This window comes from Festucalex cinctus, chromosome 2, assembly GCF_051991245.1.
Source record: "Festucalex cinctus isolate MCC-2025b chromosome 2, RoL_Fcin_1.0, whole genome shotgun sequence".
Classification (NCBI taxonomy): domain Eukaryota; kingdom Metazoa; phylum Chordata; class Actinopteri; order Syngnathiformes; family Syngnathidae; genus Festucalex; species Festucalex cinctus.
The window spans coordinates 11,556,778-11,613,081 of record NC_135412.1 but is presented as its reverse complement, the minus strand read 5'-3'; the positions used below and the strand labels follow the sequence as shown (position 1 = coordinate 11,613,081).

General features: G+C 40.5%; 5 protein-coding genes across 7 annotated transcripts; all 5 read right to left on the bottom strand.

The window, feature by feature from the left end:
• Nucleotides 1-544: 544 nt before the first annotated feature.
• Nucleotides 545-5,920, bottom strand: LOC144014942 (thyrotropin-releasing hormone receptor). The gene is made up of 3 exons (XM_077515239.1): nt 5,787-5,920; nt 3,120-3,957; nt 545-1,251 (listed from the first exon to the last, which is right to left on the bottom strand). Exons 2-3 carry the CDS (start codon nt 3,885-3,887, stop codon nt 871-873), a joined length of 1,149 nt encoding a protein of 382 aa, XP_077371365.1. The 5' UTR covers nt 3,888-3,957; nt 5,787-5,920; the 3' UTR covers nt 545-870.
• A 1,588-nt stretch (nt 5,921-7,508) lies between these two features.
• ocstamp (osteoclast stimulatory transmembrane protein) lies at nt 7,509-12,393 on the bottom strand. Its single transcript, XM_077515238.1, has 3 exons — nt 12,335-12,393; nt 9,726-10,722; nt 7,509-8,250 (listed from the first exon to the last, which is right to left on the bottom strand). The coding sequence occupies exons 1-3, from the start codon at nt 12,391-12,393 to the stop codon at nt 7,903-7,905; spliced, it is 1,404 nt and encodes a 467-aa protein (XP_077371364.1). The 3' UTR covers nt 7,509-7,902.
• Nucleotides 12,394-12,767: 374 nt separating this feature from the next.
• On the bottom strand, nt 12,768-25,799 carry slc13a3 (solute carrier family 13 member 3). The gene is made up of 13 exons (XM_077512877.1): nt 25,588-25,799; nt 25,217-25,482; nt 24,331-24,509; nt 23,331-23,397; nt 21,695-21,874; nt 21,496-21,621; nt 19,703-19,795; nt 19,506-19,610; nt 19,333-19,430; nt 17,673-17,785; nt 17,350-17,511; nt 15,190-15,327; nt 12,768-15,115 (listed from the first exon to the last, which is right to left on the bottom strand). Exons 1-13 carry the CDS (start codon nt 25,699-25,701, stop codon nt 14,960-14,962), a joined length of 1,797 nt encoding a protein of 598 aa, XP_077369003.1. The 5' UTR covers nt 25,702-25,799; the 3' UTR covers nt 12,768-14,959.
• A 5,016-nt stretch (nt 25,800-30,815) lies between these two features.
• LOC144013711 (uncharacterized) lies at nt 30,816-40,525 on the bottom strand. Of its 3 annotated transcripts, none has more exons than XM_077512872.1 (5): nt 40,378-40,525; nt 33,318-33,412; nt 32,811-33,216; nt 31,538-31,704; nt 30,816-31,047 (listed from the first exon to the last, which is right to left on the bottom strand). In XM_077512872.1, the coding sequence occupies exons 1-5, from the start codon at nt 40,409-40,411 to the stop codon at nt 31,024-31,026; spliced, it is 726 nt and encodes a 241-aa protein (XP_077368998.1). In that variant the 5' UTR covers nt 40,412-40,525; the 3' UTR covers nt 30,816-31,023. The 3 variants fall into 3 exon arrangements, with proteins under 3 accessions (XP_077368998.1, XP_077368999.1, XP_077368997.1); XM_077512873.1 differs by having other exon boundaries at nt 30,816-31,704; nt 32,811-33,018; nt 33,094-33,216; XM_077512871.1 differs by having other exon boundaries at nt 30,816-31,704.
• Nucleotides 40,526-46,583: 6,058 nt separating this feature from the next.
• Nucleotides 46,584-48,731, bottom strand: tcf15 (transcription factor 15). The gene is made up of 2 exons (XM_077512875.1): nt 48,088-48,731; nt 46,584-46,864 (listed from the first exon to the last, which is right to left on the bottom strand). The coding sequence occupies exons 1-2, from the start codon at nt 48,574-48,576 to the stop codon at nt 46,808-46,810; spliced, it is 546 nt and encodes a 181-aa protein (XP_077369001.1). The 5' UTR covers nt 48,577-48,731; the 3' UTR covers nt 46,584-46,807.
• Nucleotides 48,732-56,304: the final 7,573 nt, after the last annotated feature.

Genomic DNA, 56,304 nt, shown 5'->3' with positions numbered 1-56,304 from the left:
ATCAGGTGATCCATGATTGGCCGTGACCTACTTCCTCAGCACAGGGATGTCATCATCAGTCGACAGCAAGTAGAGAAAATACTTTTTAAAGGTATTAATTGTACATGAAAAATAATGAAGTTACCACATTAACAGGTGATGTCATCATCAGTCGACAGAAAGTAGAAAAATTACTTTTTAAAAGGTATTAATTTTACATGTAAAATAATGAAGTTCTTAAATTAAAGGGATACATTTTGCTTTTACTGCCATTTTTGGCATTCAAACATTAATATTTTGCCTATAATAAATTTGATATTTTCATTATTTTTCATGTACAATTAGTACCTTTTAAAAACACATTTTGCAACTTGCTGTCGACTGAAAATGGCATCACAAGGGCTCAGGTAACCAATCACAGCTCAGCTTGTGAATGTCACATGACCAAACCTAGAAAACAGGTGAGCTGTGATTGGTTACCTGAGCCCTTGTGATGTAATTTTCAGTCGACAGCAAGTTGCAAAATATGTTTTTAAAGGTACTATTTATACGTGAATAATAATAAAAGTATCAAATTAATTACAGACAAAATATTAACTATTTATGACTATAATGGGCTAAATAAGTGAAGTGTCCCTTTAATTATGGACAAAATATTAACTTTTCACTGCTGATAATTGTTCAGTGGATCAAGTATCCCTTTAACCCGAATATTGATGGCATAAAGACGTTATATATATGTCGTCAATTTGTCACAGTAAATGATATAAATACAATACAACTCATATTGACATTGGAATGTCTTTATACTAACAAGGCAGAAGACGACAGTTGTCTCTGCATAAAGCAAGTGTTTTTCATTTGTAAGTACAAATGCATCCGAAGCCTTAATTAAGCATCATCCTCTGCTGAATTGAACCTCTTGATGTTCCTTTCTTTGAACTCCTCTTGCTCCGTTATCGGCTCATTGCTCTCATGGGAGGAATCCTTTATCACGCTGTAGTACATGGGCACGTTGTACTCCATCGCCTGCTCTTTGTGACGACAGGTGCACTTGCAGAGCTTCTTGAACGCTGCTCTAAACTTCTGGGACATCAGGTTGTAAATGATGGGGTTGATGGCGCTGTTGGTGTAGATGCACATCCTGCAGAAGAGCAGGAACCACGTGTTGTGGTACGGAGGGTCAAAAAAGGAATTGACCACCACCAGCGTGCGGTAAGGCATCCAAAGTAGGGCGAAGAGGATGACCACGGCAGCCAGCATCTTTGTGATCTGTAGCAGTACACATAAAGAGGAAAGGCAGTAATACAGCTACTGTATATGTATGTTGCATGAATGTTAACATGCATGGTTGACCGGTCCACCAATATTAAAGAGATGTTGTACTCTAAATGCCATAACACAATTTAAACCATACATTTGAAAAGACTGAAAATAACCTGAAAATAAATCAATTAACTCATTCACTGCCTTTGACAAGTATACTTGTCAATTGTATTTTTTAGAGCGGTGCTAAATGGGGGCGAATCTGAGCATGCTCCACTGTAAATATCAAACTTGGAAACAACTTTACTGATGCCCAACCACCGGTAGATGACATCATTGCCCCATTTTATAGGAAATAAACACAGTTTCAGAGTCCATGGGAGAAATGGCTGTATTTTGGCAAACCTACATTTTTCTGCTGTCAATTATAAAAGAACGGGACGGGACAAAAAGTAGGGAGTCTATTCTGTTATTTGGTAGATTCGGTTTATATATAATTATTGAATGTAATATCACGTGAGTATTGGAAATGTAAAAATTTTCTATAATGACTGGCAGTGAATGAGTTAAAAATAAATAAATAAATTGGTGATTGTGCGCGTGGATGGTTATTCGTCTCTGTGTGCCCTGCGATTGGCTGGCAACCAGTCCAGGGTGTCCCCCGCCTACTGCCCAGAGCCAGCTGAGATAGGCGCCAGCACCTCCCGCGACCCTTGTGAGGAATAAGCGGTCAAGAAAATGGATGGATAAATAAATTGAAAGTTGGTTAGGATCAGATCAGGCCAGGATCACTGCTGTGATTTATGTTCCATGCACGCTGTTGTCATATTTATAAATGAAATACGATAACAACCACCGTGCATATCGCTCAGAATCGGGTTGCCTGCGCCTCAGTCAAATTCAATAAAATTGTGATAGACCACCTGCGCTTTCAGCCGGTCTAAATTTTAGTCCACTTTCAGCCACCAAATCATCAGGTGTGCTGAAGGCATGTAAAACAAAACACCCTTGTTGAACCACACCCTGCATGGCGCAGTGCCATCTGCCAAATTCCCAATCACACTAAACTAGGCTTAAGCGACACAAAAATCAAAATGTTCTAGTATAGGTGGGTTGCAATTACGTGATTCCGGCGGCGCGCAGAATTAAACTCGGGGTCGGGAAGTAGGGAACACCCATTGAAAATGATGGAAATTAAGCGACTATATGCAAAAGCGTTGGGTGAGCTTGGACATAGCTGACAGGCTCTAAAAATAATCAAATATGTCGGATATGATCCTTAGGAATCCTGTGGAAAAGAGATTTTTCCGAATTCGTGTCAGATTTGCCTGGTGTGAAGGCAATCGACATCGCGAACTACCTCGTCCTCCAGACATCGTACTACACCGCTAGCCAAATGAAGGTGTACAAAAGCCTGGAGGCTTACAACTATTTCGTGTGTGGTTGGGTCAGTGAACTCGGATCAAATGAAGCACTAAATGACCGCCGTCTTGTTTTTGTTCGGGTGAGTAAATGTGATTCAGAATCATTCTCTTTTCAACTCAAATGTACACAACGTTACCAGGGGCATCAGGCTACAAGCTAGCTGGCTAACTGTTACGTTACCTGCTATTTTGTACGTGTTGTTAGGTTAACCATTCTCAGATGTCTAACATATGTTGTGACCTTCCTGGAATAAGGACCTCAATTTAAGAACCACCTATATATGCCTATATCTATGAAAACAATCTCCTTGTTTTGGTAGTATAAAAGCCTGCGCCACCATTAGCTTACTTCTTGTGCTTCTCAGTTCAAGCTAGCAAGCAAGTTAGCAAAAGAGGAAGCCTATTTTGTATATTGTACTCAGTGTACTCATTCCCAGTATTGTACTCTACCTGCTTCCTGGCTGAGACCGCCCCTTTGTTGGTCTTCGTAGTGTTGCCGGAGCGACCTCGGTGAACGGAGCCTCTGGCGTTGAGATGCGAGGGCAGGGGGCTCATGAAGAGAATCCTAGCGATGAGGCCGTACAGCACGGTGGCCACCATGAGCGGGATCACATAGAACAACGTGAAATCCAGGAAGTAGATTGGCATGTAGAGGCTCCGGGAGACACGGTAGCCGCAGGTAACCACCACGGCATTGGTGTAGACGGTTTCATTGATGTCCACCAAAAAGAACCACATAACGCAGTAGAGCGATGTGAAGACCCACACGCCAGCGATGATTCTCTTGGCTCGCGACACAGTGCATAAAAACTGAGCTTTGATGGAGTGACAAATGGCGATGTATCGCTCGATGGTAAAGGCGGTGATGGAGCAGGAGGACACGTTGATGCCCAGGTACTGCAGGTAGGTGATACACAAGCATCCCGTGTAGCCGTATATCCAAAAGGCCACCACGTCGGAGATGTTAGGCAGGCCTGCGGTCAGAAGCACGATGAGGTCAGCTACCGCCAGACTAACGAGGTAGCAGTTGGTCGGGGTCACCATGTGCTTGGTCCGCAGCACCACCAAAACCACCATGACGTTTCCGGCAATCCCCACGCCGCAGATGAGAAGTGTCAGGAATATCGTTACCGCCTGCTCTTCTTGAGAGTTCTGAGGCATTCTGGTGATATTTGCAGCCTGGGTGACATTCTGAACATTGTCTGTGTTGTTCTGCATGTTGGAATACTGCAGCTTCACTTCTGTTGATCTTCAGTGGCACCATCAAGAATCCGAAAGACACACATTTCTGTTTGAAACAACAAAAACTTGTGTTCATGCTTTGTCTTTGGTTTCATATTTTCTGCTATATTTAATGTAAAGCAAAATCGATTTTGATGAGGACTACTGTATGTAGTAATCAATTATGAAGGTATAGTAGTAAGCTGTTTCTTATCATTTTTAGTTTTCCCCCTTAGTGTTCCTAAAACAGCACCCAATGACACATTTGGGCACCCGGTATGAGTCCCCGACTATGTAAAATCTTGTGTCCTCGTTTGCTTCAATTGCAGTTATCAACAGTACTGTAGTTCTTATAACTTGGCCGTTACAGGAAAACAAACAATAAACAAAAACTGAAATTGAAAAACATTATCATAAACAAAATAAAACAGGAGCACTTAAAAAAACATAACAACATAACATAACAAACTGAAAACTAACTAACTAACTAACTAACTAACTAACTAACTCTGTTTTCATCTTAGTCAATTTATTTCATACTTGAGAAGTGCATTCATTTTGAAAGTTGAACAGCTGTTAGCGAATTGTAGCTTACTTTATAACACAATACATTTTCCCCTATATTGCAATCTATGCGCCATAAATAAATAAATAAAACTAATACTAAAACTAATAAAACACAAAGGATTTTTAAATTAGAAAAAACTAAAACTAATACAAAACCACGAAAACCTAAACTAAAGCAAGCATAAAGCAAGCATTTTTGAAAATAATAAAAGCTGCTAAAAATACTCTTCAAAAAATATAATAGAAATAGAAATAATAGAAATAAAACTAATGCAATAAAAGATATATAACAAAATAACAAGCAACTACAAGTAAAATATACTCAACTCAACTTTATTTAAACTACCATATTATACCATACTTATAACTTAAGCGTTTAACTAGCTACTAGGTAGGCCTACACCTTTAAATTGTACCTTTCCTTGATGCCACAATTTACAAAATGGCTTAGTTTAAATTCCCAAGCTTCCTCCGGCCAAGAGGAGCCCCCGTTATAAGCCTGTTATTACTCTCAAGCTAGCTGCGCTCTCGCCTCTCATCGTGGTGTGCAAAGCCCGTTGACCACCCGTGGGATATATTCCAGCCAGCCGTGGCTTTAAGAGGATATATTTTCACGGCTCAAGCATGTGTTGAGTTGACGTAAGAAAGAAGCTGCACCCATGGCATTGGTTGTATGTATTTATATATTTTTATGATGATTTTAAAGCCTCTTTTTTGTTTTTTTTGTTTTTTTTCTATTAAGTGACTGTTTTTTGACATTCGAATTTGCACTTCTCTGTTTTGCATTAAAAGTACAAGACATTGATTTTGACTTTGAATATTTTTTTATACAAATTTAGTTTGGTTGCTGTGACAAAGTTATGGTCTTGAATCTAAGGGTTTTCTGTGGGGAGTGTGCAGTGCAAAACCTGCCTTGTGCTTTTGTGGATTATATATGATGAGACTATACATTCTTCCTCCAGTCTAAAAACGTACCCAATATTGTTTGCTGAAGACTTTTTCTCTATGTGTGAATATGAATGCCTGTTTACAGTTGTACTCATAAGTTTACCGTCAGATTTGTACGATGTGTACCATTGTTTAAAGAAAAGGGGAAAATAAGAGAATAGGCAAAACCCTTATTCTAATTTTGATGGGATTCGAATTAGACTGTAAGACATTTCAGAATAGCACAATCACTCAGCAAAAGTCATTAAATTACATGTAAAATTATGATGCTGTCAATTAAAAGTCACATTGGTCTTAAAATCTACTTTGATTGACCAAAATCAATTAAAACAGATTCAATAAAGGAAAATATGTCAAATATGGAGCAAAAATTTATCTTACCATCACTTGCAGTGGCAACGCTCAGTGAGATGTGGTGACAGTACTCAGGTAAAATCCAGCAAGACGAACAGATGTTGGCTTGGTCCTCTCTCTGCCACTCGCTCGCTGTTTTCCAGCGCACGCCTCCTTTGCACACTCTTACATCCACTTGTAATGTATTGCACGGCACAGCTACCAACTTAACAATCAATTCTGCCCTCATTCAAGCTCAGAGACATGGGAAACGTGTGGTCGTAGCTGTAACCATAGTTCCACGTACTGCAATTACTATAACAGAGCTGTAGTCGCCTGCATTTGAGCATTGCGCTAACCAAGACACGAACAGTTTATGTGTCTTGGTTAACATGCATGTTAAAATGCTGCTTAGGTATGAGTTTTAGGTTTGTTTTTCTTTTTGCTAGCAGATTTTTTGAAGGAAAAACGTGGAGAGAAAATTGTTTATTTTTGGAAGCAATTAAATAGGGCTGGGTATCGATTCTAAGTTCCTCAATCGATTCGATTTCCAGCCACAAGACTTCAGTTTGATTCGATTTTGATTTTTCCCGATTCGATTCACTTCAGTTCAATCCGATTTCGATTAATTATGGAACATCAATTCTTCTTAAGGACACGATTAAAAACTCCACAACTTAAGTTCCAAAGTATATTTTGCGGAGGCAGTAACTTGTCGTGTGATTTATTTTATTAAATTAATGGAAGCAACACATATAATTAGTTATAATCAGTTAAATGTTACACAAACATTGACATCAGCATGGATGAAATGAAAATATTTTCATAATTCTAATAACTTAAAATATTTTGAATTGTCTTAAAGTGCAATAAGTCAGTTCTTTTATAAATTTAAGAAAATCCTATTGAATTAATGTGAACAGTAAATTAAAAACAAAACAAAACAGTAAGATACAAAAAATTGACCTCTAAAATTCTACTTTTTTCAGAATTTATGGAAGAAAATAGATATTTAAATAATCGATCCATGGTTTTATGAATCAATATTGGGTTCGAAAAGGAAAAGCGATTATCGATTATTTGATTTTTCTTAATCCCTACAATTAGAGCTGCCCAATGCAGAAAATTGAATTTCGAATCACTGCTGCCACCTGTGGCCGAAAAATGAAACTGTACACTCCCTTCTCATGTACACAATGCGCACACGAGGGCGGGAAATTCGAACCTGAATCCAGTCTGGAAATGGAGGCTTGCAAAAGTACCCATTGTGAACAGCTAAGGTGTTAAGCTGCTAATTAGAAGACCTTTGAGTCATAAATGGTTAAATAAAAACGTCACTGTAAAAAAATATTTTTGGGCAAATTCCTCCATAGGGCATCTTTAATGTTTCTTTTTATCTTTTCACTTTCATTGTGAAATATAAATGTTTCTGTGAACACTATGAAATGTTTAGATCTCTTACACTTTTTTCAAAGCAGAGTTCCTGTTACATCATTATTGACAGCTGTTTTAGAGCATTTTGATTGGTCCTTTAATGCCTACAGAGTAGCAAAACACGACCCTCACTCCCCTGGACAAGCTCTACAAAAGCACGAGGCAGAACTGTGAAACATACATTTACATATGAATGGATGGGAGAAATAAAACAGGAAATAGATCAATCGTAATTTTTTGCTGTCATCTTTATTACAGATGAAGAATTCTTCGGCTGAAGATGTGGTCAAACATCACGCTTAAAATAGATTTTTTTTTTATTTTTTATTTTTTTTTAAATTCAGGTTGGACATCTTAAAATAATCTCCAAAAGCCACAAGGGATTTTGAAGAGAGAGCACATTGTTCTTTTTGACAGTGATAGAAATAGAACAGAGCATTATTTATGCCTTTAATGAATATTTATACAACTACAAAATATATTCCTTAGGTCAGGAGGTGCACAAGCTGTAGTGATGTATGGAATCATCCCAAAGCACCATAATGACATCTAGTGGAGCACTGAGCTAACAAACAAACTGGGATAATTTGAAGGACTCAAATAACAAAATGTGACCACATTTTAACCCAGTTGAAAAATCCACACAATATGGACCATTGTTTAGTGATCTACTGTTTCGTATGTTTATAAACCTATGAAAAAAAGTTAAAGTTGCATGAGACAAAGAATGTCATCTGCAGACAACCAAAACAGTCTCTTCTGGCGCCCCTCTCTCCTGCTTTGCTTGGCCTTTTGCGATCCAATAAGCCACTCTCCTCTCTTCCTGCTTTTTAAAGAAAGAGGCACAGATGTTCCGACGTAACCTTGCGGCGTACACCTCAAGGAACAACAGCAGGTAGCTCATCAGCCACAAACATCCTAGCAGCGTGCTCACGCCCGCGCTGGGAGCTGAACTCGTGGCGTCGCACATCGACGCTTCAGGGCTGAAGTTCCACTTGTACTCCTTGCGGAAGTCAGTCAGCTGCCGCGTGATGCACGATTGCGGGATGATGCAAAATGCTGGTGGAAACCATTGGACCTGGAAGATATATATCCATCCATTAATACTCATAAGGCCATAGAGTATGCATGCCTACAAGCGGCAAGATTAAAACTGCTGCTGTTTTGTTTCCATACATTTTAAATCACAATGAATTCAGACGTTCAGTTGAAATGAGATGACTCAAATGTAATAATCTGCACGCTACAACCAATGTATTGAAGACCTGTCGAATGGTGTCAATCAAAATTGTGTATTACTATCCTTGAAAATTAAAATAAAGTAATATTTTTGCTCCATTGGATCTCGATAGGCTATTACAAAGTCTACCTAATAATGTAGCTGCATTTGCTTTTTGTTTGTTATTTAAGACAGCTCAAAATCATTGCCAATGCCCTATTCATGAGGTTAATTTACAAAGTTTAAACCGCAATCATTTAATTAATCAGCAATGGACAAGACAAGCCTTAAACAAATTGTTTCCGAACCATTACTGAACCAAGGCATTACAAAAATCACTATCACCGGTCGCTATATATCACTATTAATATCACATTTCACATTATTAGCACTTTTGTTATCTCTCATTATCACTAATCATCAGAGATGGAGAATCCATGTCCACAAATTAAAATCCCTGCCACAACTGGCAGGTAAACAAGCTTATCTCCACCTTTTGAGTAGAAGCATCTGTGGCTAAGCCAAACTGTTTCAGGGATTTTACTTTCTGGACCTGGATTCTCCATTTCTGTTTTTCCCTTTTTTCCCCTTTGGCCACACCCCCTGGCTGATGTACGTGTAGTGTAGCGTTATTAATTTATGGGAGGCTACCGGTTTTGTTTAGCAAGTATTATTAGTATTATTATTAGTATTATTATTTTGTCCAGTGTCCAACTCCAAGCACTTATTAAGTTGCCTGCTATTTTGCCTTTGTTCTCTGCTTTAAAGCTGTTCGAGCCAGACACTTAATTCCTGTGTTAAACACGCGAGCCGTGTCAATCTTAGGTTAGCTTAGCATTAGCATAGCTTCTCCCTTCATTAGGAGGCGATGACTACTACTTTGGCAATGGGGTAGGCCTATATGCCACGGAAGAGACGGGACGTGATTTTGCAGTTTCAGTTTGTTTCCGGTCCGGGTTGCAAACGCGCAGCTGAGGGGCACAAAGTCAGAAGCACCAGTATTTTTAACGCAGCCCTCATGTCGCAAACCAAACCGGAAACAAACTGATGTGCAAAAACAGTCCCATCTCTTCCTTGGCATATACCCCATATGTTCAGCCACAGCAGTAGACGAAGCTTGTTGCTAGCTAGCTAGTTTAGCATAGGTAGCGTAGCTCAAACCCAAGCACCAATATAATATACCAGTATTTCTATTTAATGTAAATGTGAATGAGGAACAAAATGCACATTTTGCCGAACCACTTAATTCGAGCCTTGATGTCTTTGTTCATCTTGAGTGTGACATAAACTGCAATATGTATTTTTATAGGGTTTGACCATGTGTGGATTCTTACCTTGTAGCTGACATTGATGCTGGCAGACATGGGTGGAAAGTCCTGGAGCAATGGCAGAATGACTTGAACTGTATGATATACAATATAGTCCAAGACAGCTATTAAGGCTATTGCGGTGAAATATAAAGTCACCACCAGAAGTGATATGACACTGGGGGTACATTCCCCACAAGAGATTTGAAATCTTCTAAACATAGGTGCAAACCTTTTGGTGGTAGCGTGAGCTTCATTTTGTTGTAGCTGTTTAGAGATAGAGTTATCGAATTTAACGTATGTCAGATATGATTTCAGGTAGCGTGCAGATTCAAGAACCAGCAAAGCAACAAATACGGCTGCCAGAATGCGGTTGGATAGTAGTTTGTATTGTTTTATCGTGTTCCTCATATAGGAAAAGTTCATTTCAACTTGCCCAATCATCTTCGTAAACCTGCTTTTGACCTCGGACACATCCACATGTGTGAAGTGATCCAACATCCTCAAGTTGGTGACAATGCTCAGGTCCTCCTTCCTCACTTTAATGGCTTCATCGACTATTTCCTGCCTCGCTGTGTTTAAAAGCTCCGAAGAGTTCAACAAAGTCTTGGAGAAGCCCTCGGCGGTGCACTTTAGAGTGCGTACAACTGCACCGACATTCACGCTGATGTTCGGGATGACGTTCAACATCAGAATCATGACCGAGGCGGAGATGAGGAGCTTGCGGCCCTGCTTGGTGCAAACGGTGGGCAGAGTCATCGTCAGTACGCAGCGCAGAGGGTGACACAGGAACATGGTCGGCAGCATGGCCATGCTGTAGACTAGTGCTGTGTGAATGGATGCGTCGTGGTCGTATTGGAGCGTTTTGGAGAGCCAGTGGTGGAGCAGAGTGCCGGTGACAACAGTCAGAGTGAGACAAAGAGACATAAGGGTCCAGAGGTGTCGGCCCAGAGGCTTAGCTGAAGAGTAAACATCCCACAGGTAGAACACAAAGGACTTGACTGACTCCCTGCAGCATGCTGACCTGTTAATAAACACACGATACAGATATTTAGCACTGTCCAGCTCTACAGGCAAATGTCAGTTGGTCAATAGAGGGCGCAAGCGCGCTACCCAAACATTCATGGTGATCGCCACAGTAACTGTTCTTTCTTTGAAGACATAAGTGTACGGTACATAAAAATATTAATAATTAAATGAAAATGTTTCAGAATATCTGTTTTTAGATGTGCTGGATAAATAGTATGATAAGTAATGATAGGTAAGTAAAGTTGTGTTCATGTCTTGACTGATTTTGTGACGTAGGCCTACTTCCATTCTGGGTGTGCACAAATGGGTGTGACCCTTGTTCGGGTATTACTTAGTAACGTATTTCTCAATTGACACCCCCAACCCCCTCGTAACACGTAATCTAACACATTATTAAATACAAACTGATAATCAGATCAGTCATTTGTAAGGACTTGAGGGTGAGTCAAAATCAGAGGCAAGACCTTCTTCCAACTCACTCAAGCGGTAATTTATCTAGTAAAACAATGGAAATGTCCAAGCAGTCACTACATCAAACAGAGTAAATGAAAATAAAATGAATGTTCCACACAAACAACATAACAGGTAAGTTATGTATAACAAGGAAGCGATGATAATTTTCTGTGTACAGCATTCTCATTTGCTTGTTTTTTTTCAGCCGGCGACTGGTGCGGTTTCTCTTTCCGCGCTTCCTCAAAAACTTAAATGTCATTCTGGTAAGAGCGAGAATTCCCAAAGTGTCCATGAATAGTACGGTCGTACGTTCCTGTTATGTGCTAAGTTAGCATGCTATGATGCTAAGTTTGGAGATGCGGTACGTTAGCTTAGCAGCTGCTATACTGTAATTTATGTCCATAAGTAGGGCTCATATTTTGTTATTGTAGCCACTTTAAGTTGTGTCTCACAATCTTTCATGGTTAATGGACCTTATGGATATGCTGTAATATTATTCAAATGTCATGTCTGTTTTACCACGTAGTGTGTACATTGCGGACACGTATATTCAAAGGGCCATACATACGCCATGTGTGCCAAAGAGTCTTGTTTAAAATGGTCACGTTTTGGTTCTAAAAGTAGGTGGACTTTTGCGGAAGGGCATAACTTAACTTTGTGTACGGTCACATGAACTTCACAATAACAGTTTTCATGATATAGTATGTTGCGGCTTGCTAATCATCACCTGGTTTCAGGTTAATACGCAACAGAAATACTGTACGATAGTTGACTCTGGAATAACATCCATCTTATCCTCACGAGGGTTGTAAGCATGCTGGAGCCTATCCCAGCTGTCAATAGGCGGAGTAGCTACACACTGAACTGGTTACCAGCCATTCGCAGGGCACTCTGGAATAACAGTGCTTCACAAATGAAAACACTTCATATTCAGCCCTTTGCTCTTAACTGACATGAGCAAAAATATGATGAACTTTTGAGTGTGTATTAGAGGTGGCATTGGTTGCTAAGATACCAAAAAGCGACAATCATGCAAATTCTGATGATTAGGTGGAAGCCAGTGGAAGCACTCACAGATAGTTCACAAATCTTGCTTAGAAGATATTAAATCAGATTTTCTTTACACGATAAACACAGATTATTACAGTTCTTACCTGAAAGCCCGAATGATGCATTCGGTGGCAAACTTCATCGCTGGTATGACTTGTTGCATCTGAATGAAAAATTGCTTGGCAAAGTGTGAAAAAAAAAGAGGAAGTGGTATGAACACAGTCACAGTCATGATGTTGTTCCCACGCGGAATCAACAACTTTAAATGGAGGAAACTTGACATGGAATCATGTGACGTGCTCTCAAACACAATATGACAGCTGTATTCTCAAGTGTTAAGGTCAAGAAAATAACACCAATAGGGTGATCAAGTATAGATAATTAAATGTACAAAAGAAGGCCTACAATATATGTTCATAAACAGTCTTAAATTTGTTCATAGAAAGGTTCTTAAGGAAAAGATTGACAGTGTAGAATAAAAAAAAAAAATGACATGTACAAGTAAGAAACCATTTATTTTTATGAACAGGATTGTGAGGCCCTAATGAATAGAATACAAATAATTCAGTATTTCCGTTAAACACGCCTGATCTGTCACATAATGTCGATGATTGCAATTATAAACATACACATTCACTGAGTGAACCATGATTTGAATTTTGATTAAATCTCTCAATTTCAGTTCTATCTGACTTGTGTGCCTCAAGGTTTTGCACTGAGAACCTTTTGCAGCGACCCCCGCTAACACTAAGTAACCACAGTAGCCTTGTGCAAGTTAACCATTGCTACCAGCCATGTGACTCCAGACACTTTATAGCACACCAGACACGGGGGTCCTCATGCACGCGGTCTCAACAGAGGCCGGCAGGTCCAATTTGGTTGTTCGGTAACCGCAGTTTTTAAACTTTGATGCTGATGATGAGGACCAAAATCGATGACTTAACGTAAATATGTATGTACAAACAACGAAAAGTACATTTTATCATGTGTCCCCTTTAACTTAACGATTACCTTTTAGCATTTGCGTTGGCCCAGTGTGTTACCGTTAAGGAGCTTCAACTGCATCTGTATCAAATTTAAAATTATGATATCTGGTAAAGAATTTGCCATGAAACTATTAATTGACAGCAAGGCAAATGGGATGCTACACAAGATCAGAACATTTACACCACCCTCATTGTTGTCCATTATAGTTCTGGAAAGCCACAAAAACAGAAGGCTAGCTTCCCCCAATCAGCCACACTTTGCACTTTAGAAAGTAAAATAATAATAATGATAATAATAAGACCTTATGGCACATAGACTGTATGACACATTCTACATAGTGATCACAATAAACTGTAATCAGGTATTTCATGAATCAATGTTACTTTCTTTCCCCAACTCCTTTGTTATTTTTACATTTTTACACATTAATTAATTTAAAGTGACACAGATGTATAAGGAACTGGTTAGCCTGCAGGTTAAGTTTCAGTGACTTTAATCTATTGAACTGCTTAGTTTGCATATTGTTTAATTTACTGCATCATTCATGGCTCTAATGCTCCATTTGAGGATGGTCGGAAGTCGGATTTATCTGAGTTGGTTTCTCCCAGTTCCGACCTGAAAATGTTCGAGGCGAAAGTAAACAACAAAAATGGCGGATAGTGATAAATTCATTGTTTTTTATTTTGATCCTCAAAACTTATTTTGACCTCCAGCCTTCTTGTAATTTTGCTTCATTTATTGTTTTTAGCTTATTTCGTCACCATTTCACACAGTTTAGTAGTTCACTGAATAATTTCATCCAGGGAGATAGCAGCATACTGTCACGTACGTTGTGTTATGAGACGTTATGTCGAATATTTAAGCTATCTAGTTTTATACTCGAGTAAATTGTGTTTTACCATTCACGGTATGTTTCCAAAGGGGTCGCCGAGTGATGTCATATTGTACAAGTAGTCCGCCGGTAAAGTCAAAGTTTTTTTTTTCCAACTTCGCAAGTGGGATTTCCAAGTTCAAGGAGACGTTCCCGTACACACTTCCTGGTTTGAAGTTGGAAAAGTCCGACTTCCGACCAATCTCGAATGCAGCATAAGACCGTTGAAATATTTTTGGGGGAAGATGATGTAGTCGTTTGCTTTTGTGAAGTATTAAGTATTTTGTGAATATTAAGTATGAAGTATTAGCCTTTTGTGTTGTTGTGGACTCAAGGCAAACAATGGGCATAAATGGCAGAGACAACGTGTCTGTCTGTACCATTTTAATCAATGAAATTGTCATAAAGTAGCAATTTTTGTAGCAATTTGATTTATGATTGAACATGATTTTTGGACATTTTGTGTTTGTGCCCAACTGTATGTGGTAGCAATTTAAATTCGAACAGCTACTAACTTGAACAATGTGATATAGTAAGGTTCAATGTTTTTGCAATGCATTTAACAGTGCTGTAATATATTGCAGTAAATGAATATTAGTTCATGTTAAAAGTATTTCGTATTTCACAGTTTTACATAATCCTGATTGTTTGTGTCAAAATCGTATTGAATTGTTTTACATTTCAAACGCATATTGTGCATCCCTTGAAAAATTTGTTCTTTATACATAAAGGGTAACATAAATACTTGGGGGGTCCTGAGGGAGGGGATGCGTGAAAGGGTTCACTACAAAAGGTAACAGTTGATCATTAGAGGGTTTCCTTCCAAATGATTTTTTTTTGTCTCTGTTTAGTGTTTAATCCAGATGTGTGATCAGAGAGTAGCATTTAGCGTGTGGGCAGCAGACTGGTTGAGAGGGCGAGCCCAGTCAGGATAGGTGTCCAGGTTAAACATGGCCTGGCCCCATGTGTTCATGGCGAGCGTGACTGAGAGGAGACCCAGGATGTTCATGACAAAGCCCGTTTTGACCTAGGATGGCACACGACAGATAATGAACAACAAGCGACAGTTGTGACGTTCAAAAACAGTAGCCGGAATCTCACCATGTCTTTGACCATGAGGTGACCGGAAGCAAACGCGATGGAGTTGGGTGGCGTGGACACAGGCAGCATGAATGCGTATGAACTCCCGATTGTTGCAGGGATCATGAAGTACAGTGGGTTCACAGACACATGAAAGGCCTACAAAAACACGGCAAAATATGTCATGAAAATATTTTGTATCAGGGTGAGAAATTGGAGAGTTGTTGTGAACACATTAGGCTTGAAGGCATGAACAGAAAATATACAATGTGGAGCTTAGCTTACGTACTTTACAAAAACATAATGACATCATTAAATAAAATGAAACTTAATTACCTGCAAGCCTAATGAGGATAAGCAGTACAGAAATTGGATGGATGGCTAAATTTAATTAAACAGATTTCGTCAGACTGCCTCAATTAAATGCTTCTCCTTCTGGTGTGCCTGCATTGGCCACCTGCCGGCAGCTATACAACATTCATTCATCATGATGTTATGAATCCCACTTGACTTCTAGGCAATCCTTGCCTTTTTGCAGCAGCCAATCATTGTAGCAGGGCATGTCTTGCCTCAAACTCAAGTGGAATTATTAATAATGTTCCAGCTCCTCTTGAGTTCATCAGTATGGCACTAACAAAAGTCGTTCTATGCAGAAGATAAAGCATATATGACTGTGAATAGTCAACACGGCTAATTAGCATTAATCAAGTGGGCCTTCTAATAGTTTTATAAGAGTACTTCTAATAGCAGTGTTTGGCTGTTAAACGGTGTAATTCTCTTTGTTAATATTTAGTTTGGCAGTAAACAAATGTCCTCGAAGCAGTGCAGCCTATATGAAACGTTTAGAAAAAACATAAATTACTGGGAATAAATTAATCAAGTAAAAGAATTTAGCTTGCAAATTTAGGTCCATCACTTTGTATAATACATTCTGCTAGGACAAATTTACAAGTTTAATTATTAATTCTTTTTTAAATTGCAAAACGATGAGTGATGTAAAAGTATACTTAGCTTTACTATAAAATAAAAGAATGAAGAGTGCTATTTAATTTCAATGCCAGAAAATTATTATCAATAATAATAATAATAATAATAATAATAATAATAATAATAATAATAATAGGTGTATTTTATCATGTAGTTATTTAAAAATTATAATGATCTATTTATTTATTATGCACAAAACTGTAAGGCACGGGGCACTATTTCTAATAAAATGACATACAGTAAAACTATAATCCACCGACAACATAACTGGAATGTAAAACACCACAATACTAATCTAGCGTGACACTTTCTGGGTGCCTGTATGTTCGCTTTACTTTCTGTAAACAATCTTGAGTGGCCTTTTGCAAAGTACAAAGGAGCCAGATAATGATTAGAGACAATAGGGGTTAATAACTAACTGAGTACAAACAATCATGTCTGTTGCAACACAAAAAAAAGTGTCTTTTCAGTTTTGTTTTTGTTTGTTTTGTGTTTCCCCCCAAACGTCAAGGGGAGTCACACAAAAACATCATTTGCTTCCTCTGCTCCATCGTGAAAACAGTCCGACATAATAAGTAATATGTTACTGTATTCCAATTTTAGCATTTTAGTTGGCGAATTCTGTCATATTATGCATACACATAAACAACAGTCCTTGGTGTCACACTTAAATCCTGTCGATGTCAGTAGCAATCTTTCAAACTGTTTCATGACTGCCAAAACAAATCAAGAACAAGACTGGGTATGCTAATGCTATATAGGGTAGGTAATGCTAATGCTAAAAACAATGCTAACAACAATCTTAACTATGTGTGGTCTCATTTCTGCCTGAGACACAAGCGTATAATAGACATTGTTTGACAATAATTCCCTTATAAAACATGAAAAAAATAAAATAAAATAAATAAATACAAACAAAACTTAATATGTGATAAAAATGAAAGCGAGCAGAAGATCAAATGGTTGTGCTACGTAGCATTGTGATTTGCCAATTAATTTGCGTTTACTGGGAGTAAAAGGTTCCTACACAGAAAAAAATGCTTGCTTTTGTTCTGTGTAAATATTTTTTTATTTTATTTTTTGCTTTAGTATTAAGGCTTGTGACTGCAGCTTTAACTGCCTATTCAGGATCACAACAAATAGCCCACTCAAGTGCAAGGCAAGCGCAACTTTGTGTATTAAAGATGAACTTACCAGTTCAGCAATAATAGGTAAAAATATGATAATGGTGGCGGTGTTGCTAGCAAACTCCGTAAAACAGGCCACAAAGGCTGTAATTAAAATCATGGCCACAGCAGGCGGGACCTTGGCCAAAGGCTGGAGGTGGCCTCCGATCCAAGAGGCCAGTCCAGACTCCTGCCGAAAAGCACAAGAGGTAAAAGGTCAAGTCACAACATAACAACACACTGTCGAGAATGAAACCAAACAATGTGGTGCAGAAGAGATGACGAGAGGATTATAGAACAATAGTCAGACACATTAGAATGCAGAATGTGAATTTGAGAGAACAGTTTTACCTCACATGCTTGAGCCATGGCAAAGCCGCCTCCGAGCAACAGAATGATATTCCAAGGAACAGCCTCCTGGGCTTTCTTCCATGACAGGAGAGGAACGTACGGCGCATTTGAAGCTGAGGGAACATTCAAGAACCTTGTTTGAAATGGAGAATGTTTTGTTTGCCTTCTTCCGCTTGTATCCAGCTGTCCATTTGTCCAGCTGAGCATAAAAAAACAATCAAGCTCATGCACGTGTCCCAAACAGGCACACGGCATGTGCATGTAAATGTGCTAGTGCCACAACAAAGAGCTTTGAGAGATTATCGTGATCGGTGAAACAGAGGTCCAGACGACCAAAGCACTCGCTCTCTAATCTACATTATGAACATTCCTTAGCTTACTTGTGATATTTTGCAACAGCTTCAGACAGCAGCTAATTACGGAGGAAGGTCCAACGCAATCCATTTTGGGTTACTGGTCCACCTCCGATTTGTTTGTATTAAAAAGCAAGTAAACAATGAATTATTCTGTTCGAGGGTCAAACTGTTGCAATGTCGAAAACATTGAAGAACTGTTTAGCTAACATTTTAGCTTTCTCAATTGACACTCAAGACGAAAGAGATGGTGAAGGGAGAGATCATGTTGTTATTTTTTTTTATGTTGTTATTTTTGTCAGCGTGACAGTAGTACTTTTGTAAACTAATCTATAAAAATAAATTAATATGAAAATAAATCGTTCCTCGTTATCTTGTCAAAATGAGCTAAATGTGATGACGAAAGTTTCAGAGAAGCAAGATATTTCTCACCATTGGCCTACTTTAAGAGAATTGTTCAATGCTACAAGAATAATTGGTGGTGAATGTGTTAGCTTGTGCTAGCCTAAAAAAACACACCAGCTAATCAACTAATCTGAAAAAAAAACACAACTTCAAGTAAGGTACACCTTCTAGTTTTTATTCTTGGCTAATTGAGCATTTTTATAAGTCAGTTAACGACATTAGCAAAGGAAACACATTGTTGTTGTTTTTTGATAGCATAAAAGTTGAGCCAACGAAAGCTAACCGTCTACTTTTGAGCATAATTACATGTCAAAGTTTGTACTTTAAAAAACAAAAAAACAAAACGTTGACTCCATTTCAAAAGGTTGAATCAGTCCAGGAGAGGCTTCCCCCCCCCCTTTAATTTAACAAGATATTACACTTTTAAGTAGCTACAGAGTTAGAGCACTTTTACCACCTGTGTCTGAGTGGATCATTCTGGTGGCCACAAGCTGTTTTCTTTTTACTGTATGAGTCCTGATTTGGATATAATTAATTACCCAGTATAGTAGACATTAGTTCGGCAACCCATACTATGTCAATTTTACATGTACAGTAACTGTACACAAGTCGATCTATTTTTGGCTGTTAAAATGGCTGACCAGTGGGTGGCAGTGTCGGTGATTTCTCACAAGCATCCACTAAAGTGACTCCTCCGATCAGCAATACAAAATAAAACAGCTTTTGAAAAACTTCCCAATTCGATGGTAGTGTGGTTTGACATTTTGCAAAAATGTTAAAATATGTACCAAATTAAAAGCACTCCTCCGTGATTTTGTTATATTTCATGCATGAAACTGCTAAAAATGTGAGCCTCTCAAAAAGGTTTGCCAACATGGCCATATGGGGACTAGCGCACTGACCTTTAGGGTCCAACCACCAGCTAAGAGAAGGTTTCTGCGAGGGGAAGAAAAATAATAAGGACGCAATGATCACACCGGTGACTGCGTCTGACACATATCTGCGGAGGAGGAAGCAGAAAGTCACATGCGATTAAAACGGTAGTATGACAAATGCCAAACGATAGTTTTCTTACCCCTTTTTGAAAAACACAGACCAGCCGGTGACAAATTTGGGATCCCTTGTGAACAAGAGAATGGCGTACAAGACAAAGAAGAACGAGATGGACCTCTCTGCAAAACTGCAATGGAGCAAAGTCTATTGAACCCGTTGCCTTCCATAGACAATTTCCCACTTTATCAATTTAGCTTGAAGACATACATGGGTCCTCACTTTAAAGGCCCAAGTTTTCTGTAATCCTCTTCAATGAGAACCCGAGCCTGGGCCTCTTCTTGTGATCTTTGGTCCCTTTTCTTGAAGCACAAGCTGCAGAAAGCAAAATGATTCAAAGAGTTAATGAAAAACGAAGCAAGATCATTCATACGCATTCAAACAAGCTGGAACGTGACTGTGGATTGACTGCGGAGCAAAACAGTGACATCCCGGCTGATGTCATGGAAAAGGCTCCATGTAGAGGTCAATATAAGCAAGGTACAGGCAGCTCCTTACTTGTATCAACTGTAAACTTTTTCACAATATTTGGAGTGATAGAAAAACATTTCTTCACACTTCTAAAATGTATGTATGCTATTCTGTCCCTCCTTATTGTCTCTCTCTGATATCATAGGATTACAAAACAGATAAAATATGATATGACTGGTGGACTCCAGTTGCGTCAAAGGGAAACATGGCTATCTGTTCACATTTATGTGGCTGCATATAGAAAAATAGTTAGACACCTAGTTGTATTTGAACTGTCGCCTTGCATGCAAGTTTTTATTGGTGCTGTCAAAGTTAAAGTGTTCATTAATTAACAACAAAAATTATCACATTAATCATGCATTAATGCAGATGAATCAAACTATTAATTCTGACCGCGGACGATCGTTTAGCTGACAGCGGATGGTTACATTAAAAGTAGCTCAGGTTGTGTTTGAGCAATAAACATAACTACATGCATTTAATAAATGTTTGCGTATGACATTCAGAATATTTGTTCATGTCAAAATATCGTGGTTATTTTTTTCCATTTTAAATTTTGCAAGTAATTAGCTGATAAGAAAAAGAGGAGGATGAACGTGTGCAGTGGATCAAAACATGTTGAAGACGTCCTCACAACTAGGGATGTCACGATAATGGCAATATCGTGATATCGTGATATTAAAACTGCCCTAATATCGTCGTCGTCATATTCACAATATTTAAAAGGAACACGTCTGTTAAAAAAAATCAGGTTGATTTCCATTTGTGCAGTTCTTGTACGCTCTAGTGGCTATTTTATTAGTGCAATTTAATTTTCATTAGGGATGTTTTGGCCTTCTGTGTTTAAAATCTATGCTAATTGTCAGATGAAGGGGAACCTAATTTGCTTGTGAAGCGATCAGTGTGTGCTTGCATTAGCAAGTAAGAGTCTCACTGTTATTAGAGATTTTAGGTGGTTTATATGCATTGCTGTTATGTACAAAGTATTAGTATTAGTATGAGCTCTTTTTCATTTTTTTATTTTACAATATTGTGGTCTTTTTTTAATATCGCCAACGCCCCCATAATATTGTGATAATTATCGTATCGTGACCTTCATATCATGATAATATTGTATCGTGATGTTTGGATATCGTATCCTATTCATAACATTAACTAAAAAGCATTTTAATGAAGCGATTAATCGTGATTAATCAAAATTCTAAGATGTGATTAATCTGTTTAAAGAATGTAATCGTTTGACAGCTCTAGTTTTTATTAAATTGCATCTCTCATTTCTCTCAAAGTGCTTGTACTTTCTTTTCTATTAAGGGTTGAATTTTTTTCAGTGACAATGATTGACTCCCGAAAGTATGTTTGATCTCAGGTCCATTCAGTCAAAGCTCCGAAAGAGGGATACGTGAGCTGGTTCGGCAGGAGCAGCAGGTTGGCGCATAATTACTGATGAGAAACAATGTCTGTGGTGTCAATAGACATATCTCATGAAAGACAAAAAAGTGATGCAATGTCTATTGTGATGCAATACGTAATGGAAACTCATTTACCGTGTGTTCAAGCCTCCATGGAGGAATGCGATCCATATCCAACCCAGAAGAAGGAAGACGAACATTAGGGGGAACGCAAATGCAAACCAAGAGCCAAAATTGATGAGATCACACTCTGGGAAATAGCTGCAAAAAAATAAAACAATTTAAAAAAAAAAAAAAAAGCATGTCTTTACGAGCAAGCTAAAATCCGTATTACTTTTTGAGCTGTCCAATCAGGATGAGGTTCGGTGCAGTTCCAGTCAGCGTGGCGGTTCCTCCAATACTGGCCGCATAAGGAATGCAGATGAGGAAACCTTTCCACACTCTCATCCGATGCTCCGACTCGGATCGGATCTCTTCGGCAGTCCTCATGTCATTCTGCTCTGCTGCGTCCAACCTTTAGACACGCTGCATTTTTACGATTGCAATCTCACAGGACATTGAAATGAGCAATGACATAAAACTAAATAGTGAAATAATTTCACTTCTTCTGTGTTTCAGTCCCTGCTCAGTCAAAACGCTATCAAACATGAAACCTCAACTCCTTACTCACCCCATCAGAATGGGACTGCAGAAAGAGCATGGAGGACTGAAATGGCACGATGTATGTTAATTGAGAGCGAACTACCAAAAGAGTTGTGAGCATTTGCAGTACAAACGGCTGCTAAAATCATAAGTCGATGCTAAACGTCTACAACAAACGCCATATTTTGTGTTAACTGAGAAGAAACCTGACAAGTCTGGTACTGAATGTTTTGCCTACAAATATGACAAGAAAAAGTTAGACACACGCTGTGAAAAGGGAATATTTGTTGGCTAGGATAAAAATAGTCATGCGTATTTAATCTTTTATCCAAACACGGGTAAAGTACAGAGAAACAGGCTGGTGAAGTTTGTCACAAAGAACACAAATGAATGTGATACTAAGAGAAAGAGAAGGAGATGCGGTTGAAGGAGATGGATTTTTGCCATTAAAAGAAAACTGCATATTTGCATACCTCTATAGATTGTGAAATGTATATGGAGCAGGCTGAAGGGTTTGAGGTGAAGTCGAAACCAGGAAAGAAATTGGTGTGTAGACTCAATAAATACCTGTATGGCTTGAAACAGTCGGGACAGAATTGGAATAAAGTTAGGGGTGCCAGGTGATTAAAAATTTTAATTATAATTAATCGCATGACTTCAATAGTTTTAAATTTTCTTTTTTTTTTATATCGGTTCTAAATTTACAATAAAATGAACAATAAAATATTTTTTTTTAAGTTTTCATACTCTTAACATAAAAGTGGAAAAAATGTTAATCTAATATAAATAGGGTTGCATCATTTATTCATTGACACAATATTTTCACAATTCATAACATTAAATTAAAATTAAAAAGATGAACTGTACTAAAAAAAAAACCGAGTGTGTTATTGATTTCTGTTGGTCATTTTTCTGCCACTAGATGGCATAATTACATTTGTAAGATGTTGGTGACAGCTCAGTGTATTTTTCTTTTCATATTAAGAGCTATTAGCAATTGTCTGGCAACCAGTTCAGGGTGTAACCCGCCTACTGCCCGATGCCGGCTGGGATAGGCTCCAGCACTCCCGTGACCCTTGTGAGGAGTAAACGGTTAAGAAAATGGATGGATGGATGGATGGATGGATGGATGGATGGATGGATGGATGGATGGATGGATGGATTATGTGTTTTCAGGATATGATGCTTTGTGTTGTAACCAGGTCAATTTAATTTATCCATCCATCCATACATCCATTTTGATTTGGTGCGGCATGAAATTTTTCAAAATTGGCTGGGAAAAAAACAGTGTAGTAACATATAGTGAAGAAAAACATTGTTCTTCTTACCCCTCAAGTGATAGTATTTGTTTCTCTGAGGCCACTGAGGGCAGTGAATGCATCTTAGTAGACTGACCTGAAAGAAAGCAGAGATGGGAATTTACATAAAAGCGGACATTAAACAAATGTTGTGGTTTTTATATAGTTATTTTGACTTGTAAATCTGGAAATCAATTACTACTTGAATATCAACTTTGTACGAGCACCACCTGTATGACGTAAGTCTGCTTCAGATAGGGGGAGTGGCTGTGGGTGGAGGATTGTGTGACTCCAGGGAACTTTTTTTTTTCTTTTTTTTTCATACTATAATAAAGTGTAATTTCACATCCATACCGGAGGTGACAGGTGCTTTCATTTTCAGAGAGTGCGCGAGAATTAGAAGCACCTCTGCAGAGACATACTTATTACAGCAATTTTATAGACAAATGATATTCTTTATAGTCGTGGCAGAGAGTTGGGGAGGGAGCGCAAAATATTTTCAACCTCTTGAGGCAGCATAACAAAAAATATTTTGCGTATATTGCTGTGCAGTGCTGCAATTGGCTGGCAACCAGTCCAGGGTGTACCCCGCCTATTGTCCAAAGTCAGCTGAGATAGGCTCCAGCACCCTCCACGACCCTTGTGAGGAATAAGCAGTCAAGAAAATGGATGGATGGATGGATGGATGGATGGATGGATGGATGGATGGATGGATGCTGTGCTGTGCGGTGTAGAAATTTACGATTACCATAATCCTGAAACAACAATTGTAAATTGTAAGCAAGCTGCGAAGCCACAATTAATCAGTAACCTATGGACTAGATAATGGTACGTTAACGATAACATTAAGGTTGTGTCTCAAGCCACGTGATGAGTGATTGGTCAATATTTTTGCCTGCTTGGTTTGGCTTCTGAGGATTTCGAGAAAAATGTGAAATTTCCCAAATTGTGACTGCTGAGGTTTCGGCCCGACACCAGCAACATATAAAATACACATTACATACATAACATCATCAATCATTCAACCAACCATTGACGGCGTCGCCGTCACAATCCTCTATTGGCTTGCATTTTTTTTTTAGGCTCTCCAGATCACCAAAGAGAGTCTCCAGGATGGCGTTGGCGATGGGGAGCATCATGGCTGTTGTGGCCGTGTTGCTCAGCCACATGGACAGGAAGGCAGAGGTCATCATCATGCCCAGTATGAGCCTATAGAAATGTGGAAAAGAGAGAGGGGGCGGGGGGCGGAATGGGGGGAATTTTAACAACAAATTAAGTAACTCATTCACTCGCAGCCATTTTTACTGAAGCAACCCCCTTCGCTCCCGGCTGTTTTACTGGATTTTGACTGATTTTGCAAGGCCCACTGAATATTCTGTTCTATAAAAACACAGAACATACCAAAAGAAAGATTAGAGTCTCTTCTTTTATCAGGGGAAAAAAAATGTATATTTGTTTACATTTTGTAGCAATTAGCATTAGAATATAGATAACTTTCATCATTATTCACGAATGTGTTTGAAACAGTGGGGAACGAGCTTTTTGCAACATGGCCCTGGTTGATCTCTTATACTCTGCTGGCACCTGCTGGCCGTTTTTGTAATAACTACCATTGCTTCAAGCATTCTTGTCAGTTCAGTGGCTGTATCAAAGCCTTCTGTATGCTCAAGCATTAATAAAAAAATAAATAAAAAAATAAAAAAAACGCATTAAAAAACATATAAATACGTCTTTGGGAGCATGGTAACATTTAAAATGGAACATATTTATACATTTTTGGGAGCAAATGAGTTAAATGCTTTTCCACTAGATGGTAGACGCTTTTATTTACAGCAGAATAGCCTTAATGATCTCTTACTAGTGATGGCAATTACTAAATGGTCAATAACAGTAACCAGTAGACTGGATTTTCTTACCATGCTGGTTTTACTCCTGCAATGGTGAGGACCTTGAGCGCTATCCTGCGATGGAGACCCCACTCCTCAATGGACGACGCCATCACCAGGCCGCTTAAGAAGAGAAAGTTGGTTTCCATGAAGTATTGAGGACAGAGTATTTTGGACGAAATGATCCCCAGAGTTGGAAATAGGCAGATAGGTAGCAAGGCGGTGACGGCCAGCGGGAGCGCTTCCGAGCACCAAAACGTTGCCATGAGCACCACCACATAAAGACATCGTCCTTCCTAAACACAAGACAAGATGACTAAACTTGGGATGCATAAAATGCTGGTTAAAAATGAGTTGTTTGTCAGCAAGCAAAAAGTGTAGTGTGCTCTTCACTCACTCACCTTTTCAGGCAAGGTCAGAAGTAAAGGCGAAAAGAGGAGTGGCGAGATCAGCAGCACCAGCACTTTGTGAACGCACCACAACTTCTTGGTCACAACAGACATTTTCATCTCCATGTGTTGAAGTTTGCTCCCGAGTGGCAGAGAGGAAGCTGGCAGGCAGCGCTTTAAAGCCTCCGCGACCGTGCAGAGAAGATTAACCACATGCTTGGCTACAGGTTAACTCCTCGTACGGAGGTGTCAAATAGTTAAGCAGGACACTCCGGTTTCCCAAAGTAGGCCTCTCCCACTTCGAGTGGAGGAGTGCATCTTTTGAGCCCCTGACGTGCAAAAAGATTCACACTCATGCTGAGAGAGCAGCTGCGGCCTGAGATTCAACAACATAGGGCTGCAAAAACAAAAACTATTTACAGTAAAATTCTTACTTTTATTGACAAGTTGATATGACCTATTGATCATTTTATGATTTTTTTTAATACAAAGAAAAGCAGGGAAAAAATTAAGAAAAAAAAAGAAGAAAATACTGGGCTGTCCCCAAAACCGTTACCGGTATTTGTATTATGACTTTGTTACTTTAAAAAAAATATATATATTAGTAACATTATCAAATAGAAAGTAAATAATAGTATTGCACCATAATTAATTGATTGATTACAACAACTTCTGGTATGTGCACAATTGACCACTGGGGGCAGTACAATGCAAACATGCAGACACGAAGAAGAGTTTCACAACCCCTGTAAGTGATTCCGTAAGTTGCAGTAATATTTTCTTTTTTTGAGAAAGGATGAAGAAAATATGCTTTTGAGTACTGTTATTATGGGTGTAACAAAAACCAGTTTTAACTGGAAAGTCTTTTTTGTTTGTTTGTTTGTTTGTTGTTGCTGTTTTTTTTTATTTTTTAAGATGTGGGTGTAGCTAATTGAACTGAATCAAATCGTTCCACTTTGAAATCGAACCGTCTTTTTTTTTTGGGTGAGATATATTTTAGAAGGAAATGCCACATTTACACTACTGTATTAACAAGTGGATTTAAATGAATGTAGAATGACAAAAAAAAAAAGTAATTGCACCATAACCTCTCCAACTGAGCCGTACCATATCGAATCGAACCGCAATCTCAACTTGTTGAACCAAATTGAATCATTCCACTTTCGAATGGAACCGTGCCTGAACGGCTTCGCACCCCACCAAATCATATCGAAAATAGTTGTTGAATCGTCTTTACTGAAGAGATGCTAATTGTGATATTGACTGGCTGAATTCAAATGTCTGTAGTTTTGCAGTACAACACTGTCACATAATTGCTATTTGTTAGCCTGTCTATGGCATTTTGTATTTTGTTAGCATTGAGCTTATGGCAGGTTATAAATACACCTGTTTATTTTGGCAGTAAAGGTCTGGCAATAAAATATTAAAGTACTATTTTTTGAACAGTTCACAACTGCTAAATTGCTAATAGTTGTGAAGTGATTGTGTATTGCAACTTCAAGTCAAAACCTTTTTCACTTTTTCGAGAGAGGAAATATAAATAAACTGCATAATACTCTCTTTTAAAATGCTTCTAATGAAACCTCAATAAATAAAGTGCAGATTTTCTTGTAGCTTTTCCTGACATTTTTGTTGCTTTCTAGCAGAAGCCTGAAGGTTTTGTCCTACCACTGAATGCTACTTGGATTTGTACATAATTGCTTCTGCCCAATTCCAACTGAAGAAAAACAGCTCAAATCATGATTCCAGCAATGTAGGTAGGTAAGGCATTCTTTTGATGATGGACAGTGTTGTTTTTGTGCCAAAAAATACCTTTTGGAACTATGGATAAAAAGTTCAATCCTTGTTTTCAAAATTACAACAAAAAAACATTTGACCTTTTCAAATAAAGCAGGACTGTATTGAGGGAGGATTCATGGGGCCTGCAGTTGGAAAATAATATCATGTTGAATGACTCGAAAATATATAGCCTGAACATGAGAGGGCGCTATCTACCGTCTCACTTTGGCCCAAATTTGAAACTGACTAACGTGAAGACCTTTTCTGTTTTAGTTTAGTTCCCTACTTTCCAAACAATCACATTTCATTTCATTTCATTTGAAAGGGACAATGTACATTCATGAACAACAAATCACGTTATAAATATGCCAGATTCTAGCAGCAGTTGCTAATTTGCATCTGTAGTTCCCTATACATAAATACATTAAAATACAAATCACAAAACAATACAAAGTCAAGATAAAACAGATAAGAACATTGCAATAAGACATGACCATAAACACTCAACAAACACAATCTCATTTTATTTTAGAGACAAAGTGGAACATCTCCAACTAGAGCTGCGAGCAGCTATAAAGGGCCCTCGCAGCCCGGGCCACATTGGGGTATTTGCACGTTGGGGTACTTGCACGTTGGGGTACTCGCACATTGGGGTAATTAGGACAAGCACATTAGGAGCAAAATTTCTTTTAACATGGCATGATAAACCTTTACATGTGGATTTTTTTTTGCCAGGTGTGATGTGTGTGTCAAGCTCAATGGGGTTTGGTGATTGTTAAGATCTGCAAAAATCAGCGTCCTTTTTTATTTTTAGGGAATGAGTTGACCTGATTGGTATTTTTTGCAAAAGTTTATATACCCGTCATCGCTCGTACTCATTGCACGATGTTGCTTTTATTGTCCATATAGGCTATCAAAAATAAATAAAACAAAATAAAAAAGTACATATGTTTGGATCGGTCTGATACCAGTGAACATCTTGAGTAGTGGAAAAAGTAAAAGAATATTCATTAATGACTTAGTTATTACACTTACAATGAGTTCACAAATTTTGTACAAAATACCGTAAGTGTTGTTTTTTTTTTTTTTTTTTTTTTATGCCTTAAGGACTAGGTGGCGCTGTATTTATAACTGAATTTTGTCACAGAGATACCTTCACGCCTTGACTATAAATATCCATGTCAAGTGTGGGATTTTTTGAAGCATGCACCGGGGAGTTATTAAGCATATCCTTCATTCAGGATACTGCTTTTAACGTCCATAGAGGCTATCAAAAATAAATAAAACTAAATAAAAAATACTTATGTTTGGATAGGTCTGATGCCAGTGAACATTTTGAGTGGTGGAAAGTAAAAGAATATTCATAAATGACTTAGTTATCACACTGAGAATGAGTTTACAATTTTTGTAAAAATACCGTAAGTGGGGTATTTTTTTTTCATGTGTTAAGGGCTAGGTGGCGCTGCATATATAACTGAATGTTTTCATATAGATAGCTTCAGGCCTTGACTATAAACATACATGTCAAGTTTGGGATTTTTTGGAGCATGTACCGGGGAGTTATTAAGCATATCCTTTTTCAGTGCAAAACACAAATTTTGATGCCCCGCCCTCATCATATAGTATTTCGAAAAGTCAAGATTTTTCCCCCTGTCGTTGGCTCAGTTCTTGACATGGTCCAGGTCAAGTCTTCACTCAGTCGGATGAAACGTGTAGGAGAAGTGGGCAAAAGTATGCCCCCTGTAAATGTGCAAAAATCGTCAAAAATGGGACATTCAAAAATTCGTAGCTCACTTCCTGTTCATTTTAGCATATGGGTCCAAGAGACTTTTTTGTAGGTCTTGGGCTCCCTCATACACCTAAAAATATTCGTCGTTCTTGCTTAAACGTACAACCGGGGCTGCTTCGTTAAAATTTTCTAGGGGGCGCTATTGAGTCATTTTTGTAAAAATAGCACAATCGACAATAAAATATTGCTCATTTTACCAGGCCAGATGTGTGTGCCAAGTTTCATGAGTTTTTGTGCATGTTTAGACCCTCAAAACCGACGTTGTTTTCTTGGCGAACAGCGCTTAGCCACGCCCACAGCAATTCGCGAAAACTCACAAACTTCGCGTTGTGACATCATGAAGGCCGAAACCCTCATCTGAGCAAATATGAGGTAGGTCCAGTTAACGTGTTTGGAGAAAAGCATTGAAGAAAATTCGTAAGAAAAAAAAATTGCCACTAGGTGGCGCTATCAGTTAGCTGAAATATAAGTTCGTAGATGTCTTTAGGGCTGGACTTTCATCAAATGTGTGAAATTTTGAGAAGATAGGATCATCTCGGTCAAGTTAATGCAGCTTTTATTGTCACGAAAAGTCTTCAGACTTTGCGGCACCGTAGCGGCCACGCCCTTTGGCGAAAAGTTACAATATTTGGTGTGGGGCATGATCAACATCTTAAGGCTTTTCTGACCAATTTTCAACTGGATCCCTTCAACGAGCTCAGCGCAGTAGCTAAAAATGTAAAGTATGACATTTATTGTTACCACTAGGTGGCGCTATATGTATAACTGAATTTTATCATATAGATGTTTTCAGGCCGTGACTATTACGTTGCCTGAGAAGTTTGAGATTTTTTGGAGCTTGAACATGGGAGTTATTAAGCATTTGCTCTTTCTGGACAAATGAAATTTTAAAGGCAATATTTGATGCCCCGCCCCCGTCATATAGTATTTCGAAAAGGCAAGATTTTTTGCCCAGTTGTTCTCTCAGGTCTTGAGATGATAAATGCCAAGTTTGAAGTGACTTGGATGAAAAATGTTTGCAAAGGGGGAAAAAGCATGACCACAGTGAATGTGCCAAAATAGGCCAAAATTTGACATTAAAAAATTCATAGCTCACTTCCTGTACATTTTAGGAAATGGCTTCCACTGACTTTTTTGTGCGTCTCAGGGTGCTACACGTGCCTGACAATTTTCGTAGCTCTAGGTCAAACGGGCCGGGAATGGTTTTTATTTTTCTACGCTAGGGGGCGCTATAGAGTCGCATTGTTATGACAACTACATAATATCAAATTGAGAAGAGACTGCAAAGTTTGGTGAGTTTTCGTAAATATTTAGGCCCTCAAAAATGCGATCGTTTACGGAGAAGAAGAAGAAGAAGAAGAAGAACTAGAGCTGCGAGCAGCTATAAAGGGCCCTCACAGCCCGGGCCACGCTGGGGTACTTGCACGTTGGGGTACTTGCACGTTGGGGTACTGGCACATTGGAAGCAGAATGTCTTTGAAAATGGCATGATAAACCATTACATGTGGATTTTTTTTTCTTTTTTTGCCAGGTGTGATGAGTGTGTCAAGCTCAATGGGTTTTGGTGATTGTTAAGATCTGCAAAAATCAGCGTCTTTTTTTATTTTTAGGCAATGAGTTGCCCTGATTGTTATTTTTCGTAAAAGTATATATACACTCATCATCGCTCGTACTCATTGCACAATGTTGCTTTTATTGTCCATAGAGGTGATAAAAAAAAAATGAAACTAAAGAAAAAAAATACATATGTTTGGATCGATCAGATGCCAGTGGTCGCTGCTCGGGCCCTAATAATTCTTACAAAAACAAGAGGGACCTCGCAGCGGTCGCTGCTCGGGCCCTAATGATCATCTTTTGTTTTCTTGCACTCGTCTAGAAGATCACAAACAGCAAGCTTGAATGACCTGCTCAAAGGGTGAAAAAAAAGAGAAAATCAGCGCAAGAAAAAAAAAAATGCTAATGTGAACTTTTCGTGGCCGTCAGCCAACTTACTACGTCACACAAAGCAGCAGTAAAACACGCACACACGCCGTGGTGAAATAAACTAAGGGAGATGATATTTGTGGTCTGTGAGGATTGAGCGATGTTGAACTGTCAGCTGTTGAACTGTCGACCAAATTAGCATTTAGCATAGCATTGAACTTTGTTTTTTCTGTTTCAACCCACATGTCGTTCCCACGTGAACAAAACTATTCGAGGCGCACGAGACGACGTGATATTTCGTGTTCAGTCTGCTCCTCTTGTTAATGTTGCATACGTCAAGTAACCAAAACCAGAAAACTGCTTAGCAGACTCCCTGTGTACTAGCATAACTACGAGTCTGCTAACCTGTTATCCTATTTTGTTCATATTACACTCGTAATGTTCACACGTGCCCAACATGAGTTTCTTTACCCGAATGCTTATGTATGACACAAGCACTTTGGCCAAGCCCACTGCCAAGCAGCCCAGAACGCTCCACATGACTGGCAATGGCAGCTCCTCGCCATGCCGACTGGAGTTAACAGCGCTTGGAATTGTGGTGAGCTGTACATTTGTCGTTGGTGTGTTGATCACACAAGCTGAAGTGAGACAAAGAAAACAGGCATGGAAAAGGTACATACAGTAGATAGCTAGCTGGCTACTTGGTACTAGCTAGCTAGCTAGCTAGCTAGCCAGATAGATAGATAGATAGATAGATAGATAGATAGATAGATAGATAGATAGATAGATAGATAGATAGATAGATAGATAGATAGAAAGATAAAATAGTAAATAAATACTGTATACCATTTAGGAACAAAATTTCTGCCACATTTTGAAATGAGCACTTGTGCTGCATTCGAGGATGGTTGGAATTCGGATATATCCGAGTTGGTTTTTCCCAGTTCCGACCTGAAAGCGTTCGAGGCGAAGGTAAACAACCAAAATGGCGGAGTGATATTGTTTTTTATTTTGGTCCACAAAACTCATTTGGACCTCTAGAAAACTTTTTTTTTTTTTGCAATTTTGCAATTTTGCTTCATTTATAGTTTTAATCTTATTTCATAAGCATTTCATACAGTTAAGTAGTTGACCGTATAATTACAGGGAGATAGCGGCAATACTGTCACATACATGGAGTAATGTCGAATATTTATGAATGAAGAAAGCTATCTAGTTTTATACTAGAGTAAATTGTGTTTTGCAATATAGAGTGACGTCACATTGTAGTCCGCCGGTGAAGTTGGGGTCCTTTTTTTCCCCCCGACTTCGCAAGTGGCATTTCCGAGTTCAAGGGGGCGTTCCCGTACACACTTCCTGGTTTGAACTCGGAAAAGTCCGACTTCCGACCATCCTCGAATGCAGCATTAGGACTCTAATTCTACTATGGTAAAATAGTGAAGTGGTACTTGAATCATGTGATAGGGACGTTGGACATTAATATGTTTTCACTCTTCTCATCATAACTCTAATTTTGCCTTCATTGAAAATAAGTTTGACAACTGTGATATGGTGCAATAAAATTTGCAGCCCCCCCCGTTGTTAACCACAAACTTCCTGTCTGATGTCAGGTGAGAGGCCATCAGAAAGCTTGTGCGTATTTCTTCTACTGTAAAGATGGCCTTCAAATGGGGTGGCACCAAAACAGTAATTGTGCTAATCTTGTTTGGGAATCACTGATCTAACGTAGCATGTTATTACTTACCATGCACGAAAAGGTCGACCATGCACTCTTTATTTTGACCTCCTACTTTTGCAGTGATGGCACATTTGTAGGCGCCAGAGTCCTGTGGCGTCACCGCGGGCAGATGCAGACTGTCGTTCTCGCCAAATGCGGACCGTTGAGAAATGATCGCCTTCTCCACCTGGCCTTCACCGATGCTGATGATGAATCTTCTTATCTGTCCATTCATCTTTACGTTTTGATAACTCTTGAGTTCGGAAGGGTCAAATGTCATGTTGTCGAGAGGCTGAAATGATTCACTGACCTTGTACCAAGTCAGCAACAGGAACTGCGCGTTGTCACGACACGGGCAGCTCAAGTCAACATTTTTGTCACAGTTAACTTCAATTTTTGCCTGACAGTGGGTGACGTAACACGCAGTGACCACCTGTTCACAATGCATATGAATTTTCTCAGAAGATTCAATACTAAACACAGATTGATAGAATAGCTTGACTTTGAAACATCGTAAAATGAACTTGAGCTCACCTGAATGAACAGTATTATCTTGCTCATGGTTTTCCTCTCTCTCTTGAGGGGCTTATATGAAGAGCTGTCCTCTTCACCTGAAAAGACGTTATTTCCTGGAACAGAAGCAGGATGCAGAATGTGGGTGGGCAATAGTTTTGTGTGAAGTACTACTTGAAAGCAAAACTTGAATAAAAGGGAAGCTATCTTACCAGAAAATAACTTTGGCAGAAGTTAAACTTGCCTTGTAGAATAGGCGACTATGTGTTTAAGTCTGAATTGTGTAGAACAGCTCTTGCAAGAGGCTCCATCATGTCTTTGCTCAGGTTTAAAACAAATAGAACTACATCCTTTTATGATCCTATTACAACAGTAGCGCATTGCATTCACTTGAGAGAAAAAAAAACAAAACCAGTTTTTCTGCCTAATTTCTTGGGGGAGCTTTGTTGTTTTTTTTGAGTAATATTTTTTCTGCTGCGATTGGCTGGCAACCAGCCAGGGTGTCCCCCGCCTACTGCCCAAAGCCAGCTGAGATAGGCTCCAGCACCCCCCGCATCCCTTGTGAGGAATAAGCGGTCAAGAAAATGGATGGATAAAATATTGTGTCAGAAGACCCTGATGATGAAGAAGAATTTTGGAGACGCGTTTCCCTCGCCCGGACGCGGGTCACCGGGGCCCCCCTCTGGAGCCAGGCCTGGAGGCGGGGCTCGCTGGCGAGCGCCTGGTGGCCGGGCCTGCACCCATGGGGCTCGGCCGGGCACAGCCCGAAGGGGCAACGTGGGTCCCCCTTCCCACGGGCTCACCACCGGTGGGAGGGGCCAAAGGGGTCGGGTGCAGTGTGGGTTGGGTGGCGGCCAAGGGAGGAGACCTTGGCGGACCGACCCCCGGCTACAGAAGCTGGCTCTTGGGACATGGAATGTCACCTCTCTGGCAGGGAAGGAGCCCGAGCTGGTGTGCGAGGCCGAGAAGTTCCGACTAGATATAGTCGGACTCGCCTCCACACACGGCTTGGGCTCTGGTACCAGTCCTCTTGAGAGGGGTTGGACTCTCTTCCACTCTGGAGTTGCCCACGGTGTGAGGCGCAGAGCAGGTGTGGGCATACTTATTGCCCCCCGGCTCGGCGCCTGTACGTTGGGGTTTACCCCGGTGAACGAGAGGGTAGCCTCCCTCCGCCTTCGGGTGGGGGGACGGGTCCTGACTGTGGTTTGTGCATATGCACCAAACAGCAGCTCAGAGTACCCACCCTTTTTGGAGTCCGTGGAGGGTGTGCTGGAGAGCGCTCCCTCTGGGGACTCCCTCGTCCTGCTGGGGGACTTCAACGCTCACGTGGGGAATGACAGTGAGACCTGGAGGGGCGTGATTGGGAGGAACGGCCCCCCTGATCGGAACCCGAGCGGTGTTCTGTTATTGGACTTCTGTGCTCGTCACGGTTTGTCCATAACGAACACCATGTTCAAGCATAAGGGTGTCCATATGTGCACTTGGCACCAGGACACCCTAGGCCGCAGTTCGATGATCGACTTTGTAGTCGTGTCATCGGATTTGCGGCCGCATGTTTTGGACACTCGGGTGAAGAGAGGGGCGGAGCTGTCAACTGATCACCACCTGGTGGTGTGTTGGCTCCGATGGTGGGGGAAGATGCCGGTCCGACCTGGCAGACCCAAACGTATTGTGAGGGTTTGCTGGGAACGTCTGGCGGAATCCCCTGTCAGAAAGAGTTTCAATGCCCACCTCCGGCAGAGCTTCTCCCTTGTCTCGGGGGAGGTGGGGGACATTGAGTCCGAATGGACCATGTTCCGCGCCTCCATTGTTGAGGCGGCCGATCGGAGCTGTGGCCGTAAGGTGGTCGGTGCCTGTCGCGGCGGCAATCTTCGAACCCGCTGGTGGACACCAGCGGTAAGGGATGCCGTCAAGCTGAAGAAGGAGTCCTATCGGGCCTTTTTGGCCTGTCGGACTCCGGAGGCAGCTGACAGGTACCGGATGGCCAAGCGGAACGCGGCTTCGGCGGTTGCTGAGGCAAAAACTCGGGCATGGGAGGAGTTCGGTGGGGCCATGGAAAACGACTTCCGGACGGCTTCGAGGAAATTCTGGTCCACCATCCGGCGTCTCAGGAGAGGAAAGCAGTGCACCATTAACACTGTGTATAGTGGCGATGGGGTGCTGCTGACCTCGACTCGGGACGTCGTGAAGCGGTGGGGGGAATACTTCGAAGACCTCCTCAATTCCACCAACACGTCTCCTTTTGAAGAAGCAGAGTCTGGGGACTCTGGGGTGGGCTCTCCTATCTCTGGGGTCGAAGTCACTGAGGTGGTTGGAAAGCTCCTCGGTGGCGGGGCCCCGGGGGTGGATGAGATCCGCCCGGAGTTCCTAAAGACTCTGGATGTTGTGGGGCTGTCGTGGTTGACACGCCTCTACAACATCGCGTGGACATCGGGGACAGTGCCTCTGGATTGGCAGACCGGGGTGGTGGTCCCCCTTTTCAAGAAGGGGGACCGGAGGGTGTGTTCCAACTACAGAGGGATCACACTCCTCAGCCTCCCTGGTAAGGTCTATTCAGGGGTGCTGGAGAGGAGGGTCCGTCGGGAGGTCGAATCTCGGATTCAGGAGGAGCAGTGTGGTTTTCGTCCTGGCCGTGGAACAGTGGACCAGCTCTACACCCTCCGCAGGATCCTCGAGGGTGCGTGGGAGTTCGCTCAACCAGTCCACATGTGTTTTGTGGATTTGGAGAAGGCGTTCGACCGTGCCCCTCGGGGAGTTCTGTGGGGGGTGCTTCGGGAGTACGGGGTGCCGGGCCCCTTGTTACGGGCTGTTCGGTCCCTGTACGACCGTTGCCAGAGTTTGGTCCGCATTGCCGGCAGTAAGTCGGATTCGTTTCCGGTGAGGGTTGGACTCCGCCAAGGTTGCCCTTTGTCACCGATTCTGTTCATAACTTTTATGGACAGAATTTCTAGGCGCAGCCGAGGCGTGGAGGGGTTCCGGTTTGGTGGCCTCAGCATTGCATCTCTGCTCTTTTCAGATGATGTGGTGCTGTTGGCTTCATCAGGCCGGGGCCTCCAGCTCTCACTGGAGCGGTTCGCAGCCGAGTGTGAAGCGGCTGGGATGAGGATCAGCACCTCCAAATCCGAGACCATGGTCCTCAGTCGGAAAAGGGTGGAGTGTCGTCTTCAGGTCGGGGATGAGATCCTGCCCCAAGTGGAGGAGTTCAAGTATCTTGGGGTCTTGTTCACGAGTGAGGGTGGGATGGAGCGGGAGATCGACAGGCGGATCGGTGCAGCGTCTGCAGTGATGCGGACTCTGTATCGGTCCGTCGTGGTGAAGAAAGAGCTGAGCCAAAAGGCAAAGCTCTCGATTTACCGGTCGATCTACGTTCCAACCCTCACCTATGGTCACGAGCTGTGGGTCGTGACCGAAAGAACAAGATCCCGGATACAAGCGGCCGAAATGAGTTTCCTCCGCAGGGTGTCCGGGCTCTCCCTTAGAGATAGGGTGAGAAGCTCGGTCATCCGGGAGGGACTCAGAGTCGAGCCGCTGCTCCTCCGCGTTGAGAGGAGCCAGCTGAGGTGGCTCGGGCATCTGGTTCGGATGCCTCCTGGACGCCTCCCTGGTGAGGTGTTCCGGGCATGTCCCACTGGCGGGAGGCCCCGGGGACGACCCAGGACACGCTGGAGAGACTATGTCTCTCGGTTGGCCTGGGAACGTCTCGGGATCCCGCCGGAGGAGCTGGTTGAAGTGGCTGGGGAGAGGGAAGTCTGGGTTTCCCTGCTGAAGCTGCTGCCCCCGCGACCCGACCCCGGATAAGCGGAAGAAGATGGATGGATGGATGGAAAATATTGTGTGTGGATGTATTTCCATACATACAAAGACATATACAGTATATATACCGTAATTGCCGGACTATAAACCGCGATTTTTTTCACACGCTTTCAACCCTACGGCTTATACAATGATGCGGCTTATATGTGGGCGCTCGAGCAGAAAAGGTAAGAGTGAAACAGGTGGAATATATGTGTCGAGGAAGACGCAAATTTAATGTAACTTGGCGCTTTGTGCATGACTAAAATGAGCATGAACAGACCCTCATCATGGAGAATACAAGAAGTCTCAGTGACTTTTACCGGTATGTTATTTTTAAGCAGCCCTGTTAGTGCTGTGTTACCACCATATGGCTGCTGCGTTTCTGCCGCATCACAGGCACTGTTTGGAAAGAAAAGCTAAGGTATATTATTAATTAAACCTTTGAAAACTCTTTCTGTGTACCGTCTTTCTTTGTAAATATGTCATGTTTCAATGTGGGCACATGCGGCTTATAGTCAGGTGTGGCTTATATATGGACAAACTTCTTTTTCCTTTAGAAATGTACTTTTACTGAATTATTTTAGAAACTATTCACTTCTGGATCATATGAGGAAGGATCGCTACGTGATACAGTAATTTTCTGTATATAATATTATATGAGGGTTACTCAGGGTGACTTGTGAGCTCATTCTATTCATAACAAATTTGCTACGGTGAATGACAGGATTGTGTTTGAAATTGTACTCCCAACCGGACACAGTCCGTAAGTATGACACTTAACACTTAAAAGCAAACCTACTGTACTGTACTGTTTGTGTGTGCGCACACACACACACACGCAGATATGAGGCAGCCTCATCCTGTTGTTTTCAAACCCAGGGAACTCCCCATTGTCCCTCATTGAGCATATTATTTGTAGGTGTCGCTCTTGTTGACAAAAGAGGTCAATATATGGTTATTAATAGCTGACAGGCTTAATGGAAAAGAGAAAAGAATGAAGCGCTCTGTCTACATAAAACAATACCTCATTCTGCAGCAGCTGGCACAGGGTTGCAAAAATGTATTGACGTTTGTACAAAGCGTAAGTGGAAATGAGGAGTTATTGGCCACTTCCTACTGCACGCCCAGCTGTGAGCTCTTCTCTCGGAAGACAAGGCCAAATCTCAAGTGGGGCGCTAAAGTTCAAATGCTAGTTCAAAGTATGACACTCGACATGTTATTTTGAAACTATTTCTAAGTTGTTGTGGAGACAAGGCAGATGTCGGAAAAGGGATCTGGAGTAAATGCAACCAGAGGGACATAGTTGTGCTGACGTTTAATGGCAATTAAAGAGTCTGGAAGGGCAGTGGAGGAGCAGGAGCAGAGTTGCTGCATTTATACATTTGTGTCGGCAGTGAGCGTACAACTTTGAGGATGTTTTTGGCTTTTTGGCTTTTTGGCTTGGTTTGGGTTTGGGTTTTTGGTTATGTTATGTTATGTTATGTTATGTTATGCTATGCTATGCTATGCTATGCTATGCTATGCTATGCTATGCTATGTTATGTTATGTTATGTTATGTTATGTTATGTTATGTTATGTTATGTTATGTTATGTTATGTTATGCTATGCTATGCTATGCTATGCTATGCTATGTTGTGTTATGTTATGTTATGTTATGTTATGTTATGTTATGCTATGCTATGCTATGCTATGCTATGCTATGCTATGTTATGTTATGTTATGTTATGTTATGTTACACACATGCACACATAAACATTGTCTCCGAACGGGAAGTGAACCCACGCCGCCTGCACTAAGGGCAACGGCCCCAACCCGCCACCCAAAGCCCGACTTTGAGGACGTTAGCAATAAAGCTTGTGGTTTGAATCGGGCTCCAGTGTCGCAGTAATGTAGTGTCCTACACGGGACGTTTTTGTGACACTTGACATATTTCCCACTTCTTAACGAAAACGCTCGCCGAATATCCAGGCTCGCTACATTCATTTGTTATGCCCTGCGGGAAGCGGAGCGGGCGCTAAGCATGTGATGTCAGCTAGAAGGGTGCATCTATGGGGAGAGGGTTGGGCGTGGGCTGGCTGTGATCGACAGCTAAAAGAAGGCATTTAAGGAGGTGTGTACGAGATGGGGGCAACTACGTCACTTTCCACTAGTGACTTCATCTGCACCTTCTCGTGTAATGAGAGGACAAACGGCCAAATTGGGTTTAACCTTAAGAAATCTTAACATGGTTTTTGCCCCAAAATCAAGCTTTCAACAAACATGCACTAAAATATCAAAATAATGACTAGGACATGTAGACGGTATTAGTAGACAACAGTTTAAACAGTTTATCAGCAAAAAAGAAAAAGTTGATGTCTTGTTGAGTTACCCTTTAAGATGTTTTTGTGGGCTTTCTTATAAGAAATTCCAAGTCGAAAAGTGAAATGAGCATGAGGGCTGATTTAAAAAAAATAAAAAAAAATATTGCGGCAACGCTACAAAGCCATTTTTTTCCACTTAAACCGTAATACCTGCAATGCTTAAATCTCTGACGGTTTAATTTGTGGCGGAAACATGAATGAATGTGCATGCACGTGTTAGATTGGGGCCGCGCTTAAAGTGTGTTGCACGCCAAAGTAAATCCCAGAGGTTGTTAGCGTGCCCAGCTGCTAGCGCAGGTCTCCATTTTTCTGTCAGTGAGGTTGTTCGCCGCACACTCTCCAGCCTCTGATTGAGGAAATCCGCTGACTGTTTGCTCCGTACACTGACATGAAACATCCCAATGGTTCCGCTGCCTCTCCCACAGGCCCTGTGCACTCAGGCTTTCCCATGAAGGCTGTGAATGTTTACGGGGGATGACAGATTTATGGCTCTTTGATGGAGCGTACAAGTACCAACGTTGTTGCAGCGCTGCGTAAGCCACAGAGAACACGGTGGTGCCTTGACTTATGGTTTAATTCATTGCGTGATGCTTGTATGTCAAATCAACTTTTCCCATTATAATGAATGGGAACGCCATGGTGTTTGGTTGACTACACAAGGCGTAAATCTCTAGGAAGGAAAAATCGGCCGAGTATGTTGAAAAACTTTTAAGTCACTCGTAAGTGCAGTTATCACTCTGTATAAAGCGTGAGGCGCTTGAATGTCAACATTGGTTACACACACGCCTGTCTTATTTGATCCTCCGCCTGTGAGCGTGGACAAGCCGCCGAAGACCGGGGCTGAATTGTCGGAGTCTGTGCTAGAACAAAACAGTTACGATCATCTGTATTGTTCTGTAATTTCATCTCTGGGATTTCCTCTTACCAGCAGAGCCTCGCTTGCACACGCCCCCACCCATCCGATTTGCTCGCCGTCCATCATCCCGTCGCTGTCAGAGGACGCTGCCAAATTCTTGGCCGCATGAAAACAATTGTTTCTTCATGTTTGAGGAGACGTAACCGGCTCCTCAGACAGCGCACCCGCCCCCTACAACCCCCCGCTAGAGCCTTGGTTGAAAGTCGAGCAGACTTCCTTGGCTTAAGGTTCAGTGAAAATATTGAAGCAAAGCATCTGAGGCCTTGGGCCACAAAGTGATTCAAGGCCATGAACATCAGCTCATGAACATGTACAGGTTTGTGTTCAGGCGTTCTGGCAAGACGACAGCATGTTCAAGGTGAGCACCCATCTGGGAATTACGACTGCTTGCAGATGATGCAGGGGGAAAAAAGTACATCCTTCCTGTTTCTGGATGATCTATTTGATTTTCAGGTCTGCCCTGACAGCGCCGTGATTTGTGTTGTCCTAGAGCTTTCCTCTCCACACTTCATGAACATCTTATATGAAATGTTTACTTTCTTCTACTACTTCTTCTTCTTCTTCCCAGCTGTTCAGAAAATTAATGTTGGAACATCATTCAATTATCTTCCCATGAATGAATAACTTATTTCAAAAGTAGAAATTTCCGTGCCTTTGTCAGGCCTGTTTCAAGGTTCTCAAGAAAATAGTAGGATATACCCGAAAAAAAAATCATTAGTCAAATGATACCTACTATATATTGTGAAGGTATTTTAAAATCCTATGTAATATTGTATTTTACAAGCGATTGTCATGTTTTGGTTGTGTGAGGTTGGGATTTTGTTTGTTATTTGGTGTTTGGTGTAACTGCTTCAAACATTAAAGCATATGTAGGAATGGAAGAATCTTGATTTGTTGTGATTGTATTGTATTGGTGTTAATGTTTTATTTATGTTATGTTTGTTTTTTTGTGTTTCTGTAAAGCACTTTGTTTGACTGGCTGTTTGAAAGCGCTATATAAATAAACTTGAGTTGAGTTGAGTTTTTTGGGTGTGATTGTCTTTTGTCTGTGGTTGGTGTTTTTGTCATGGGTTCCTGGTTTCTTCCCTTTTCTCGTTATGTCCAACAAGGTCCACCTGTGAGTGTCTTCCCTTCCCACTGTGTGTGTGAAACCAATCAGTGCCCTCAGCGACTTGTGTTTCCCCCAGGTGTGTCTTATTAGGCCATTAGTGTTGGTGTATATAGGCTGTTGCGTTTGTCCAGCCGGTGTGGGTGCATTGTTGATGTTATGTGGGTCAAGTCAAGTCAAGTCAAGTCAAGTCAAGTCAAGTCAAGTCAAGTCAAGTCAAGTCAAGTCAAATCAAATCAAATCAAGTCAAATCAAATCAAGTCAAGTCAAGTCACTCCCTGCTAAGGCAACTGCAGTCTTGTCACGCCATGCTCTGTTCAGTCTAGTTCTGTCGCGTCACGCTCGGTCCAGTCCAGTCACGTCCAGGTCTGTCACATCAAGTCCAGTCCAGTCACGTCCAGGTCTGTCACATCAAGTCCAGTCCAGTCACGTCCAGGTCTGTCACATCCAGTCCAGTCACGTCCAGGTCTGTCACATCAAGTCCAGTCCAGTCACGTCCAGTTCTGTCACATCAAGTCCAGTCCAGTCACGTCCAGTTCTGTCACATCATGTCAAGTCCAGTCATGTCAAGTCTAGTCAAAGCCTTGGTTTTACTGCCCACTTGTCAATAAATCACCCTATGAAAGCGCTATATACAAATAAAGATGACTTGACGACATTACTCATTACCTCTGTCTGATCAGTCTCCTCACATTTGGGTCCACATCTCTCACTCCACCTCAAAATCGTAACAGCAGTAGGGCAGTACAATACTTACAAAATAAATAGCTGACGATGACTATTTCTCCTTGCTCAGTAAGGTACAGGAATAATAGTTTTTCCCAGAGCATAAACAAAACAATACACGAAAAATTTAACATTTGCATCATGAAGAGATGATTTAAGCCCAAAAAAAAAAGACTTAGGCAATTAGGCCCTATATTAAGAAGGTGATGATATGCTAGTTTTGTTAGCCTGTATGGCGGCTTGCATTGTGTGTTAGCATCAATTTAGAAGACCATCATAAGGCCATGTTAATTAATGTAATGTTAATGTAAGAACTAAACAGCTAGAAGCACACATTCAGAACCTTATTTCCATGCCCAGTGCAAGTCTAGCATAAAGCACAATGTAACTGTGCGCATGGGTGGAGAATTATATCTTTTAGTATTTTCTCAAAAGAACGCAGCTGTTGTGGGCGTGAACACAGACGACTTCCTATGTGGTCAATGGAAGTAGTTCCTTTCACTTCCTTTAAATGGAATCTTTGTTTAATCTTGGCAGAAAATCCGTTCTGAAATAGCTATTTCTTCTTCCCTTTTACTTGTTTTACAAATGTTTATTTTCACCAACTCACTTCTTAATGTAAAAATGGCAATTTTTTATACAGTATACCGAAATATTTTGACTATTTTCCATGAGTTATGATTTAAAAATCAGTTTGTCACTACAATACAACCTACGACAAAAAATGCATTTGCGACTCCTGCCCTAGAACGATGAAAATTAGCTATGTGAACAACTACGCTCCCAATGGCCCCTGACCAAGTTTTAGAGGCGGATGTAAGCGATCAGAGTGTCTAGCCAAAGACATGCTGAAAAGGACAGTGAGTCAGTCAAGTCCAAACCTATTCACTTGTCAGACATCATCATCCTGCACTCGAGTGTCCGTCCTACTTTGCTTTGCTCACAATTTGATGCTGGCCCTGAATGGACCCACCAGAGAGCTGTACATCTGGGTCCCAGCGCAGGATGATGTCAAGACTGGCGCTGACCCAAAACCCGCCGCACAGAGGGTTACTCAGAGAGGTCGGCCGCATGTTGTTTTCCCTTCCTGTGCCTCGGTGACATCTTCCTGCCGGGGGGAGCCTCAGGGAGCCATTCGAGGGGGCCCGGGCTCTGAGCATGGAGGACTTAGCGCAGCAAATTCCAGTTGGCCTGACTCGGCAGAAGGGGGAAGGTTTACTTTAGTGTTTGGACCCCCTGCATGCTACTGAAATTCACTTTCCTTACAGCCTCCCGTGACACCCTTCCTCTGTCCTTCTGTGGAGCAAATTGTGACGTGATTTAAAGTGATGTCAAATTCCACTTGTTAAGTGTGTGCAAGAACTGAAATTGCCATTGTAGTAAAGTAGGTTTTTTTTTTCTCTCCCTCAAATGGAATAAAACTTTGTTACTCAACAGAATTTCATGGAACATTGTAAAATGTTGCTGACCTCAGTGGGTCCACCGTTGGAAGAAAAAAAAAAAAAGTCTTTTCAGTAGCAATTCTAAAATGAAAGTCTGTACATGAGACGCAGACCTCTCCCATGGCCAAACGGTCAACAAAAGTGTATGGGGGGGAATTGGACGGCTGTCTTTATGCTTGTTTGTTAGCTAGCAGACTACATCCTGAGTCATGGACGATGACAAACAGACGGATACTTCCATTGTGATTCTGTAGGGAGTGTTAAATGTGTGCCAAAATGTACAGTGGAACCAAAGTTTTGTGATTAATCCCTTCCACAAAGTCTGACTAAAATTAAATCGTACCAAAAAAAAAAAAAAAAAAAAAAGTCATTTACTCCTGTCCAGAAAACCCAAAATATTAATCAAAAATGCATTTCATACACATAACATACACAAAAACAGTGTGAAAGAAATTAATGACTAATAAAGTGGATAAATGAGCATTTACAATCACTTTTATTAACAACTCTTGATACAAGGAGGGGAGAGAGGGCAGCCATTTTGTACTTGACTGTATTTTTTTCTTGAATTCTGTCATCTTTATTGCCTTCTTTATCAAATGGCTGGCACGGAATTTTCTGTTGTAATGTGTAAAAAAAAAAAAAAAAAAAAAAAAAAAAATTCGAACAATGCAACACAATGCGGCAACACTTGGACAGCAGTGACGTAGCATCCGGTCCGAAATCCAGCTTTCAAAATAAAAGCATTCCAGTATAACAACAGTTTCACCACGATAGTCACGCTCAAACTAGTCTTTATTTATTGAGTGTGACTGTTAAATAAGCCTAAGAGAGATAGTATAGGCCTAAGAGAGTGTGGCAAAACCGTTATTATATTGTAAGCTTGTATTTTGATGGCTTGACTATTGACAATATTTACTGCTTGCCAAGTGCAAATGTGTGCTGTATAAAAAGTCATTAAAACATCATATTTGTCCCATTCAGGTTGAAGCAAACACATTGCACAAATAAAATACAAAGTAACACTATTTTTTGCATCATCATTTGCTTCCACTGCGAGAAACAGGCTTTCACTTCTGACCTCTCACCCCATCTCTCCCTGTCCGTCGGGCCCGCGGCAGTGATTTATCCCTCTGGCATACCAACAGCTGTGTTTGGGGGTCCGACCAGAGTGTGGGCCACTATTTGCCATGACTAATCGATAGCAGACTTCAAAAAAACACCAATCGTGAGATTGAGAAGAAAAGAAAAAAAAACAAAAAAAAAACGGCTAATGACAGCGGAAGCCTCACACTTTTACTGTGGTAAAAAGAATAACAGTGGTATGCTTGTGCGTGAGATAATTTTCTGTAAGAAAAAAATCAACCACATACTAAGACTGTTAAAAAACAAACAAAAAAACACGAGATTTAAGTCATTTTTCATTAAGATAAAACTTTCAGGATTTGGATGCAAGATGACGAGCTATGCAGGAAATCTTAGTACACCTAAAGCACTTTGTAACAATTTGCCCAAAAATATAATTACAATAGCCTTTTTATTTGACCATTTATGACTGAAACATTTTTTTTAAATTAGTAGATTAACACTTTAGCAATTCTTAATGGTAACTTCTGCAAGCCTCTGGCCAATAGTTTTCAGACTGGATTCGGGTTTGAATTTCTCGCCCTCTGTCTGCGGATGTTACATCATGAGCGCATTGTGTATGTGAAGAAGCGAAAATGCAGTTTAATTTTCCGGCCACGGGTGGCAGTAGCGATTCGAAATTAAATTTTCTGCTTTCAGTAGTTAAGTAGTCTCGCAAGATGAATTCTCGCGGTATTTCTGAGTTCACAAGCTCCGTTGAATACTTCTTGTACGGCTCCCGCTGATAGCCGCCGTTCGACCAATCACAGAGCGACATTGTGTTTGGGGGCGGAATATGCAACTGTGACGAAACCAGGAAGCCAGCGCCGACGCCGGAGCTAACAAACCTAACGTGGACGAATGGATGCTGCAATTAATTCTGTTCTTGCAGAATTACTCACCGTTTCCTTGTTGAATGTTGAACAGCGAGGGACGCTTCGTGGATTTCTAGCTGGTAAGATGTCCGTGCCTCCCCCCACTTCGACATGAACGGAGACGAAGTTTTCACCCATGGCCGTGATTGGTTAAAACAAACGTGTAGAATGACACATCGTCCAATCAGCTCGAATTATTGTACAAAATGTCCCACCTTTTCCCAACCAAATTACTGTAGAGGTACTAGATGGATATTGCGTAGTAGTCAAACATGAATATTTTGCCTATAATAAATTTGATATTTTCATTATTTTTCATGTGCAATTAGTACCTTTAAAAACACATTTTGCAACTTGCTGTTGACTGAAAATGACATCACAAGTGCTCAGGTAACCAATCGCAGCTCAGCTTGTGAATGTCACATGACCAAACCCAGAAAGCAGGTGAGTTGTGATTGGTTACCCGAGCCCTTGTGATGTCATTTTCAGTCGACAGCAAGTTGCAAAATGTGTTTGTAAAGGTACTAATTGTATGTGAAAAATAATGATTATCAGATTAATTATAGACAAAATATAAACTTTTTATTGCTATAATGGGCTAAACAAGTGAAGTATCCCTTTAAGTATATCTTTCAAAAATTTTGACATTTGCATGTTAAAAGTACTTTCCCCCCCTTATTATAGTCCAAATGCAATCTTAAGATAATATAGTGTTTTCTAAATTTAAACCTCGAAAACTTTCAATCTTATTTGAGTACGATTCTGTATTTTTCGTTTAACACTTTTGTATGCACGGATTTAAAGAGTCCAATTAATAAGCCATAATGGTGATGCAAGGTAGACACAACCTCACAACCTCCTATAGTTCACAAGAAATCAATAATCTCATTAAAAGCATTCTTGATAAAATAAACTTTATTAGTTACATTTGTTGCAAACAAAGGACAAACACTCATAAGTCTCATACAAATGCACTGCATCTTTGAGGGGCTTATGCTTACATTTCTCGGTCAAGTATAAATACTGTAGTCTGGCTCCACTGTCGATTCCAGCATGTGCGTGTGTGTGTGTGTATTTCTGTATGCGTGTGCAGCTCTGACTCTTCCCTGAGAAAGTCTTTTGAGGGTTTTCAGGTTGGCAATCCTTCACTGGTGTCAGTTCGGTCAGCGTCTCAGTCGCAGTGGGCCCAGTCTGCGCATCTTCAAACACTCGCTGCTGTCCTTTATTGGAGAAGAAACACATTGAGTTCTGTCATTAAATATCAGGAACAAGTAAACATCCTGCTGACCAGTAACTCTTGTTTGTTGCTGTCTAGCGCAGCCGTTTCTAAACTTAAGAGTCACTGTAAAATGTAATGTATGACCAATTACACTGGTCAACACATTTTGGTGCCAAGAAAGTTTCAGCGGTTTTAGGAATATTTGTGTGTCCAAATTGGCTCAAGTTTTATCTTCCATCATAAAGTACTGAACATACAAGTTCCAACTTTTGGATTCACTTTATGCTACAGCATTAATGCCCAAGCAGTATTCTTTTTTTTTTAATGCGATATGACAAACAGCAATCGTTTTTGCAGAGAGCCTGAAGCAAAAATTCATTAAATTAGGCAATATTAGCAGAAAAGAACAAACCGTTTTGTAATGATTGACATAAATTTTGTAAACTGTCAAAGAACAATTAACAATTAATTATCAAATATATTGATATATCAAAAACTAGAGCCAATTCAAAGGAATGGATGTTATTTCTGGTCTCACACAGCAGCCACAAATTACCCAGAAACCATTAAAATATCTTGGGTATTTAAAAAAAAAAAAAAAAAAAAGTTGACCAGTGTTATTTATCAAATAAAATCACTTTTTGCATTATTATTTTTAAACTTTCAGGAGAATAACAAATTAATGAATACTCACTCTAAACAAAATAAGAGTTTGACATACCAAATCTATCCTTGAACAATCTATCCAAAACAAGCCTGGTTCTAGAGCACCAAATGGTACTCGAGTTATTGTTCTAAAGAACTCCATGATGCTGCATAGCATGACAGGTGTCACCTTTCAAAAGAAGCAGTAACTAACCCCTACCAAAAAAAATAAGTGGTTTAAAATAACGCCACAGAATCGAGAGTGAAACCTGAATCTCTGTGACATATAGTTAGAATTTTAGAATGCACATATTAGTTATTATATATTAAAGAACAAAGTGAACCCTAAGTAGCCCGCAGATCATATTTGGCTCAACAATACAAAAATGGCTTGATACATATAGCAATAAAGAAAAGAGGAATCGGTGTGTTTTGTTATAGTGGATATTTGCGGCGTTTATGCACTTTTTACGCACGCAAATGAAGACGACTCCATGCGTGATGAAACCAGTTCATCTTGTTCAAGTCGCCTCGGCTGTCTGGTAATCTGCTTGATAGGCAAGCAAAGGTTTAATTTACCCCTTTCCTCTGGTTGCTCAAGCAGAAAGTGCAGATGGTCCTCGGCTGCTTGCTTCCCTTGTCTCCAACCTGCGCGTGGACCACGTCGAGGCACGGCTGTCCATCCGCGCAGCTGTCCCCGATTAGAAGCACGTTGGCCAAGTGGGAAATGTAGCTGGAGGCCAACCGCAGCGTCTCGATCTTGGAGAGCTTTCTGTCCACCGGCTCGGTGGGGATGAGGGTCCTGAGGGCCGTGAAGGCGCTGTTGACGCTCTGGGTCCGGCCGCGTTCCCTGGCGTTGGCCGCGCTGCGCTGCTTCACGACCATGGGGGCGCAGGACTCGCCCTCCGCTTTGCGCGCGAGCCTCGCTTGTTGACTGCCGCCGTCTCCGTCTCCGTAGATTCGCTCCGAGCTGTCGTCGCTCTCGCTGCGGTTGTCGTCGTCCTCGGACGCGATGCTCAGGTCGGAATAGAAGCGCGCGGCCACCGGGCGCAGCATGGCGAACGTCATCGCTCCACTTGGTCCCAGATGCCTCTGCTCTGCTGCAGCAACACTACATGTCAACACGCGGCTCTACATCGCTACACGTGGAAGGAAGGTTGCTTGGGATGTGTTCACTTCGCCGTGGCTTGCGCGAGGGGTCGGCCTTGAAGTGCTGGCGGGGTCGATACTGAAATGTCGATAATTCTCGACACTGATATCAGAACCGATGCGAAGAATCAAATGCTGATATTTTATCTATCGACTAAATAAATTGATATTTTAACTGCACGAAACAAACAACCAAACAAGCAAATAAATAAATGAATAAATAAAAGTAGGCCTACTCACAACCAGACATAAAAATATTTTTGGTAAAAGTAGAAGTACTGATCCAATTCATTAAATTAAAACTCATTCACTGCCTTTGACAAGTATACTTGTCAATTGTATTTTTTAGAGCGGTGCTAAATGGGGGCGAATCTGAGCATGCTCCACTGTAAATATCAAACTTGGAAACAACTTTACTGATGCCCAACCACCAGTAGATGACATCATTGCCCCATTTTATAGGAAATAAACACAGTTTCAGAGTCCATGGGAGAAATGGCTGTATTTTGGCAAACCTACATTTTTCTGCTGTCAATTATAAAAGAACGGGACGGGACAAAAAGTAGGGAGTCTATTCTGTTATTTGGTAGATTCGGTTTATATATAATTATTGAATGTAATATCACGTGAGTATTGGAAATGTAAAAAATTTCTATAATGACTGGCAGTGAATGAGTTAAAAAAATGAAAAGGTGCAAATTTACAAAAAGTTCAACAAAATATTAGACTTTTTAGTATAGTACAAGTTACACAGTTGTGACGTGACATGGCGGATGTTAGATTTTGGTGCTAAAATTGCTATTTATGGCCACACAAAATTAATATGTGGCAATGAAGTGTAAGCTGTTCTGTACTGAACATGGGTAAGCAAACTGAACACATCCTCTTCAGAAACTATTGTCAAAGTAGAGGGTGGGGCTAAAGTCAATGGATTTAATTTTATTTTAAGCACACTCTAAAAAGAGAATTGTTGAACCAATTTGAGATTATAAATTGAATTGTTGACCACCTTTTAAAAAAAATCGCTTCAAGTGGTAACACACAATTGAATTAAGTTAGTCCAAAGTGAATACATTAAGTTTAAGGAATTATGAGTTAATTAAACTTAATACTTTGGATTGGAGTCACCTTGGATTAACTTAATTCAGGTGAATATATTAAATTTAATTAACTCATAATCACTTAAACCTATATATTCACTTTGGACTAACTTAATTCAATTGTGAGTTAACGCTTGAAGCATTTTTTTTTTTAAGTTGGTCAACAATTCAATTTATAATCTTAAATTGGTTCAACAATTCTCTTTTTAGAGTGCAGGGGATAAGATGAACAGATATTCGAAAAGACCTGGAATCGCTGGCTATTGACATCAGAATAAGAAGACACAAATATTAGGGAGATTTAAGATTCAGTTTACCCAGATGTCCATTGGGATGATATTAAATCAAATTAGTATTTCATGCAAACATTACATTTTTTTTGCGGCCACCAATTAGTATATGGTGGTCAGAATGAAGAATTTTCACTCCATGTCATGTCTGTGGCGATGTACAATAGATTACAGTCGTATGTCAGTGTCTGAAGTCAACATGATATACAATGAAGCTTATTCATAGACTAAAAGAGCAGTTAACAGGCAATTTAATTAATGCATTTGTTGTGTTTTGTATTTTAAAATTATGTTGTAATGATATTACTTTCAAGGTGTTTAATTGATAATAAAATAAATTAATTTGAAATTGGATGTCTGCTGTTAATTGTTGTAACTTGTTCAATTTATGTATTTATTTATACAATATTGGTATCAATATTGGTATCGCCAATACCAGCCTCTATTTCACTTGGCATGGCACTGAAAAGGAAACTTCTAGATTGGACTGCTCACGTGAACAAAAGATCAACAAGGGGCTACTATGTTAGCATATCACACCATAAAAAAACAAACATTTTCTTTCATCAGGCCCAAACAACACTGCCTTAAACAAACAAAAACAGATAATTCAAACCAAATGAAAAGCTGGTGTTATATCAACTGTATCACTAAAATCATGATGTGAACAAATCTTATGGGATTGTTTCTTTTCGATTATCAGGAAACAGTCCAAGTTAATTTGCCTAAGATTGTAAGTAATGCCTATTATAGATTACAGTGAGAGAACCTGATCATTAGGTTCGTGTTATGACACTTGCATGTATGCAATGGCAGTAGCTGTACGCTCAAACCAAATTTCAAGAGGAAATCATTTACATTGTGCATTTAATTCAACATCGAAAATCCAGTTTAGATTTTCCAAATGGTTAATTCAGGTGTAACACTGCTGGTGACATGGGCGTCTACATTATTGTAAATTATTGCTTTACAATCTCATGGTAGTCTGGTGGTATGTTTATGCAAGCTTTTTGTTTATGTTGGTTCAAATTACAAAGACACATTCTATCTACAAATATTTGCAGCATCAACATTTAATTAAAAAAAAAAAAAAGACTTTTGCGAGGACATCATTTAAATGTCCAGCTCCAATTATAAAGACAAATGAAGATTTGTGTCTTTATAGAAGACGCAAGTCTCACAAAAGGGGAAAGTTAAGTGAGTAAACAAACAGTGACCAGATGATCCTGGAATGGCGAGGGTCTATTTACTTGCTTGCCCCAGATGCAAAAAGAAAACAACAAAGTGGCAAAGGGATGATTTAGTGTTGCGGTGTCTCTTCTAGCTGAGACTTAAAGAGGATTCAAACTGGAACACAATCCATTCTGGGACTGAACAATCTCTGATAGGTTCAATTTAGAACCACATTAACAGGCGGAATAATTGATTTATCAATTTTGAGACTAAAGAGGTCTGTCATTACAAGTGTAAAAACAAGTAAACCTCTGTTGATTCCTTCACTGCCGTGGACTGTTTACTGCCACCTATATGCATCAAGTACGTTTTTCAACAGCTATTCGTGGAAGACGGTGTCACCCCGCTTTCTGTGAAATTCAGGTTTGCAAACCACTATAATAACAAAAATACTTTGATGGTGGTGTTTCTTCACTTTCGATTAGAGAAAAGTTCAGCTTTAGAAATTAAGATAAAGATTAATCAGAAGAGGCGGCACGGTAGTCGAGTGGTTAGCACGTCCGCTTCCCAGTTCTGAGGTCTCCGGTTCGAGTCCAGGCTCGGACCTTCCTGGGTGGAGTTTGCATGTTCTCCCTGTGCCCGCGTGGGTCTTCTCCGGGTACTCCGGTCTCCTCCCACATTCCAAAGACATGATGGAAGGTTAATTGGGCGCTCCAAATTGTCGGTGTGCGTGTGCGTGTGAGTGTGGATGGTTGTTCGTCTCTGTGTGCCCTGCGATTGGTTGGCAACCAGTCCAGGGTGTCCCCCGCCTACTGCCCAGAGCCAGCTGAGATAGGCGCCAGCACCCCCCGCGACCCTTGTGAGGAATAAGCGGTCAAGAAAATGGATGGATGGATGGATGGATGGATTAGTCAGAAGAAAAAAAAAAAAAAAAACTCCAGCCATGTGGTGAGGCAGTGTCACTCACTGTGTTTATTAGTTGTATATCTGTAAATAATAAATTATTTTGCTATCAAAAGTCATTTCTCTGTCTTTTGTTGTTTTACAGTGTGAGGTGAAAGTAAACAAGACCAAAAAAATAAAAATAAAAATAGCGTCAGTGTTTCTTGTCAGCTGTTCACTCCGCCCCCCCCCCCCCCCCCCCCACCCCCCCCACCCCGAGCTTTGGACATGCTGGTGGGCGGAGCTTCCTCGCAGCACCTGTTGGCAATTATTACCAGCCAACATTTTAACTCAATTTCACCAGAAGGAAGGTGCCAGTGCCAGATTATTGCATTGCCAGTAGTTTATTTATTTTTGCCCAGGTCTCAGAAAATGCCATACAGTACTTAGTTTTTCTGTCCCCAGTTTTTCTACCTTGTTTGGCTAGATTTGGTTCTTTGTTTTTGTGTTTCTAATTTGTATTTGGTTAAAGTCGGCTTTGTTTTCTGGAGGTACCTTCCTTCTGCTTTGGCGCTGTCCACCTACTTTAGTTTGTTATAGCACGTCATATTGATTTTTTTTTTTTTTTTTTTGTGATGACTTTTTGGTAGCATCATGTTCTGTTTTTGTTTCCTTTTGTTTTGTATTTCATGTTTGCTTGTTCCCTTGTTTTGATAAAAGACTTCTGAATTGCTTAGAATTGATGTATCTGTTTTGGCATCTACTTGAAGGCTGAAACCAACCTTTACATTTGATTTCCCAGAAAGCCAAATTTTCTCCACTTTTGGGTGAACCCAACCCGTGTTCTAAAGCTGATTACTAAAGGACGTAAAAGGCTAGAAGGAAACATTTTTGGGAGGCGAACAAGTCTTTGTTTTGGTTGGCGTGGTGGTGTTTACGTTGTTGCAGAACACAATATTTTGTGGGCATTAAAGAGGAGTCAAAATGTTCTGAAACGACTGGCAATATGGGGAACTTGCTTAGCAGTGAATGAGTTAATTATTTAAATTACTCTTTGTCATCACCAATAATCTTCAGTACTGGCATAAAAAAAACAGCGAAAGAACAAGCCAAATAAAGGCTATATGGAGTTTAATCCTGATGATGCTTACAGAGGTGAAGCCTTACAAGATATGATGAGGTCTCATAAGATGGTGGTTCGATCATTTTGTTTTGTGCAACATTACAAGCATAGTTTTCCTGAAAAACTTTGGGGGAATTCTGAATAGTTTGACTTCAGTGGCGTTCAACTTTCTGCTAACTTTAAGGCAAAGTAGTTAAAATCGCATCAAGTTTCAGTCTGAATTACATGTGCCAGATTTTTTAAGAGTTTTTTTTTTTTAAGTTTGCTCACATCAAACTGAAGACAGGAAAGTTGTAAGACTATCTTTTCTTAGGAGCTGTGAATTGTTACTGAGCTCATTCAAAGGAAGTAGATCCATTTATCTCCGTGATGAGGACGCAGCCGCTTGGGTTCACCACCCACTGAGTCCTTATTGATGATCTGTCTGAGCCACAGAACAAAGAGGAGCATGTTCTCCAGCAGTTTAAATGACATCCTACTGGCCTAACTTCTTGTTCGCGCAAAAATTTCACAGTTGGATTGAAGTGCTCAGCCTGTTCGCTGGTGTTGAGCAACAAGTTTTGCATTGTTTCATCGTTGCAAAGGAGCCATGCATGGGTGTTGTCTGGTCACTCTCATCTATTTTTCCCTGCTGATTTACATCATGTCATAGCCAAGATAGCTGCTTATTATTGCATTCCCTTCCATCTCAAGCATGATACTGTAAATACTAAAGTAGGAAATACACAACAAACCCGTTAAATCATTAACATTCTTTAGAAAAAAGAAATTAGGTTAAAAAGCACAAGCTTTCCTTGAGTAGCATGACTCACTCAAATATGCAAAAAACGCACTCCAATAGAACAGCTTTTAAAGGAACAATTTGTCATTACTGACATTTTCAAATCAACTGCATGTCTTGTCACACATTTCACAAATGTTGCCTCTAACACAAGGTGTTGCAGTTAGAGTACCTCAGTCTGGACACTAGGGGGCACTATGTAAAACGAAGAAGAAATAAGAGACAGCAGAACTAGAGTGTGTTCATAAACAAGCAGGCAGAGCTGGGCACATCTCTGAGCATGTGTGATGGCTTGTGTGTACATTCCATGCTGATTTACTACAATGGAGAACCTATAAATAGAGACACTTTACAAGGTGAAATGCAGCTGAATGTAGGCTATATCTCACCCGCACAAACAGAGGTGAATGTTCATGCACAATGCGCGTCTGAGCAGCAGAGTCACACATCAGCACAGCAAATCTGGCACAAATTACACGCCTGCAGTCGGTTTCAGTTCCGGAAAGGAAGCAGTGAGAAATCATTGTGGACTCCTACACCTAAAACAAACCTCCCACGGTGGAACAAACCAGTGAGAAAGCATTTTGCCAATTGTGGGGGACATTTTGCGGGGAACTGGAAAAGTGGATTTTCGTAGGTCAATGTCACCAATAATAACCTGATCAGTACCAGCCGATCTTCTCAGTCCGTCAATGACCGACGCCTATTTCACTGATGCTAATGTTGTTGCTCACCATTCTCCAAACTGATAGCTGGTGGTGTTTTAGCACTCAGGTCACTACCAACCTTTATGATAATATTTTCCTCCTGTTGTACTGTAAATTCCTCATTATTGCTATGATTATGCAAACATTAGTGTTTATTTTGTTTATTTTACACCAGGCACGTTATTAGACAGCTAAGGGTTTTTCGGTGCACCATTTTACATCAGGCATGTTAATGAACAGCTAAGGGGTCCTAAAATAGGGAAGTGTTGTGTCTGTTGGCTGTGTGGCAGTGTTCCTGGCAGTTATGACTGTGTAAACATATTATATACGGCGACATTATTGAGGAAAAGAACAGTAACATAACGTAAAGTGGAAAAAAGTGGTGACGGACAGGCTAAACTTAGCTCGTCCCTGAAATACATTGACGTTAGTTTCTCAGTCGAGATGTATCATTTCAACATACCGTACTTCCTTGACACAACTGCTACTTAGCCGTAGACTTGAGAGTTTTAGGAGCATGAAACCTCAAATATGTGAATTTTTCAGCAAGTAATTTCTAATTCTAAATATCTGAGGAGAGATTACACAGAAACATAATGTAAAAATTTGTGAATAAAAACCCTTGACAGGCAGGAGTTCATTGTACATTTATTACTGTTGCAAGTGCAAAATTATGCAGTTAGGTATGTATTTCATATGCTTTTTTTCCCTTTAGAAATGCGATTAGTTTGGTCTCTGCACTTTTCCCACAGTTCTCTGTGCAATCACAGTTTACATGGACTGCTTGGCTCTTTGGCCAGACTACTGTATGTGTGCATTGTCTGACTGTGATCCTATAGGTGGCAATGATATAATAAGGTACTCCACTTAACTTGCGGTAACTTTTTCTTTTCAGTCTGTACTGACACCGTAGAAGAAAATCATATAGATCAGATAGATATGAAAAACTACATTTCTCAACCCCCCTTCTTACCCTCTAAAAATCCCCTTGATGTGTTTAAATCCTCAAAGATATAAAACACAGAGCTCCCCCATGCAAACTGTTTCATAAAAGCAACAGGTGCAATGTTTGGGTATTTCTTTTTTAATGCTGGTATTGCGTGTCAAAAGGCCTTTGAGGATTTGGTTACTTCCAGACAGTGGGAGCCACAGGAAGGAAATCTTCTCACACGCGACACACACACAAGGGAAAATGCAGTCCTTTTGGGTTTGGTCTCCCTTCATTTCCACAATGGCCACAAAGGGAGACCATTAAGGTTGCTGACGTATAGGAAAGTCCTCGTCTGTGCATAACAACCTGCCATGTACAGAACATGAATAATTTTCTAAAACAGTTCCCTCCTCCGAAGTAGAGGCAAGAATTTTGTCTTGATCCTAGTCTAAATGCTTTATTGGTGCTTGCAGCTCCCTCAGTGTATTTTTGAACAGCATCATTCAACGTTGTGAAAAAGTAAAGTTTCAGATGTCTTAAGAAGAGTGCGTTTGTATCTCTAACCAGTAAAAACCTCAAGATTCATGGGTGAAGAGTCCTGTCAGTGAGGTAATCATTAAATATAAATAAACAGATTCCTGCATATCAAATTCAACAAGG

Excerpts from the sequence above, each read along its gene's own strand:
- LOC144013711 (XM_077512871.1), bottom strand. The coding sequence starts at position 40,411 with ATGGGTGGGGGCGTGTGCAAGCGAGGCTCTGCTG. Across the intron at positions 33,217-33,317 it reads AGATAATACTGTTCATTCAG|GTGGTCACTGCGTGTTACGT; the intron begins GTGAGCTCAAGT and ends CATTGTGAACAG. Across the intron at positions 31,705-32,810 it reads GGTCGACCTTTTCGTGCATG|CTTGTGTGATCAACACACCA; the intron begins GTAAGTAATAAC and ends GTCTCACTTCAG.
- LOC144014942 (XM_077515239.1), bottom strand. The coding sequence starts at position 3,887 with ATGCAGAACAACACAGACAATGTTCAGAATGTCACCCAGGCTGCAAAT. Across the intron at positions 1,252-3,119 it reads CGGTCTCAGCCAGGAAGCAG|ATCACAAAGATGCTGGCTGC; the intron begins GTAGAGTACAAT and ends GTACTGCTACAG.
- ocstamp (XM_077515238.1), bottom strand. The coding sequence starts at position 12,393 with ATGCAACAAGTCATACCAGCGATGAAGTTTGCCACCGAATGCATCATT. Across the intron at positions 10,723-12,334 it reads TGCATCATTCGGGCTTTCAG|GTCAGCATGCTGCAGGGAGT; the intron begins GTAAGAACTGTA and ends GTTTATTAACAG. Across the intron at positions 8,251-9,725 it reads GCATCAATGTCAGCTACAAG|GTCCAATGGTTTCCACCAGC; the intron begins GTAAGAATCCAC and ends TATATCTTCCAG.
- tcf15 (XM_077512875.1), bottom strand. The coding sequence starts at position 48,576 with ATGACGTTCGCCATGCTGCGCCCGGTGGCCGCGCGCTTCTATTCCGAC. Across the intron at positions 46,865-48,087 it reads TGAGCAACCAGAGGAAAGGG|GACAGCAGCGAGTGTTTGAA; the intron begins GTAAATTAAACC and ends TCTCCAATAAAG.
- slc13a3 (XM_077512877.1), bottom strand. The coding sequence starts at position 25,701 with ATGGAGATGAAAATGTCTGTTGTGACCAAGAAGTTGTGGTGCGTTCAC. Across the intron at positions 23,398-24,330 it reads TGACGGCGACGCCGTCAATG|GTCAGTCTACTAAGATGCAT; the intron begins GTTGGTTGAATG and ends GCTTTCTTTCAG. Across the intron at positions 19,431-19,505 it reads TCTGTGTTTTTCAAAAAGGG|ATATGTGTCAGACGCAGTCA; the intron begins GTAAGAAAACTA and ends CCTCCTCCGCAG.